The 60,948-nt window shown below is 40.3% G+C and overlaps 1 protein-coding gene across 4 annotated transcripts; it reads left to right on the top strand.

Annotated features, from left to right (window-relative positions):
• The first annotated feature begins 302 nt into the window (after positions 1–302).
• Positions 303–37,605, top strand: LOC127439129 (gastrula zinc finger protein XlCGF26.1-like). Of its 4 annotated transcripts, none has more exons than XM_051695218.1 (5): positions 3,444–3,509; positions 30,895–31,065; positions 34,259–35,348; positions 37,234–37,362; positions 37,462–37,605. In XM_051695218.1, exons 2-4 carry the CDS (start codon positions 30,981–30,983, stop codon positions 37,301–37,303), a joined length of 1,245 nt encoding a protein of 414 aa, XP_051551178.1. In that variant the 5' UTR covers positions 3,444–3,509; positions 30,895–30,980; the 3' UTR covers positions 37,304–37,362; positions 37,462–37,605. The 4 variants fall into 4 exon arrangements, with proteins under 4 accessions (XP_051551175.1, XP_051551176.1, XP_051551178.1 ...); XM_051695217.1 differs by lacking the exon at positions 3,444–3,509 and adding an exon at positions 27,647–27,688; XM_051695215.1 differs by lacking the exons at positions 30,895–31,065; positions 34,259–35,348; positions 37,234–37,362; positions 37,462–37,605 and adding exons at positions 303–524; positions 19,452–22,448 and having other exon boundaries at positions 3,189–3,509.
• The last annotated feature ends 23,343 nt before the right edge of the window (positions 37,606–60,948 follow it).

Raw genomic sequence — 60,948 nt, 5'->3', positions numbered from 1 at the left:
GGATTGGTTCTGTATTTGAGAAAATATTAATTAAAAAAATGTCAAATTTCAAGGTCATATAGGCAAAAACAAAACAAAAAAATAGCACATTAAAAATAATAATAAGGTCTAAATACCCCCCCCAAAAAAATAAATAAATAATAATAAAAAAAAAAACACCCAAAATGTATAGCTGCTTTTACATGATTTAATTTAGAGTTGTTACATTTCTTTTATAACAATTAAAAAAATGACGTTCATTGTTTCCGGTCTTCTCCCCTGCAATAGGTGGCGTTAATGCTTACAAGGAGAGAGTGGCCATGAAACCACCAGAAGAAGAGTGATGTTTTAGTCTATTGACAAGTGCTTTCATGTTGTTCTCGTTTAATATCATTATTATAAACTGGTTTGTTCGGAGCGCATATAGTTTGAACTGCACTTTTATGATTGCGTCAATTTCAACTGCTTCATCATCATACCGGAGCTATTTTAGACGGGACTATAAATGAGAGATAAAGACACTGACCGACCCTCTTCAAAATCCAGTAAGTGTCAGACAAAAATATGTCCTCTCTGTGTTTCTCTCTTTATCTCACTGCACCATCTGCTGAATGTCTAATAGATGTATTGCAGATGAGCAAACAACGTAAAATAGACGTCTGGGAGATGTACGTGTGCGATCTGTGTAAAGATGTTTTACAACTTGAATTAATTTGCAATTTTATACTTTTATGTGAATATTTAAATACAGGCCCATCACTTTTAACAAATATGCTGAAAAGTCTCTTCATGACAATAATTCGCTGTTTTCACCTAATTCATCATGGTAATTTATTAATATCTTCTGTGTATTGACACATAAAGCACATTAGATTGGTGTGTCAATATAGACTTATGCAAACTGTAACTTTTGACATCTAGCAGATATAAATCTTACAGCAAATGTTTTTCACTAGTCTATGAAAAGTGATCACAAACACTCAAATTAGAAATTAGAAATAAAAACTGAAATAGTGGGAATTTTTTTCGTGCAGACAGATTATTATTATTATACCATTATTAATTGAGTTACTTCTCATTTTGGTATTTTTTTCATCTTTATCCATATGATTATGAGGGGCAGCTGAATATAAAAATATCATAAATAGATATATAGGCTGTGTGAAAAGGGCCATTTGTTTGCTAATTTATGCGCTTTATACAGTATTCTAAACTGCCAGTTAGTCCTGTCATGATAACTACTTTTGTTGGATGATATATTGTCCCAGAAATAACTGCGATAAACTATATTATTGTCATTTATAGACCATTTTATGCCACTGATATAATGATAATATAATAGTATAATAATGCATGTACATCCTTTCAAAGAGCAATGGACTTTAGGGCTGAAACGATTAGTCAACGTTGTCGACAACGTCGACAATAAAAAATTGTTGAATAGTTGTTTGATCTCATTTAAGATAACATGAGATCACATTAAACTCTAATGATGACGCGTGAGAGAAGAATTACACAGATCACAGTCCAGATGACTCTAAACTTTCCAAACAGCTTCAGCTGTTGTAGATCATAAAGTATGAGCGAATTATACAAAATTACCAAATAAGTAAATACAGAAGCACTCTCGATGTGGAATAAGTGGAGCTGGAGCTCTTTAAAGGAAACACCCAGGTGTTACATCTTAAATGCAGTTATATTGAATGCATTATAGCTTTATTAAAGTTCAAATAATACGGAAGCAGATCATGTAAATAACTACAAACTCGAAACTGTAATTTCTCTGTGCGGTCAGCGCCTCTTCTATGAGTTGTGCGAACACCCGACTGATGCTCACTCTGTCACGGGACACTCGTTCTCGAGCACACACGCTTAATGCAGCTAGATTATAACGTGATGACTCACGACTTATTGAATCATAATATATGTGTCACTGTGCATTTCTTATCATGAAGAAAATTGGCAAAACGCAGATTTATTAATAAGAGAGAGTTTGTTTTTTTGTGAGTTAAAGATGGTCAGAAGTGAACAGAAAGATGAGAGAGTCTTCGCCCCATTATACACGGCAACAAAATACATTTTTGATTTGTTTTAGTTTTGGCTTATTTTCCAATATAAATATCTAAAACTAATTTAATTTACTGCAGAAGATAAAATTGTTATCTGAGAATGTTGAATATGATATTAAAAATACAAATATTTTAAAATATCTAAAAATCCTTTAAAAAAAGATGCATTCACCTGAGAAGCTTTTAGACAATAGATCTTGAATATAAGTATATTTTGTCTTTACTGCACTCGCAGAAGTATAACCAAGTGAAAAAATACACTTATATACAAAATACACTTTTATTTAAGATAAATTCTCTTAAAGCAAGTCTAAATATCTTATATGTTGCTTCTCAAGTAAATGTATCTTGTTTTAAGGATTTTTAGATATTTTAAAATATTTGTATTTTTAATATCATATTCAACATTCTCGGATGGGTTCAGGTATAGAGATTGGGCTGGCCATGACAGGGTCTTGATCCGGTGGTCCTCCATCCAATGCTCCATGCCACACAGCCAGGTCAATCAAGGTGTGGATGGAGGAACACGGAATCAAGACCCTGTCATGGGCAACCCAATCTCTAGACCTGAACCCCATTCAAAACCTCTGGAATGTGATCAAGAGGAAGATGGATGGCCACAAGCCATCGTTTGACAGCCCTAGTTTATTTAAATGTTGAATATATTGTGTACAAATGTGTGTTCACTCAGATTCATAAAATGCATAGCTTTAATGGTGGTGCCAGTAAAGGGTTAAAAGTCAAGAGTTAGTACCCCAACTGGAATTTATATAATGGGTCAAGGCTGTTGATAGTCATCCATTTACATTTAGTCATTTAGCAGATGCAGTTATCAAAAGCGACTTACAAATGAGGAACATCAAAAGTAATTTGTCATACAGTAGATGACAAAATCTGCAGTATTGCACTCCCAAGTTCCAAAAGTAGCTGAAATAGTACAGAAAGAAACAAGTGCAGAAAGAATCATACTAGACCAAGTCACTTTTCTTTAATAAATGCAATTCATTTGTTTAATAAATGTAAGAAAATAAAATTAAATATGAATTTAACATGAACACTAAAACACGTAACACGAAACATACATTCTGTAAGTTTTTGTGTAACACTTTTGATTTCAGCAGATCTGCTCCTCCCACACAGCGATCACAATTCACACCATCAGTGAAGCTCCTCCCACAGTAATCCACTGATAAATGCTGTGAATATCCCCATCAGCTTACAAGAGAAGATCTGCAGTGAAAGAATTTGTGAAAGAAGAGAGTGAGAACATGAGTGATCCAGAAGCCTGCAGAATAAAACATGAAGATACAGAGGAACAAAGAGTTTGGTGTCCATTCTTGATCCTAAACAAACAGGAACAACTGAAATCTGCAATGAAAGAGTTTGTGAAAGAGGAGAGTGAGAACATGAGTGATTTAGAAGCCTGCAGAATAAAACATGAAGATACTGAGGAACAAAGAGGTTGGTGTCCATTCTCAATTCTTCATTAATTAGTTTGCACTGTGTGTAAAAATCTTCCTAATTTGGAGTTGGTTTTGGATTGATGTTACCAGGATGGTGTGTCCATTAATACACAATAAATTCAAATCCTTTGATCTCAATACAGAGGTGTCGCTAGGCCCCGAATGATTTTGGTCTAGCCCCGAAAGTTTTCTGTTCGGAACTCCGGAACAGATCACTTCACATGCGCCAGTGGTACTGTGATGGCTCGCACCATGCTCATGGGAAAACCAGGCTTCAGCCGCTTTCAGATCAACTGCCCAGGTGTTGAGTTGATTAAATGGTATTCATCCTGCATTCAGGACTTTACACGTGCTAAATATACTTCTCATCTGAAAGGCGCCTTTGCACGATTAAAGCCTGGTTTTCGCGTGAGCCATCACAAAATCACTTGTGCACGTGAAGTGATCTGCTGTGCTTCGTTCTACTGTGTTCCTGGAGCACGTGCGTGTCAACCTATAGTACAACAGAACGGATTAATTATGCAAGTGAGACACCGGGCTTCCCTCGATATCACAGTGCAGATGATAAAATATATGCAATCAATTTGAATAGCACTGAGAATTTTCTAATTTTAAGCACCATGGAGGAAGTCAAACCTCTTTTTAAGATAAACATTTTATTGATTCATAGAGCTGACAAAGAAAAACAAAACATATATACATTGAATCAACATTTAACTCCCACTACTACCCCTCCCCCTTCCCAATCAACCACCCGACCCCCAACGAACATCCCTGTGGTTTCACATAAGTACACACACAAAAAATAAATTTGTTGCTGGGTTGCTTTTTAAACAGTATTGAAGGAGTTCCAATCTACGTGCTGGGCACTTAGTGGCTGCTTTTCTTAATTATTCAATCCAAGTCATCCATTTAAAAAAATTTAAATAAAATGTTAGTTTTGTAATTAAAATAATATGGTGGCACAATTATATTTTTGTCTACAAAACTAATTTCAAACATTTAAGCATACGCCTTCAGATCAGAAGGTTTTTAAGATAATGAGAATCATTTCAGGCAAGTGACCCCAAACTTTTGAACGGTAGTGTATATAATCATACACATCTAAAACTATGCCTCTCTCTCCACAGTTCCTCCCTGAGAGTCCCCCAAAAACATCAAATAACTGCCCCATTTCCCATCAAATGAATCCCAGATCCCCAGCCTTCTACAGGACACCTCCTCAAAAGCTGCAACACTCCCCATCTCCTGGCACCACTTCCGAATTGAGGGCGCTCCAGCTGACTTCCATCCCCTTAAAACAATCTGCCTGCCTGTCATAACACTGGTCAGGACCCAATTTTTTTATGTATTTATCTCCTATATAGAAGACCGTCCCATCGCCCAAAACACAGAGTCTGGGGCAAAACGAAATCCGAGTGCCCCACAAAACTCTGAACTTTAAACCAAAATTCCCGGATCTTAGCACACCACCAAAAAACATGGGCCATGCCTCCATCCTCCGATTGGCATCGCCAGCAGGTGGGTGTGTCTTTAAGGCCGAGCCTATACAATATAGAGGGGGTAAAATAGAATCTATGTAAAATCTTGAATTGCATAAGGCGCACCCTTGCATCTCTAGATACAGACTTTGTTTTTTATAATCCTAGCTCACACTCCCTCCTCCAATACCAAGTTAAAATCTTTCTCCCATAATCTCTTGATAGAAGTTAAAGCTCCGTCCCCCAGACTCTGAATTAGCAGGGAGTAATACACTGATGCCTCATGACCTTTTCCAAAAGCTGTAATCACCACTCCCAGAGTGTCTGCCACTTTAGGGGGGTGTATGCTACTCCCAAAAATAGTACAGAGCAGGTGGCGCAACTGTAAATATCTAAAAAACTGAGATCTGGGAATCCCAAAATGTTGAACCAAATTTTCAAAGGATCTCAACACTCTACTCTCATAGAAGGTCACTGAGTGTAGCAACCCCCCTCACAATCCACTCTGACCACCAGAAAGGGGACTACATAATTTTGGGTTCAGCCATATGCGGCAACATTTAAATAAATGTCCGAATTAAACACTCTGGACACTTTTGTCCGTACCGTGGTCAAATGCGAGATAAAGGGGTGTAACTTAACTTCTCCAGTTAGTTTGATAGAAAAGCTTTGCCGTGGCGAAATAGGGGCAAGAACTTCCTGTTCAATAGAACACCAGGGAGGGGCGCTCTCAGGTGGATGTGACCAATGAGCCAAATGTCTGAGACTGAATGCATAATAATAAAACAAAATCTTGGGTAGGCCTAGCCCAGCTTTGGCCTATGTAACTTATTGAAATGTAATCTGGGACGCTTACCATTCCAAATGAAGGACTTCGCTATGCTATCAAATTGCTTGAAATAAGAGAGGGAGACATCTACAGGAAGAGATTGTAGCAGGTAGTTGAATTTTGGAATACAGTTCATTTTAATAACATTAACCTTACCAATCATAGATAAATGTAATGAAGCCCACCTGCCCACATCGCTCGAAAACCTTTTATAAAGGGGTCAAAATCTAAATCACACAAATTTGCTTGGAATAAAATGCCCATATACTTAATGCCATGTTTGGGCCACCGGAAGACGACCGGCTGAAAAGCTGTCGCTGGGCAATATGCTGTCAGAGCCAAAGCTACGGATTTATGGGGCTTTTCCACTGCACGGTACGGCTCGACTCAACTCTGCTCGCTTTTTTGGGGTTTTCCCCTGTGGATAGTACCTGGTACTTTTTTTAGTACTACCTTGGTCGAGGTTCCAAGCGAGCAGAGCCGATACTAAATGTGACATCAAAACCCTGCAGATCACTGATTGGTCAGAGAAAATCGTCACTACCAGTGTCACTGGATTTGCGACACGGGACATCAACCCGCTAGTTTTAAAGATTGCAACAGCAATAATAAGATAATGTCACGGCAGTAGAGGCGGTGCAGCTATGACGATCAGCCTATAATCCCACCCACTTTGAGGCTGCACTAAACTGCAGTGGAAAAGCAAGCTCAGAAAAGTAAAGTGAGCCGAGTCGAACCGTAACATGCAGTGTAAAAGTGCCATTAGACCAATTGATTCTGTATCCTGAGAACTTAGAAAAGGAATTAATAATTCTGTGGAGGCAAGGCATAGATCTAGTGGGGTCGGAGATGAATAATAATATATAATCTGCGTAAAGCAAAAGCTTATGCGCCATACCTCCCGGCACCACTCCTGGAAAATCATCTTCCTTCCTTATCGCAGCTGCTTATGGTTCCAGGGGTGACGGATGCCCCTATACAGAGTAAAATAATCTGAAATTAGTCCATTTGTTTGTACCGCCACTACCGGGTGTCTATGAAGTAACTTAATCCATCCAATAAAAGTGTTCCCGATCCCATATATTTCCAAAATCTTAAAAAGATAATCCCATTCTACCATATCAAACGCCTTTTCAGCATCAAGTGAGATGGCAGCGACCGGAATCTGATTATTCGACCACTGACCACATAATATTGATGAAATGCCTAATGTTATCAGAAGAGCTATGGCCCTGAATAAACCCCACCTGATCTATATGTATAAGAGGTGTCATAACTTAATCGGTTAGCCCAAAAAAATTTTTGACAGTATTTTTACGTCTAGCTGGATCAGAGAAATTGGACGATAACACTTACACTCGCTTGGATCTTTGTCCTTTTTAAGAATCTGACTGATCCGGGCTTGTGTCATGGTTGGCGGAAGCTTTCCATTCTTAATGATTCCGTATAAACTTCTAACCAAAGTGGAGCCAGTTCTGTAGCATAAGATCTAAAAAATTCAGTGGCAAAGCCATCTGGTCCAGGAGCCTTGCCTATAGGGGTGCCGTAGAAGTATTCCTGCTTTGTCCCCTGACTCAAAGTATGACTGTCTTGCCCTGAATAACCAAAACTCAACCTTCCGCGACAAAATAATGTTATCTGTATTTCAATCGTGTCAATTCTCTGAGGCCATCAGACGACATTCGGCGCTTCAGCTCTGCCTCAGCACTTTTAATATTTCCTTCCAACTCCACGAGTTCTTGTGCTTTGGATTTTTTGATGAATGAGGCATACTGTGTGATCCGACCCCTAAGAACCACCTTAAATGCCTCCCAAGCCATGCCCACAGAGGATACTGAGGACCAGTTGGTCTCCATATAAACATTGATTTCGGTCTTTAACATTTGTTGAAATTCAGGATTTTGCAAAAGGGATACATTAAAGCACCAACTATATGATTTTGTTTTCTCCGTATATGGCAACACCCCTAAACTCACCAGGGGGTGATCTGAGACTAATATGTTTCCAATTGAGCAGTCAACAGCAGATGAAATGAGGGACTTAGATATAAAAAAAAAAAATCTATTCTAGAATAAATCTTATGGACTGATGAAAAAATGTATAGTCCCTACCAGATGGGTTCAAAAGTTTCCAAATGTCTGTTAAGACCAAGATTTTTACACATCCTGTTAAGCGTCAATGCTGCTCTAGGGGGCTTACACACTTTTGCTTCACTATGATCAAGGACTGAGTCCATCAAAAGATTAAAGTGTACTCCTAATATTATATCATGAGGGGTGTCAACAGCTTGCAACATCCCTTCAAGATCTATAAAAAAGCCCTGACCATCAGCGCTAGGTGCGTAAATATTAGCCAAATCAACCTTTGCCCCTGAATTTCTGCTAAAACAATAATGACTCTTCCTAATTTATCTTTAGTCTGTTTGAGACATTTGAATTGTAGATGTTTATTAATCAGTATAATGACTCCCTTGCTAAGTAAAGTGGTCAGAGTATGTGAGCGGAGCGGCATAATTTTGCCTGGAGCGAGGAGCGGGTTTTTAAAAAATTGGAGCATCATTGTTTTCTCTCGCTCCAAGAGCACTCCACTAATGCTCCATCACGAGCACAACACCTGTTAACAGCCCTGTGGAGCGGGACGTGTTCGTGTGTCTGTCACTGGGGAAGCGGTAAGGGCCATCACCTGGTGATTGTTAACATTAAACTCCTGTCTCGTTTCAGTGATGATGGAGACGGGCTTTAAAAGGCAGCCATAGCAACAGACTGACAGAGAGAGACCAGAGACGCAATGTGTGTTCTGTACAGTACTTTGTTGTGATGCTGAAAAGCCAATACTTTGTTGTGACACTGAAAAGCCAATACTTTGTTGTGAAGCTGAAAACAGTTGCATTAAATGTTGACTGACGTGGACTGTGAAACCGGCTCCTGTGTCCTTCCTACTCAAACCCCTCTACACTGGTGCTGAAACCCGGGATTAAGGAAGAAGACGGGCCGCTATGGACAATTCACCGCTGGACGAAGTCATCCGTGCCCTGATCAGCATCCAAGAGACTCACAAGCAAGCTCTCCTTGAGCAGAAACGCCACTTTCAGGAGCTCTTCCAAGCCCAGGCCAAGGATCGGCAGGCCTTACGGAGCTAGCTAGCTCAAGGTGGATCTTCCATTGGGAACACGGAGGCAGCAATGAAGCCGCACCTCCTGCTCACCAAGATGGGTCCCCAGGACGATCCAGCTGGCCGCGAACCAGCGCAGCAACTACCAGCTGAGGACTCCCTGGACTACATCAAGCTGAAGATCGCTGTCCTGCAAAAGGTTGGCCATAGCCCCGAACAACACCATCAGTGATTCTGCTCCCTCACCTTGAGCGACGCCATCCGCCAGTTCAGGTTTGCCCAGCAGCTCCGTGATGCCTGCCGAAGATGGGTGTTGGCCGAGGAAAGGCGTGGCTTGGAGGATGTTATCGATCTGATGGTGAAACGTTTGCCTGCCCCGAGGAACCATGAAATGGGTCCAGTGCCATAGCCCCACGTTGGTGGATGACGCTGTACAGCTGGCCGAAGCCCACATGGCAGCCTTCCCGGAAGCCGGCAAGCAGCAGTCTAGATCACTCTCTCTCTCTCCCTCTTGTTCTCCTACTCCTTTTGTCCCTCCCTCTCCTCCCTCTCGCCCCATACCCACTCCCCAGAAATGAGGAGTGGTTTCACCCAAACCGGCAGCCCGCCTTCACGGGCTGTACTATGCGCCGGCCCCCTCCCCTGACCCTCTCCGTCATCCTTCCCAGGTTGATGTCTCCGCCGCTAGGGGTGCAGCTGGGAAGCCTGGGCTGGTCTGTCGGAGTGGCGGGGGGCTGAGACATGTCCACGACTAGCATCCAGCAATGGAGGTGGAGATGTGGAGTGGTTCCGACCTGCCACGGACTGCCCCCGATCGAGCAGGGACATACAGGAAACTGGTATAAATTAAGGGGCGTACATACCAAGCCCTGGTGGATTCTGGTTGCAATCAAACCTCGATTCACCATGGTTTGGTTCATGATGGGGCTTTGGGTACAAACCACAAGGTGATGGTGAGGTGTGTGCATGAGGATATTCACAAATATCCGGTAGTGACTACCATCATTCAATTTCGGGGGTAAAACAGAGTGGAGGCCACGGTTAATTCCCGCCTCACCCATCCACTGATTCTGGGAACAAATTGGCTGGGATTTAAAAGGTTATTAAAAGCGTTGTGTGTGGATGGATCCTGTAAACCAAAATCTCGGTGTGTGATGTGTGACGCGATGGCTGGGGAGTTGGAGCCGGGGCCGTTGCAACATCTCAGCATGCAGTGTTGCGGAGGCACTCTTCAAAATTATCTCCCGGGTGGGGATTCCATAAGAAATCCTCACTGACCAAGGCACAACGTTTATGTCACATACACTACGCGAACTTTATTAATTGCTGGGGATTAAATCGATTCACACTAGCGTTTATCACCTGCAAACTGACGGGCTGGTGGAATGATTTAATCGAACCCTGAAAAACATGATTTGCAAGTTTGTACACAAAGATGCTAGAAACTGGGACAAATGACTTCAACCCCTATTATTTGCAGTCAGGGAGGTCCCACAAGCTTCCACAGGGTTTTCCCCCTTCGAGCTTCTGTATGGATGCCGGCCCCACAGGGTGCTTGACGTAATACCGGAGGTGTGGGAGAAAGGGCCTTCCCAAAGCAAAAATGAAATTCAATATGTCCTTGATCTTCAAGCAAATCTACACACTCTGCATCAGTTGTCACAACAAAATTTGCTCCAAGCTCAGATCCGGTCCAGTGGACGAAGGCGTGCAAACAGGCTTTTACGAGAGTAAAATCTGCACTCTATGGTGGACCGCTTCTACATGCTCCTAACTTCTCTCTCCCCTTCATTTTGCACAAAGATGCATCAGAGAGGGGGTTTGGGGCCATGCTCTCGCAGGAGGTGGAGGAGCGGCCCGTGCTGTACATTAGTCGCAAGCTCTCTTTGAGGGAGACCAAGTACAGCATGATTGAGAAAGAGTGCCTTGCCATCAAGTGGCCGGTCCTAACCCTCTACTATTACCTGCTGGGGTGGGCCTTCATCCTCTGCTCGGATCATGCCCTGCTTCAGTGGCTCCACTGCATGAAGGTTACCAACGTGCGGATCACTCGTTGGTATCTGACACTTCAGTCCCTCAAATTTAAGGTCGTCCACAGGCTGGGGCCGCAGATGGTTGTGGCTGATTTCCTCTCCAGGAATTGGGGGGTGGGGGGGTTAGCAGGCTGGATGGGGCCTGTGCCTGGGCCTGAGTCGGGCAGCAAGGTTATGTGGAGCAGGACGTGGTCGTGTGTCTGTCACTGGGGAGAGAGGAAGCGGTAAGGGCCATCACCTGGTGATTGTTAACATTAAACACCTGTGTCTCCTTTCAGTGACAACAGAGACGGGCTTTAAAAGGCTGCCGGAGCAACAGACCGGCAGAGAGAGACCAGAGATGCAGTGTGTATTCTGTACAGTACTTTGTTGTGATGCTGAAAAGCCAATACTTTGTTGTGACGCTGATAAGCCTATACTCTGTTGTGAAGCTGAAAAACAATTGCATTAAAAGTTGACTCACGTGGACTGTGAAACCGGCTCCCGTGTCCTTCTTACTCGAACCCCTCTACAAGCCCTTAATGCAATAATTCACAATGTCTAAAGCAGTGTTAAACACTATTGGCATGAAGTAAAGATGGAATTTCTGATATAACCAGAAAGAATGCAAAAATTTTAATCTAGCGGCACTTGGGGGGCCTGGGTAGCTCAGCGAGTAAAAACGCTGACTGCCACCCCTGGAGTCATGAGTTCAAATCCAGGGCATGCTAAGTGACTCCAGCCAGGTCTCCTAAGCAACCAGATTGGTCCGGTTGCTAGGGAGGGTAGAGTCACATGGGGTAACCTCCTTGTGATCACTATAATGTGGTTCTCACTCTCGGTGGGACATGTGGTGAGTTGTGCGTGGATGCCACGGAGAATAGTGTGAAGCCTCCACTCTCCACGGTAACGCGCTCAACAAGCCACATGATAAGATGCGCGGATTGATGGTCTCAGATGCGGAGGCAACTAAGATTCATCCTCTGCCACCCAGACACAAACACAGAGGTAGATTTAAAATCTTACAAAAATTCAAAAGCTAGTATTTCTAAAAGTGAACTCTGCATTAGACATAGTTTTGAATGTCTTATCTACTTTTGATTAAAAAAAAAGTGTAGATCATTCTAAGAATGTAATTTTTCGTTCACAGAATTATAGGGCAAGGTTAATTAAAAGAAGTGCAATAATAGAAAATAATAGGCAATAATTAGGCAACATAGGCCTAACAATGTGTTTTTATTTTTTTATTTAATAATTTGATTTAATTTCATGTTTTGTTTTCATTCTGGTAATTGATTATATACATATATATATATATATATATATATATATATATATATATATATATATATATATATATATATATATACAGTATATATATATGTGAATTTTTTTTTATTTATTTTTTTTTGGTCTAGTAATTTATTTAATTGATCAAAACCAGAGAATGCTGATATAAAAATCACACAGAGTACTGAGATACTTAAGATACCTATCATGTTATTACTATGGTTTCTATCAAAATACCATAATATTACCATCCCTTTACCATGGTACTGCCACAGCTGCATGGCTGCTTTTATTGAAGGTCACTGTGAGAAACTTCAACAGCTTCATGAGAATCCTTTAAGTCTAAATGCTTTCATTAATTGTACAAATAATGTAGTAAACTTTCTAAAGAAATACTAGAAATCTAAACAAATGACATTCAAATTCAAACTAATTATAAAGTCCAATGAAGCTATAACCCTAATAAGGAAAATTACATTGTATGGAAATACAAATACTTCTAATGGCACAAGGGTAAACAATGCACATAAGACATGCAAATAGTGCCTCAGGATACCATCTGAACAGATTAGTCTTAGAAAAAACAATAGCTATAATAAACTGCATGAACAAACATAAACTCAATAACAGAAGAATTAGAAAGGAATACACTTACAATGTCAAGAAGAGGAGAGTAGCCATCAGCAAGTCACAGCAAACATACAATAAGCTGCAACATGGAGGTTAAATTACTAATTGGCTACAGGTGGCGCACAAGGGGAGGGCATAACACATTACATCATCAACTGCCCCTAAACGTGTTAACATATTTCCACTTGAGAATTCTACACATTATGTTCCTCTGAAAAGGCAGGCAGAGCCACAAGACGACTGACTGGGCGAATTAAAGGTTTCCTATCAATAAGAATCTCAGCAACTCTAATCCTACCATCAGAACTAGGTAAGATTTAATAAAAGTCCCCATATGCCAAAACCCACGAGGGAGTTGGGTGTCAACTACCATAACAATGGCAGTGGGTGAAACTGGCTTCCCATCCTGTCTCCACTTCTGATGGCTTTGAAGACTAGGAAGATAGTCCTTGATAAAGCTCGACCAGAACCTATCTGCAATAACTCCTACTATGCCTCTACTTCCTGCGTGTAAGAAGTTCTAAGTCGTCATACATCACCTGAGGAAGAGAGGCATCTCTTCGCCCCATCAAAAGGATTTTTGGAGTGATCAAATCAGTCTCAGAAATATCTGATGATGCATAGCCAAGAGGTTTAGAGTTCAGTATCTCCTCCACTTCAACAAGCACAGTATGTAGGACCTCTTCCGTAACTACTTGTGTACCCAATGTTACTCGTAAAACAGTTTTTTAACGGATCTCACTTCTCTCTCCCAGGTACCTCAGAAATGAGGTGAGTATAGTGGATTAAATGTGAATCTAATCTGCTGTCGGGCAAGCATCCTTTGAAGGGTAGGACATAGTTGATTGAAGACTTCTCTAAGCTCTCTTTCTCCTCCATGAAAGTTAGTCCCCTGATCAGATATGAGCTCATAAGGAAGACCTCTGCGAACTACAGATCATCGGAGGGCCAGAAGGAAACTATCAGTATCCAGACCACAAAGGAGCTCCAAATGGACATTTAAAGTGTAGGCCTCTTCTCCTGCCTGCGGCCTACACTGATACTGAAAGGGCCAAAGCAATCCATTCCTGTTGCCCAGAAGGGAGGTTTATAAAGGTGGAGTTTTGAGATGGGATTCTAGGAACTGAGGGAGCACCTTTCCACTTACGACATTCAAGACATGATTGCTGGACACTCTTCACTGCCTAATATCCACGCCAAACCCAGAAACTCCACCGGAGCTAAGCTAAAACTCTTCGTGGTCCAGGGTGGCACAAAGATGAATCTATGTCAGCAATCAAAAGCTTGGTGATTGGGTCCTTAAAGTCCAAAACAGTTGGGTGCATAGCATCTGGCTCCAGATCCTTACTATGACGGAGACAACCTCCCACTCGAATAATATTTGTAACAGGGTCATATACAGGTATCAATTCAGCTAAACGACTATCTCATCCTGACCACTTCTGAGGAGCTTGTAATCCTCTGGAAAGTCTTCCTCTTGTGCCTGACGGAGAAGTTGTAGCTCTGCTTGAGTTCTGCTGGGAGTATTCCTGAATGTTGAATCAGAGGTAAGTTTCTCAGCAGTTGTTTCAACTAGTTCTGACCAGGTGCTGAATTCAGGGGGATCATACTTTGGAGGGCTCCCACTGACATGGGCATGTCCACAGAACAAATACTTTCTCAATTCTACTGCCACCTCATCAGAAGTTGAACCTGGAAATTTGGCCATTGTTGAGGAGATGAGTAAAGGAAAAGGGGCCCTTGAAACGAGCGACTAGTGGTAGACAACTCTCCCAGTCTTTTTCCTCTGGTAATGCTATCTGCTGGGTTATGTTCAGTGTCGACATATATCCACTGCTCAGGCCTGGTATACTCCAGGAACTATGTGATGCGATTGGCAACAAACACCTTGTACCGGCAAGAATCAGAGTGAATCCTGGTCAGCACCGTAGTGGAATCTGTCCAGAGTGTGGCTTCATGAATGCATAAAGAGAACTCTTTCTGCAGAAGATTAGCTAGCAGGGACTCAGATAAAGCAGTGCACAATTCCAGATGAGGAATGGAGATCGTCGTCTTTGGTGCAACACTAGAATGGCCATAATGAGGGAAACAAGAACTTCATGTCCTTTTTTTATGCGAAGATCCATATGCCTTTTCAGATGAATCACAAAACACATGAAGTTCTCTTGTAACAGACTCTTCAACTGTTCCCATCGACCTATACTACTGAAGAACTTGGATCTTAAATAGATCTGGTAGCTCTTTTTCCTATGCAAATTATTCATCCCATCCCCAGGCAGGTTTCTTCCACAGCTGCTGGAGAAGAATTTTAGCACGTGTGGTAAATGAAATGATGAAACCAAGAAGATCATATTGATGAGCAAGGCTTGATTACTGGCCCTTTGTCAAATCTCAAAGCCCCCTTCAATCAGGGTAGAATGCAATTTTGTTATCACCTTGGCTTGACCAATGGAAGGTAAACTCTGCAATCAGTTATCCACATAAAAGTAAAGAGGTTCTGAAGATTGGATATCAGGATACACAGCAGATAGGTTCTGAACATGTTTCTGTATTGCGTAAGTGGCACAGCAAGGACTTGACCTAGTGCCAAAGGTTTTTGAAAGACCTGCCATTCAAAAACCTCAGCTGGGGCACTTTTTTCTCATATTTTGCCACAAGAAGTTTAACAAAGTCCTGTCGGGGGCAACAAGCGAACTTGATGGAACATTGAGGTCTTAATCCGCCACCTTAAAAATATGGCGGATAGCTAGGGGGCATCCATGGAAGAAAAAATGCATTTCCCTGCATTTGATTGGAATACAAGGGCCCACAATGTAATGCTTGCTGATCATTGGAGTAAAAGGCTGGATTTGATAGATGTTGTCTACCATTGCCATGCTTTGTTTGGTCCATACTTATTACAGGGGGATTCAGTAAAGGCTGTGGCCTAATGCTAACGGGAACAGCAGCTAAAGGCTCAGTTGATAAACAGGCATCAGGGGGGTGTGAGGAATGCATCTCCAATGATTCTCTCCCAGCTTGTGTTAAGGGTATGGGTAACATAGACTGAGGTGGAGGAGGAAGATTACTTTGTCTGCTGACCCTGGGTGGTGAAGCGGGGAGAATACTACCCAGCTTTGCCTGGTTTTGTCTCAGACATTCACCCAACTCAAGCACGAGAGAAGCTCTACTAATTCCATCATCCTGTTGATTATTTTGATTAGGAACAGGGGATGCCTCATTGGAACTTGTTTCAGAGCTGATAGAAAAAGAGTAACTTCTCATCTGCATGTTTTTCATCATCTGGCCCAAGTGAGACAATATTTCCTTTATTTGTTTTACATCAAAAGCAAGAACCTTCACCTCCACTTGAGGCTTAGATTGGGAGGCTCCCTGTGATGTCTGGCTGTGATTTTCTACTCCAGGGGGCAATTGGCCTTGGTTATGAATAGAGGAGGTATTTGACGGAGTCAAGATCCTTGATATCCATTTAGATTTCCCACAGTTGTCCTCTTTATCATCATAGTAGCCTTTCCGGCTCGAAGGACCAGTGTAAAATCTTGCTAATTTGGAGTTGGTTTTGGATTGATGTTACCAGGATGGTGTGTCTGTTAAAACACAATAAATCCAAATCCTTTGATCTCAGTGTACATTTATTTGCCTGATCAGCAGTATCACAGAGAAGCCATGAATATGTTGGTATCTACTACAGTCAATAGAAAATAATAAACACAATAAATTCAAACAGCATCATGCAAAATACATCAAAAACACAATGAAATAATGCAGTAAATTTCTAAAGAAATACTAGAAATATAAATAAATGACATTCAAATTCAAACTACTTATAAAGTCCAGTGAAGCTACAACACTGATAAGAAAAATTACATCGTATGGAAATACAAATACTTCTAACGGCACAAGGATAAACAATGCACATAAAACATGCACATAGTGCCTCGAGATGAACAGATTGGTCTTAGAAAAAACAATAGATATAATAAACTGCATGAACAAACAAACTCAAATAACAGAAGAACTAGAAAGGCTACAGGTGGCTGAACAAGGGGACGGCATAACACATTACATCATCACCGGAGGTGGGGAATTTTCAATACCGTAGACATGTAGTATGAACTGCACTTTGTGGCCGCGTGAATCAACGAGTTTCACACGCCTGAGCGTTTAGATGGGACTATAATGAGAGATAAGGACACTGAACACTGTCTTTTTTTATTTGGAATTTTTACAATTTTTATCTCATTTTCTCCCCAATCTGGTATGCCCAATTCCCACTGCTTTCTAGGTCCTCATGGTGGCCGCGCATCTTATCACGTGGCTCGCTGTGCATGACACCGCGGAGATTCTCAGCATGTGGAGGCTCATGCTATTCTCCGCGATCCACGCACAAATTACCACGCGTCCCATTGAGAGCGAGAACCACTAATGGCGACCACGAGGAGGTTACACCATGTGATTCTACCCTCCCTAGCAACCGGGCCAATCTGGTTGCTTAAGAGACCTGGCTGGAGTCACTCAGCACACCCTAGATTCGAACTTGTGACTCCAGGGGTGATAGTCAGTGTCAATACTCGCTGAGCTACCCAGACCCCCCACTGAACACCGTCTTTAAAATCCCTTAAGTGTAAGACAAAAGGAGAAAGAGAGCAGCTTGAATAATTGGATTTGCAAACAATTATTCTTCTGGACTGATTCTTTTTAGTGACTTGTTCGAACCAGTTCGCAAAGCGTTTGTAAATCACTCTGTATATTGTTTTCCTGTCCACCAACGAAAGGACCAATTCTTCTTTAAAGATTCAAACAAATCGACTCGCGAAGCATTTAATCCTCCTGTAATGGATGAATTAATGATGCTGAAAAACATGATGGTCACATCATTAAATTCATTATTTTCCTCAAAATTATACAAACAATACCCCATAATGACAACGTGAAAGAAGTTTGTTTGAAATCTTTGGAAATTTATTAAATAAAAAATGAAAACAAATCACATGTACATAAGTATTCACAGCCTTTGCTCAATACTTTGTTGAAGCACCTTTGGCACCAATTACAGCCTCAAGTCTTTTTGAGTATGATGCTACAAGCTTGGCACACATATTTTTGGGCAGTTTCGCCCATTCTTCTTTGCAAGACCTCTCAAGCTCCATCAGGTTGAATGGGGAGCGTCAGTGCACAGCCATTTTCAGATCTCTCCAGAGATGTTCAATCGGGTTCAAGTCTGGGCTCTGGCTGGGCCACTCAAGGACATTCACAGAGATGTCCCATAGCCACTCCTTTGTTATCTTGGCTGTGTGCTTAGGGTCGTTGTCCTGTTGGAAGATGAACCTTCGCCCCAGTCTGAGGTCCAGAGCGCTCTGGAGCAGGTTTTCATCAAGGATGTCTCTGTACATTGCTGCATTCATCTTTCCCTCGATCCTGACTTGTCTCCCAGTTCCTGCTGCTGAAAAACATCCCCACGGCATGATGCTGCCAGCACCATGCTTCACTGTAGGGATGGTATTGGCCAGGTGATGAGCAGTGCCTGGTTTCCTCCAGACATGACGCTTGCCATTCAGGCCAAAGAGTTCAATCTTTGTTTCTCATGGTCTGAGAGTCCTTCAGGTGCCTTTTGGCAAACTCCAGGCGGGCTGTCATGTGCCTTTTACTGAGAAGTGGCTTCCGTCTGGCCAGTCTACCATGCAGGCCTGATTGGTGGAGTGCTGCAGAGATGGTTGTTCTTCTGGAAGGTTCTCCTCTCTCCACAGAGAAATGCTGGAGCTCTGTCAGAGTGACCACCGGGTTCTTGGTCACCTCCCTGACTAAGGCCCTTCTCCCCCGATCGCTCAGTTTGGCCAAGTGGCCAGCTCTAGGAAGAGTCCTGGTGGTTCCAAACTTCTTCCATTTACGGATGATGGAGGTCACTGTGCTCATTGGGACCTTCAATGCTGCAGACATTTTTCTGTACCCTTCCCCAGATCTGTGCCTCGATACAATCCTGTCTCGGAGGTCTACAGACAATTCCTTGGACTTAATGGCTTGGTTTGTGCTCTGACATGCACTGTTATCTGTGGGACCTTATATAGACAGGTGTGTGCCTTTCCAAATCATGTCCAATCAACTGAATTTACCACAGGTGGACTCCAATCAAGTTGTAGAAACATCTCAAGGATGATCAGTGGAAACAGGATGCACCTGAGCTCAATTTTGAGTGTCACGGCAAAGGCTGTGAATACTTATGTACATGTGATTTTTTTTTTTTCTTTTTTTTTCTGTTTTTTATTTTTAATAAATTTGCAAAGATTTCAAACAAACTTCTTTCACGTTGTCATTATGGGGTATTGTTTGTAGAATTTTGAGGGAAATAAATAATTTAATCCATTTTGGAATAAGACTGTAACTGTGAAGCGCTGTGAATACTTTCCGGATGCACTGTAGAAGCTAAGATTTCAAATAGGCAAAAATGCAGCAAAATGTACAGTTGGATTTCATTGTTTTACATAAATCACATAAATAGATACTTGAGTCTGTTGCTTTTTGCTATTCACTTTTATTTTCCATTTCACATTTTTATCCTTTAATCTTTGTTGATTTCGTGTTTATTTCAGACCTAATGGACATTAAGGAGGAAAGTGAAGAACTGAGTGAATTTGAGGAGAAACATCATGATTTCATCACTGGAGAAACATCTTTGGGTTGCTCACAGACTGAAAATTTCTTACAAAACAGAACTCAGCGAACAAAAGCCATAACTGCTTTCACCTGCCCTCATTGTGGAAAGACTTTCAGACAAAAAACAAACCTTAAGAGGCACACAAGAATTCATTCTGAAGAGAATCCCTTTACATGCCAACAGTGTGGAAAGAGTTTCAGACAAAAAGAAAACCTTAAGAGGCACATAAGAATTCATTCTGAAGAGAATCCTTTTACATGCCAACAGTGTGGAAAGAGTTTCAGACAAAAAGAAACTCTTAAGAGCCACGTGAGAGTTCACACTGGAGAGAAACCACATGCATGTGATCAGTGTGGAAAGACTTTCAGACAAAAAACAAATCTTAAGAGGCACATAAGAATTCATTCTGAAGAGAATCCTTTTACATGCCAACAATGTGGAAAGAGTTTCAGACAAAAAGAAAACCTTAAGATCCATATGAGAGTTCACACTGGAGAGAAACCTTTCACATGTGTTCAGTGTGGAAAGAGTTTCACACAAAAAGAAACCCTTCAGAGCCACATGAGAGTTCACACTGGAGAGAAACCGCACGCATGTGATCAGTGTGGAAAGACTTTCAGACAAAAAACAAACCTTAAGAGGCACAAAAGAATTCATTCTGAAGAGAATCCTTTCACATGCCAACAGTGTGGAAAGGGTTTTAGACATAAAGATAACTTAAATAGGCACATGACAACACACAGTAGAGAGAAGCCACACGCATGCCAACATTGTGGAAAGAGTTTCAGACAAAAAGAAAACCTTAAGAGCCACATGAAAGTTCATACTGGAGAGAAACCGCACACTTGTGATCAGTGTGGAACGAGCTTCGCGTGTAAAAGGAATCTTAAGAATCACATGAGAATCCACACTGGAGAGAAGCCGTACACATGTGATCAGTGTGGAAAGAGTTTCAAAAGGTCACAAAGTCTCCACGGTCATCTGCTCTCTCACACTGGAGAAAGATCATTTAACTGTGATCAGTGCTGTAAAAATTTTGCTGTGAAATCAGCCCTGAAGCAACACCTGAGAGTTCATGCAAAGGAGAAGCATGTTTGTTCTTTGTGTGGAAAGAGTTTTTCACATTTGGTGAACCTGAAAAGGCACCAGAAAATACACAGTAGTGTGAAGGATTATATGTTCTGTGAGTGTGGAAAGACTTTTACTGCATCCAAAGATTTGAAACGACACCAGAGAATTCACACTGGAGAAAAACCTCACGTGTTCACGCTGTGAACAGGACAGGCAAGGCAGGCAATTGCCTGGGGCTCCAAGCTGGGAAAGGGCATCCCGTGGGTGGCAATTACAGTAGTTAACGGCAACGACACTTGAAACCAATGATTGGCAATTCTTAGTAGACTAGAATGACATTTTCGAAAACCCACCTAGGGGGCCCCCATACCTTTAGCTATAATCGAATTCAAGTAAGTGCTGGATGCAGGCAACATGAAGAGGACGTCCAATGTACCAATCTGGGAGTCAGAGGAGGAATAAAGAAAGAGGAAAAGAAGCATGACAGTGCTGACTGGTACAGAATCTGTAATTTTTACTGAATTATTCCTTCTCACGAAAAGATTGCCAGTGGCTGCGCGAGTCGTAATGAGTATTGTTTACATTCACTGCATGTTATTCTCCATACAATTCTTATTTAATCATGACAAAATATAGCTACATCATAAGAAAGGCGTAATCTCCAGCTTTGATATTTCACCACTGTTTTATGATAGAAATGTTGCAGTGAGAGTAACTCCTTAATTTACATCAGAAGTACACATCTGACATGCAAAAACGAGAGTTATGGACATAAACATGTAATAAAGACACACATGCCTATTAAAGTGAGCTCTCGTCTTTTTGTCATTTTGAGGCTTTAACAAACAATGTCCATTAGAAGTTGCAGTCCAAATATTAGTGCATTTAGAGACAATTTTATGGATTCTCATGTTTAGCCTACTTCAGATTTCTTTGATTGTCATTCAGGGGCAGATTCAATAAGAATGAACTGCGCCCGGTAAAAGCACCATTTTTTTTGCATGCACTCTCTTTGCTTGTTTAGCACCCTATTTACTAATAATTATGCAGATCAGGCAATGGTGCAAACACAGCCACAAAATTGCTGCCAAACGCAATTTGCATGTGCAATTCTGGTCTTACGGGCCGATTCGGAGCACTATACAGCAGAAGATGCCGAAGACCACTGTATTTGACACACCCTGCCAGGACTGTACATCATCACTGTGATCCAGACACTTGAATCATCTCTTAAACATGTAAAATGTGTGCTTGATGACATTGCGCATCTAGATATATATATATGCCAGGCTATAACACTCTTCTCCGTCATTTGAAATGATCAGTTGAAAATGTTCACAAACATCTCTTTTAAATAAAATTAATTTTACTGAGTATTTTATTTGGTGGTAATAGCACAATCTAAATTGCGGCAGGCAATTTTTGTGAATGAAGCGCAATCTACAGTGAGCCTAATTTACACAAAAAGGAGATGTGTTAGTGCGGAAAGCATAACAATTACTTCATTTAAATACTCAAGATGCAGCACAATTTCAGTGCACCTGCTAAAATAGATTGCAGGTGGTAAATGAATGAATGTGTGGTTTTTGCGCTGAAATTCCAAGTGCAAAAGTGGCACAACTGTTTAAAGCATTCATCCATGTTATGCACACTGTAATCTGATCTGCAAAGAAGAGCCTGCTTTTTTTTTTTTTTTTTTTTTGTCTAGGGCACCCAGAGTCCCTAGAATGGCCTCTGGTGACAAGAGATTCACTTGTTCATCAGATCTTAAAATACATGTGAAAGTCCACACTGGAGAGAAGCCGTACCACTGCCGTCCATGTGGGAAAAGTCTCACCCAATCAAGTCAACTACTGAGTAATTTGAAAACACAAAGACACAAAGTCACAGAGACCTCGCATACATGCACTTAAGAAAATGGTTTATTCCAATTATTTCGTGTTCTGAAAGTCATGTAAACTAGAACACTGTTTTCCTTACACCGTTTAAGGGTTCAAGAGAAAGCAGTTTAACACACCTAGGTTTCTTTGGAGAACACGGCTTAATGTGGCCAAAACACAACATGCAGGTGCTGAAAAACTCAAAGAATTTCTACAGAAATCATAACATATAAGCCTACTTAATAAATGACAAAGCAGCACAATAGACACCTTCCCTTATTAACTTTATCGAGTGTATATTGTTAACCTCACACTTGCCATGACAGCTGATCACCTTATGAACGTCATTTATTGTTATCGCTTTATAATAACTTTGATTAGTTATTAGTGTAACTTTAGCCAGCTGGTACATGATAGCTGTGCGGTATGTGTAAACCTCACTCCCCTGGCCTCAAGAGGTGCACTAGCGACTGACACTAGAGGCTGTAGCCTTTAGCCTCCCCACGCCGGCTACGCCAGTTCGAATACCTCTTGGAGCAGTTCGAGCAGGACCAGTTACATTATCAAACATATACTGTATGGTATAACAGACCAGTCCATGAACATTCACTTACTATGAACATACAGTTGAAGTCAGAAGTTTACATAAACTTGGAAAATTCCAGAAAATGATGTCAAGCCTTTAGACAATTAGCCAATTAGCTTCTGATAGGAGGTGTACTGAATTGGAGGTGTACCTTCAAACTCAGTGCTTCATTGTTTGACATCATGGGAAAATCAAAAGAAATCAGCCAAGACCTCAGAAAAAAATGTGTGGACCTCCACAAGTCTGGTTCATCCTTGGGAGCAATTTACAAATGCCTGAAGGTACCACCTTCATCTGTACAAACAATAGTATGCAAGTATAAACACCAACGGACCACGCAGCTATCATACTACTCAGGAAGGAGATGCATTCTGTCTCTTAGAGATGAACGTAGTTTTGTGCAAAAAGTGTAAATCAATCCCAGAACAACAGCAAAGGACCTTGTGAAGATGCTGGAAGAAACAGGTAGACAAGTATCTATATCCACAGTAAAACGAGTCCTATATCGACATAACCTGAAAGGCTGATCAGCAAGGAAGAAGCCATTGCTCCAAAACTGCCATAAAAAAAGCCAGACTACTTTTTGGAGAAATGTGTAATGAAATAAAAATGTAACTGTTTGGCAATAATGACCATTGTTATGTTTGGAGGGAAAAGGATGAGGCTTGCAAGCTGAAGAACACCATCCCAACCGTGAAGCATGGGGGTGGCAGCATCATGTTGTGGGGGTGCTTTGCTGCAGGAGGGACTGGTGCACTTCACAAAATAGATGGCATCATGAGGAAGGAAAAGTATGTGGAAATATTGAAGCAACATCTCAAGACATCAGCCAGGGAGTTAAAGCACGGTCGCAAATGGGTCTTCTAAATGGACAATGACCCCAAGCATACCTCCAAAGTTGTGGCAAAATGGCTTAAGGACAACAAAGTCAAGGTATTGGAGTGGCCATCACAAAGCCCTGACCTCAATCCTTTTGTAAATTTGTGGGCAGAACTGAAAAAGTATGTGTGAGCAAGGAGGCCTACAAACCTGACTCAGTTACACCAGTTCTGTCTGGAGGAATGGGACAAAATTCCAGCAACTTATTGTGAGAAGCTTGTGAAAGGATACCCAAAATGTTTGACCCAAGTTAAACAATTTAAAGGCAATGTTACCAAATACTAACAAAGTGTATGTAAACTTCTGACCCACTGGGAATGTGATGAAAGAAATAAAAGGTGAAATAAATAATTATCTCTACTATTATTCTGACATTTCACATTCTTAAAATAAAGTAGAGATCCTAACTGACTTAAGACAGGGAATGTTTTCTATGATTAAATGTCAGGGATTGTGAAAAACTCAGATTAAATGTATTAGGCTAAGGTGTATGTACTTCTGACTTCAACTGTACAGGTAAATATCAAACATTCATAACTATTTAAATGTATTTATATCTGTTTGCCTTTCTTTGAGGCGCACATAAACTACCTCAGATTTTATAAGAGATTTCTCTATGCTGTGATTTAGTCCTACTTAAGGTGAATGCTTTGCTCATAAATATTAACGATGTTACATGATATTCACCCAGTTGTCTTAAATGTACACTGAGTCATTTTTCTCATTAAAAAAAGTTTTACTTCTGAAGAAATGTATAGTAATTTTGAAATGAATGTATACAATCACGAGCACTCACATGAGATGAAGACTAGCAGTCATATCAGTAACCTTATAAAATCAGTTTTATTCTACATGGAGAGGGTCCCCTCATGGGGACTGCCATGTTATGATCACATGACCAGTCCAGAAAACTACTCACTCAATTTCAGTAGCCACCCTGTTATTGGACACTTAGTCTTGGATTAAGTAAATCAGGGCTGACTGTGAAAAGGGAATTTCTACAATGGCAGGTTAGGTTGCATGTCCACTAGACCCCAGTTGGGCATGTTTCTCAGGTACAGTATGTATGACAACTAAGCACAATCGTTCAATAAAATAACTCTTACATATTCCAAAAATAGGCTTAATAATTATAACCTTTTATTGAACAAAATGACCAGGGTTCTTATTTAAGACATGCTCCTTTACAGAGCAGTACAAAACCACTATGCGCATCCTGGTCGCAGAATGATGCTCTTAAGGCCTTCCCACGCTAAACGCAAATTTTTGCCGTGATTTCTCACCGTGATTAACTTTTGAATAGAAACAGTGGATTCCTATGGAGCCATTCACACCTGGAGTGAACATTCACGCACCAACAAAGCGAGTTTGTTTGTTTGTTTTTTTACAGTGAGTGTGTAGATTTTTTTCTTTGCCCGTTGATGAAATGCCCTGACCTATAAAATATAAGCTTCACGTGTCAGAAGCTGCTGCAGTTTATGAAAGTGTCTCGAATATTTTCTTTCTCGTTAAGCAAATCAACAACAAAACATCACTGCTACAGCTGGTAGAGAAATACGTATTCTCGCTAGAGAACTCGCTTGTTTTGGTTGTTTGCCAAGTAGTTCTCATTTGAAATGGGTTGAAGGCGGACCAGCTGATAGGTGCTTTGTGCCACCTGCCGTTTGGGGGTAAAAATGCTTGTAGATTAGCGGCACCTGTTGGCTAGTTGCATAAGATACCATGTTTGATTTCTGGTTTACAGAGTGTGGGCATAACCACTTCCGGTTTTGCCGGGTGCGGGTCCAGAGACAGCTAAAAATGGCATTTTATATGAGGTGTTTACAGAAAAGAGATATCAAATATATTGTAGCTTTGCAATGAAGACACACAAGGCCGATCTCATAAACAGTGTGTTTATTTAAGGCTGTTGTCGGCCACAGCAACACCATGCACAATGTAATTGTTTAGAGATGCACACTTAAAACAGCGGTGAACCCCTTCTGCACACAGTCTCCCTCGTGCACACATACATACACGAAACATTCAGGAACAGCCATCAATGCAAGACATTACAACCCAGTGATATTCATCACACAATAAATTCCTCTTAACAGTTAGAATAAGACAATAATCAACATGTCAACACGTTACCATATGTATGCAGTTACATCAATGAATATGAAGGTAAGAAACGATAATAAACAACATAAACAACAGTAGCTCATCTAAGTTTGTGAACATGAATAAATAATGCTAGGCTTGGATACAGATTCAGTAAGATATACAATTTGAAGTTGGATAAACAACTGCAGGGTAAATAAGACCATATGAATCCTCTGTTGAACAACAACCAACACATTTATAAAGCTGCAATTTCTGTCTGATTACACATGCAACTTTTTGGTAACACTTTACAATAAGGTTCAGTTCTTAAACTTTAGTTAATGCATTTGGTATATTGAATTTACAATGACTATTTTACAGCATTAATGTAGGTTCATGTTTCATTTAAATACACTATTGTTCATTATCATTCGTTCACATGCCCCATGTTAATGTATAGATAGAAATGAACATTAATCAAGGTTAATAAATGCTGTAGAAGTATTGTTAGTTGTTATTTCACGTTAACTATTACATGTTGACGCACATAACCTTATTGTAAAGTGTTACCCACAATTTTAACACTATTTTCTTCATACTGTCGTTCAGCTCGTCGCTGCTGGTTGAGGCACACAACAATGTGAAGTGAATGTTATCTCCTGCCGCTGATAAACCACTCTCCTTGCACTCTTTCCATATAACCCCTTCCATTTTTAATAATTTAGTCAGTTATTTGTTCATGTGTTGTTATTTTGTACTGTGCACCTCATTTTTGTACTGTATTGAACTTTTTTATATATATTTCTTAGCATATATTTTTTCAGCCTCATGCTTGCTTGCTGAAAAAAACACAGTTGCAAACGTGTGACAGAATTTTCTGTTTTGTGAAGTAAAAGCCAGTCTGTCACCTGATCTGATCTGCATGTGAATCTAACATCTTATAGTGTCATGAAACGCACCATGTCAGGTCTAAATTCAATGTAATATTTCCTGTAACATTGAGTTGTTGGAAATGAACTTTCCTCTTAAGTTTAAAATGATCATTCAGCTGTCTGTCTGTTAACCCTTTAAATGTCAGCTGATGTCAGAGTGACAGATATACTGTTCATGAGCCAGTACAGATACATACTGCTGTTCTATATGATATTACTGTATGCATGAGGTCACTAGTACAGATACTGAATAGCCTAACAGAAATAACTGAAAAGCTTCTATTTCATGCCAATATTTCACTGTTTTCACCTAATTAATAATAGTAATGCATTGAGATCTCCTGTAAATTGCCACATAAAGCACATTTCATTTGTGCAAATAGACTGAGGGGAAATACAGCCTAACAAATTCTGATGTCTAGGAGATAAAAAAATCTCCTGACAGTATTTAGTCTGTACATTCAGTCATTCTTTTTTTTCTTCTTTTTTTATTATTGGCTGTTTAAGGTTGAACATGTGTTATTTGGATCTTTTTCCTGGGCAATAACATCGTAAATATTTGTAGCAAAGATTTTAAGGTCTGTACCTGAAGTTGACCTTCAAAAATAAACTTACCTGAGAAATGACGGGAGTAAATGTGACAACTAGCCCCGCGGTCCGCTTACACTAGATGGGGGTAATGCTCACAAGGAGAGAGTGTTCATTAAAACCAGAAGAAGAAAAGTGACGTTGCAAGCTGGTAATATATATTTATATTTTTATTCATATTGTTATCATTATCATGGACACGCGTTGAAATTGTACTTTGCGACCGCGTGAACTGAAACTCTATTTCAATTCTATTTCTCCTTCATTTCACGGTGTACACAGACTTTACAGCATTATTAGAAAGAGAAAAGCTGCTACATTCAGACTATGACAGTTTTGCACTAATAGAATCTGAACTATCATTAAAACTTTTCACACAACAAATCAGTTCAATCAGATTGAACAAGTTCATGTGTTGTTCAAACTATGACACGATACAGTGGATTAATGATGGTCAAATGTTAAAACACAAAAGATTTCTCCGTGTTAAAAAAAGCAACTTAACTGAAGGGGAAAATGCTACGAGCATCATATCCAGGCATGCACATAAAGCTTTCCAAGTGAATTTAAGAACGATAAGTATTAGGCCTATATGTTGTGTAAAAATGTGCAGATCATATTAAGTGCTGTTTTCTGACTAAATGCTGTTTCATATGCAAAATTAGCCATGTGCATTTGACACATTGAATGAGGTGTGAAATTTAATGCGATATGCTAAACAGTTGTTGAATAGTGACATGAAAAATATTATGGTGTTTTTTGTTGTAAAAGATTACTTTGAAAGACTGCAAATTTGCATGCACAGAGATAACGTGTAAAAACCACAGCCAACCCCCCTAAACCAGTAAACCAACTGAACGAAATTTAAGCTAAAATAACCAGCTAAAAGGTGTTCAAAAACCCAGCCTGATCACACAGTAAAATCAGAAAGAGTAGGTCGACTTTTCTTTAGCAAAAATCGGTATTTGTTACCGAAATTGAAAACACTGCCCCCAGTGGTCAAAGCGGTAAGTGTTGTAGGGTCGTATAGGCACGTGTGAGCTCCATTTATGTCCAGGAGTGGTCACCAAAAGCGAGTTATGAAGCGAGTTCTTTTCAGCTGTACAGGATGTAATAGAGTGAAGAGGAATGCATATTTTATGGACTCTAGCCCCCAAACCTAACCATTACTGAAGTAAAAATGAAATATTAGAGGGAAAAGTTCAACCTCAGAGTCACGCTCATCACTGATTAAGCGAACGCAATTACTTCCTGGTTTCAACATGGATACGAACCCGGGTCTCTCACACTGTTGACACAACGTGCTGCCGGTCGAGCCACGTGTGAAGATAAACAGACTGAAACTGATGCAAAAAAGTCTGGTGGGAAATGCTGCATGTCAGGGGGTTGCCATACTGTTGCCGATCCTATGGTACCCGAACTTTCGGAAACAGCATGCTGACTTCCTGTGTGATCATGTTGCAAAAACCACAAACCAGCTGATTTTAGTTTTTTGTTTGTTTGTTTTGTTTGTTGTCATATGTATTGTCATATTGTCATATATTGTCATATGTCATATTTCTTTTTAGGTTGCATGTCCACTAGACCCCAAAATATGTCCTGCTAGTAAGCCGACATGCAACACTGTTTAGGTGGGCCTGAATGCCCAGGGCCACCCGTGACTGCCAGTGGCTATAAAACTATGTTTTATTCAGTGAGCTCTAAAAAGTGATATTATTAGGTCGAGTACGTAACCTATGTATTTACATATATAGACGTACTTTAGAGATGGCTCGATATGGTTATCTCACGATTCGGTTCGATATATGAAATGAGGTTCACGATTCGATATTATCTTGATTCGATATGATAACACATATATGACAGAATGACAGACACTTGTGTTTATTTTTGATAAATGTTTGAGCAAAATGCACATTATAATTTCTCATCAAAATAAAGTTCTTTAATACACATTATAAATGCTTAAAATTTAAATAATACGTCCCCAGTAAGACAAAAAAGGTCAACATTTGAATGCAGCTTCAATAAAGTGTCAAACGCTCCCCAGTAGGTTTTTGAACAGAGAATAAGAAACTGTTTTATTTTATTTGTATTTTTATACTGGAACTGTAGGGTTTTCATGAGTTTCATTTCTGTTAACGGTACTTGAACTTTCGAATCTACAGCACGAAAAACACATATCGGGACCAGTGTCATCCGATTCCTGAACGAATGAATAATGAATTAATTATTTTTAGTGAATTGACTTCCATCATGTCCAGTTCAAAATGAATCAACAACTGTTGCTGTGTTATGTAATGTTGTATCATAAAAAGGAATGTTCCTACCAATGGACCAATTCAAGCTTGATGTACCACCTTGATGTGGCAGTAGGGGGCAGTCAGCGCAACTCCAGCTGTACATAAGCTGTACTGAATTATTATATCTATTATATATTGTATATTATATTATTAATTATGTTCTATATACTAATTTATCTTTATTTGGGGCACTTTCTTAGTAAATATTAATACATGCAATATATTGCGATTAACTTGCTGAATTAATCAGAGCATCATGTAATTAATTCGATTAAACATTTTAACCTAAAAAAAGGAAGACCCATTTTTGAAATAATGCCAAGTGTTGAAAAAGTCATTAAAAAGTCTGTGTAAACCTATCTTTTGCAAGAATCTATTGGGGCTTTTCCACTGTAGGGTACAGCTCAACTCGACTCGACTCTGCTTGCTTTTTGGGGTTTTCCAATGTTGATAGTACCTGGTACTTTTTTAGTACCACCTCGGTCGAGGTTCCAAGTGAGCCGAGCCAATACTAAATGTGATGTCAAAACCCTGCAGATCACTGATTGGTCAGAGAGAATTGTCACTACCAGCGTCACTGGATTTGTGACACGGGACATCAACCCGCTAGTTTTAAAGCTAGCAACAGCGATAGCAGTGTCATTTGTTCACGCGACTTTCGAATTGTGAAAAGAAATGGCTGTGCGCAAAACCACGCCGTGGTCAATAAACGAAGTGCAGACGTTCCTCTCATTAGTAGCCGAGGAGAGGATCCAATGAGAGCTGGATGGGGTGACGCAACTATGTCGACCAGCCTATAATCCCTCCCACGTTGAGGCTGCACTAAACTGCAGTGGAAAAGCAAGCTCAGAAATGTAAAGCGAGCAGAGTCGATTTGAACCTTAATGTGCAGTGGAAAAGTGCCATTAAATGATCTCATAATTTGGCAGCAGAATGCTGTATGCACTGAATGCAATTAAAAAACATATGGATAGATAATGTAAAACAGAAATGCTTGCAATGTGTGAATTAGTATGAAACATCCAGTAATTTATTTTTTATTTTATTTTGGCAGCACACAACGATCACAATTCACAGCTTCAGTGAAGCTCAAGAGAAGATCTGCATCCAAACAAACAGGAACAATTGAAATCTGCAAAGATGGAGTTTGTGAAAGAGGAGAGTGAGAGTATAAGTGATCCAGAAGCCTTCAGAATAAAACATGAAGATACTGAGGAACAAAGAGGTTGGTGTCCATCCTTGATGCTGAGGAACTTTAAGGTCTCAAAGCTTCAAGATGTTCAACAGATTTTGTGGATGTTTCCAGAGCTGTGAAATAATAGTTAAACTAACAAATTATGTATGTACAGATAAATGAAACATTGCCTGTTTTTCTTTAAAAAACGTATTTTTTATTTTTTATCTGAAAATGTTTTTCTACGTATTTAAAAATAAATAAATCTCTTTGTAAATATATTGTAACAAATTTCCTTGTTAGCTTACTATTTCCATGCGGTACAATCTTCGGCGACTAGGTGCCACTGTCAGTAATTATGAAATCTTATGTTTCAGAGGTGACCAAATGTGTAACATTATCTGTTGATTTATAGCTGAATAATACAAGAACAAGAAGGTTGTTTGATGTCCATCACTGGGGAATCAGATTTTTCCATTATCATGTGAACTGTATTTATAAAATGAAGCATGTAGTCATTTTGATGTCACATTAGTTCATGTTTTACATGTTTTTTTGTGTGTCCTTATATTTAAATGCTACCATAAAATCCTTCCCCTGCTGAGCGGCCGGTGTCTGAATGTTCACAAACAGTATACTATTGATCAGCTGTTTCTAAATTCTTTCTACCCCAGAGTGAAGAACGAAGAAAAACTACGTTTTGAATATTCTGGAGCAGTCGTGCAAGACACCATACTATTTCTCTTCAATAGTTTAGACCCATAAAGAAGTCTTTATATTCCTTCAGACTCTAGTTATACAAATACAGGTGTCTCCTGACCTCCTCACACATGCGCTCTACTGTTGTTGTTTTTACCTTCGTCTCCTGTTATTTACTGGCAATTTAATCTTTTTTAGCACTTCTTCGTGACAGCAACGGCTCAAATGTGAGTGTTACCACCTTGCGGACCAACTCATTTGTGCAGATAATTCCAGTCGCATGCGCATTCTGTGTGTTCAGAGATGTTCAGTTAGAAAAATCGGGCTGCGTGTGATCAGTGCTCACGTACTCTGCTGCTGATGAAGTTTGCATCACACGTCCTGTGTGTGGACACTCAGCGTAGTATATTTTGTGCTTTAGTGTTTGCCTAAGCATGGGAGCAGCTCCTCTTGTTCCTCTCTTAGTCTGCTGCTTGGGACTTTCACTTGGTGCTATGATTTTGTGAATGATGCACTCAGTCGTTGTTACCATTTAGAGTCATCTCTATGTACTGGCATTGGTCATAAAATAAATATCGCAAATGGATGGTATTTTAATTGACACGCCATTGTGATATTCCTACCACGATTCAGCATTCCTACTCCCTGAAATATTTTACATGGTCCTTCGAGACGAAATTAAGTACTGACTAATACCATGTACTATTCCACCGACTGTCTTGATGATGACTCTTCCTGGTACCAAGCATGCCTGTGGATTCCAATCTATAGCTCCAGTTTCCAGCAATTTAGATGCCCCTGTGTTTAACCCAATCCTGTCCAGCACAATTAACCCAATGATAGAAGAACTGAGGCAGCTGAGGGAGTTCTTCACTGAATTGGGTCAAGAGATAAAACAGCTCAATGATGGGGTTAACCAAATGTACTCAGGAAGTTATCGGTCCTTCAGAGGGAGCTGTCAATGGTTCGTGTCTCCCTCGCCTAATGCGGGTTCCCCAGTACAGACTTCCATGGGCAAGACTGCAGCACCGTTGACCTTGCTATGTTGGTTACCAATGTCACCAGGTCTTAGTAGACAACCTGTTCCTGTCCGGGCTAGTCCAGAGTCCCCTCCTATGCTTGTCCTGGTTGATCTTCCTCAAACTCCTTCTGACCCTGACCTGGCCAACCTAGAGAGTTTCCACAGTCGTGTCCTGGTTGATCTGCTTCATCCTCCTCACAGACCTGTTCTGGCTGACCTAGAGATTTCTCCATGTCCTGTCCTAACTGGTCCTCAACTTCCAGCCTTGCCCTTTGCTGGTGATCAGATGCCACTGCAACCTTTAGTTCTTGCCTCAGCATGTGCATCTAGTGAACTGATGTCTGTTTTAACCCTACAGCTTAAGTTTGCTGCAGATATAGAGGGTATAGTCCCTACCTTGCCCTCTAGTGGTAGCCATCTTGTAGTTGCTGACCACTTTTGAACCAGTTTTATTGAAAACTATTTTTCAATACTGCAAGTCCAGCCACTCGATGCATTCTAAGTTTCCAAGTAAGGATGATCACATCTGTACTGCCTAATAGCTAGCATTGCTTACCCTTATCAAATTGGAGTCCAAGCTGATAGTACCTAGTCATTACATTTTCATAAAATTACAAATATGTAGTCATATTTGGGGGCGACTATGTAGAAAATTCTAATGAGACTGACCTAATTCAAGCCCCGCCCATAAACAACAGCTGCTACTGTGAGTGTTTACATAAGAATGGGAGCAGCTCATTTTGTTCCTCCCTTAGTCTGCTGTTTGGGACTTTCTCTTGGTGCTATGATTGTGTGAATAATACACTCAGTCAGTTGCACCATCTAGAGTCATCTCTATGTACTGGCATTGGTCATAAAATAAACATTGCAAATGAATGCATGTTGTATGGTGTTTTAATTGACACCCCATTGCGATTCTCCTCCTACATACAGTATTTGTACACCCTCAAATATTTTACAATATTAATGTATGAATCAAACTCACTCAGACTGCTGACAATGTCTTTTCCATGCATAATTTTCATTATATCCATGTATGTGGTTACAGACAAATCATAAAGAACAGTGAAAGCCCTCACAGAAACTGTAACATCACCATCTTGCCTGCCCTCGATTCCAGTATCTCACAGGAGACATGAGCTCCACTGACACCATCTTTACTCCTATTGGTTGTAGCTCCTCATTTGCAAAAATGTAAACTTTTCTCAACTTTCTAAAATCGCTGGACATGCCCACATCCAGTCGCCAGAGGTCGCTGATGCTCATGTTGCCGGAAGTTGCAAGCTCTCTTTGAATATTAATGAGATCTGGTCGCTTTGTCGCTGCAAGTTTATACGGAGTTTAAAGATTTCATGCTTTCTGATAGTGGCACCTGGTGGCAGAGGTGTGTACTGCATACTAATTGTTAGCTAGTGAGCGTTTTTTTCCTCATATGTTGCCTCTTGAGGAAAAAAAAAATGGGGGAAAAATTACCTTACATTTCTATTTAAATTTGAATTTAATGATTTCATACATTCATTGTAGACCTGATGGAAGTGAAGGAGGAAAGTCAAGAGCTGAAAATACTTTCCCAGACTGAAAACAATTTCACACAGAAAAAGCATTTTCCATGCACTCAGTGTGGAAAGAGTTTCACATGTAAAACAAGTCTTATGATTCACATGAGAGTTCACACTGGAGAGAAACCTTTCACATGTGATCAGTGTGGAAAGAGTTTCACACAAAAAGGAGCACTTGCTGGGCACATGAGGGTTCACACTGGAGAGAAATCTTTCACATGTGATCAGTGTGGAAAGAGTTTCATACGTAAAGGAGGCCTTATGCTTCACATGAGAGTTCACACTGGAGAGAAGCCGTACACATGCCATCAGTGTGGAAAGAGTTTCACACAAAAAGGAGTACTCGATGGGCACATGAGAGTTCACACTGGAGAGAAACCACACACATGTGATCAGTGTGGAAAGAGTTTTGCACGAAAAGAATACCTTACAAACCACATGAGAATCCACACTGGGGAGAAACCACACACATGCCATCTGTGTGGAAGGAGTTTCGCATTCAAAAAAAGCCTTACGCGCCATGTGAGAATTCACACTGGAGAAAAGCCATACACTTGCCATCAGTGTGGAAAGAGTTTCACATGGTCAACATGTCTCCGCGATCATCTGCTCTCTCATACTGGAGAAAGGCACTTTAACAGTGAACAGTGTGGTAAAATTTTTAAAGTGGAATCAGCCCTGAATACCCACCTGAAAGTTCATGCAGAGGAAAAGCATCACATCTGTTCTATATGTGGAAAGGGTTTTTCATTGCTGAACAGTTTGAAAAAGCACCAGAAAATACACACCGGTGTGAGGGATCATGTGTGTTTTCAGTGTGGCAAGGCATTTATTCGAGTCAGCCGATTGAAAGAGCATCAGAGAATTCACACTGGAGAAAAACCTTACAAGTGTTCACATTGTGACAAGAGATTCACTTGCTCATCAAACCTGAAAACGCATGAGAGGGTCCACACAGGAGAGAAGCCGTACCACTGCCCTTCATGTGGGAAGAGTTTCACCTCATCAAGTCAACTACGGAGTCACATGAAAAAGCATCATCCAGAGTTGTCAAAGTAAGCTAATTTCTTCTTCTGGTCAAGTTCAAGTAAACTATAATGTTGTTAATTTGCTTAAATTATCTGTAGTAAAGTTCGTCCTTGTTCATCAAAGCAAATTTAGCAGTCACAATATTAGTAGTGTACGCAAAAGGTCTGTGTACATAAGCAGGTTCCAGGGGGTACGCAATTTTTTATTTTTTTATTTTGCTTGTTTAACATATTAAATAAAATGTATGGCTTAAAATAAAAAACAAAAGGGATTAGGGCCAGGATGTCTGGTCACCCTAGTCAGTGCAAAATATTCAAAGAACTTCCGAACACAGTTGGTACATCTTGTGGCCATGATGTTTCTGCTGCTTGGGAATTATGGCCAGTAGATGGCATAGTTGTGATGCAATACACTCAAAAAAATTTACTTTCACTATCCTCAGTTTTACTCAATCCTTCCATGTTCATATTACTCAAAATATTCATGTAACCAAGGGAACTTAAATTAAAAGATGATTCAACAAAAAAAAAAAAAGTGACATTTCAGCATTTGCGTTGGGACAACATGAACGTTTATTTGTTTGGATAACTGAACTGTGCAGAGGATTTGTAGTTCCCAGCATGCTTTGCATGTTAATGTTAAAATGAATTGTTATTTTATGTTTCTTTGTGCAAGATGAATATGAAGGGGGACACTTGTTGGTGTTTAATGTTCTGTTACTGTATGTTGAATTTCTGTTATAATGGAGTTTCAGGGCTGACCATCATGGTGAAGAGTGGAGCTTGAGGACCAATACATTTTAAATATTCTATATGTTGCTTGATCCATTTAGCAATTGCTGCTAGCATAGTGACTAAGCTGCACTCAGTAGTGCTTCCCACCAGCATGCGTTTAATACGCTATCATTTCCTATCACTAGCTAGCATATCACTAAATGAGTTTCATTTGAGTTATTTGACGTTACATTTTGTTGGGTTTACTTGATTCAGTTAGGTTTCTAGAAGTATTTAAGTTGAAATTGCATGGTTATTTTAATTGAAGAGAACTAATTTTAAACTTGTGGAACTACTGTCCAAAGAGTTAATTTTGAGTGTGGAGCGGAGACGGTAAAAGAAACAAATACGATTTTGTAACATGCAAAAGTCAAGGTATTAAAAACAAAAACTGAAAATGTAATTTTTTTATTTTCATTTTCTTTCATGTGCGATAAGTGTACAAAGAGTGTGCTATTAGCCTTTGCTATTTATAAATCTCGAGCCCTTGAACTATAGCGGTTTGCCGTGGATGTGTTGTCAGGGTCGCGGCAAATATTCAGCGTTCAGGAGCATGCATGCCAGCCGGTTTGTAAAAAAAGAGAGCATCAGAAACTGATGCAATCAATAAAAAAATGCATGTGTTAAAAAAAGGCTGTTTACCCTCAAAGTCTTTGAGCGTCTAATTGCTCGATTTCCAGAGGACGAGAACAGACAGCATGTTTCTGAGAAAAACCATAGTAGGATACGTTCCTCTAAAAGGCAGTTCAGATCAGTGGTTGATTGACATCCTTTTCTACCGTGCTGCACATATCAGAACCAGTTACAGGGAAACTGAGTTGCAGTTCCAATATGACAAGGCTCGAGCTGTTGTTGTCCAATGCAGATGAATGAGAAACAAGCGAGTAAAAGATAATTAATCCATGTGTTGAATCACAATACACTAAATATAAACAAAAAGAACACTTACTCGTGGTGTACATCCCAAGATATCACTGATAAATTCCTGCATTTAAAATATGAATAAACTCCAGCTACTTTATTCACATCCGACTCCCGTTTCATTCAGAAGCGATCAACCCTGGAAGCAATCAGGCGTGAAATGCCCGGATCATAGCCGCAAATTCAGTAAGTTTTTGTGTAACACTTTTGATTTCAGAAGATCTGCTTCTGCCACACAGCGATCGAAATTTACACCTTCAGTACTATCTGCAAAGACAGGAGAGTGAGAACATTTGTGATCCAGAAACCTGCAGAATGAGACATGAAGATACTGAGGAACAAAGAGGTTCGTTTCCATTCTTGATTCTTCATTAATGATGCAGAGGAACATTCTGTCATCTTTGTCTCTCATATGATTTTTGATCATTTAATTTGTTAATTTTAGACCTGATGGATCTGAAAGAAAACAGTGAAAATCTGAATGAAGTAGAAGAGACACCAGAAGGAACTCTGAGAACAAGAGCCAAAAGATCTTTCACCTGCCCTCAGTGTGGAAAGAGTTTCACAAGTAAAACAAATGTTGAGGTCCACATGAGAATCCACACAGGAGGAAAAACCTTACAAGTGTTCACACTGTGACGAGATTCACTTTATCGTAAAACTTGAAAACCCATGAGAGGGTCCACACTGGAGAGAAGCCTGCAGAGACTGTCTTCCATGTGGGAAGAGTTTCAGCGTATCTAGTCAGATCTTCTGTCAAATGAAAAAGCATCATCCGGAGTTGTCAAAGCAAGTCGACAGTTCTAGAGCAAAACTTAACATTCAAACTACTGCTCCTAGTGGCTGAAGTGGAAAAGCAGTGTACTTCATTACTATACTTAAATCTACACTAGCTAAGATTTTTTTGTTAGAAATGAACAACATTTCAGTAATGAGCAAGTACACCAACAATCCGTCTTCCAAACCATGTTTTTGCCTTACCCTGATTCACTATGGTAAGCCTGATTTATATTTTAGAGCTGTCGGGAAGGATTTGGCGGGAAATCGCATACTTCCATCAGTCGTCCGTGCATGTTTGCGTAATGTCTGTAAATAAAGAAAAGAAGGTCCAGCTAGCTACTACAGCGCATGTGCGGTGATAGGTGTAGAAGTAGTTTGAATCTGAAAGCTTGTAGCCACAACAAATTAGCAACATTAACCATGGATCGTTCTAAAAGGCAACCCTCTGGGGAATCATGCATTTTTTAAATAAAGAAACTGATAAGAGTCTGCAAGCAAAAAGGGAAAGTGACAGAGCTTGTAATAAAATCAACCCAGAGATGGCTTTTTTCACGCTCGAAAGGTAAGATATTTTATTGGTCTAATAGTTAGCCAGGTAGCTCTCTGACACCTTGTCTACACCGGGCACCATGAACATTCGAAACCATTTAATTTGTGTAGTAGTGCCAGCGCGTGCAGCGCAAAAGGGAATGTGTTTCCAGTGTAGATGGCATCATCGAGTATAATGGGATTCTATTGCTTTTGATGCGACACACCGCTCGCGTCCCGTATTAGCACGGTAGTTCGTTAGATAGCGTTAGCCACTCTAATGGGACATTTTATTATGGATTGTAATACTGCAGTGCTTGATTTCATTTTCGAGGAAGGACAGTAGAAGATTTAAACTTTATGCTGGTAAAAATGCCAATCTCTAAACCAGTTACTACATTGGTCTGTTTGCCTGCTAGTTTCCACCGTTTGACCTTATCTGATATGACTAGCAATTGTTATGTCTAATGTCATCATTGCCTAACTTCTGTAATGTTATTTATTTTGAAACCATTGTTTTCAATAAGTCAAAGCAACAGCGGAAGATATGCTACTTACCTGCTCATAAGACATATTTCTCGGATATCCATCTTTTTCTTCCTTTTGTTACTTATTTCTTTTATTTTTTGAGGGGAAGGGGCGAGATTTGTTGTAGTTAGTGACATTCGCTCAGAAATAAGATCACCTGTAACCATGGTTACATCGGTACTCCTCAAGCCATCAGATTCATCCATATACAGTGCATTCAGAAAGTATTCAGACCCTTTCATTTTTTTCACATTTTGTTATTTTGAGCCTTATGCTAAAATTCTTTAAATTCTTTATTTTTTTCATATATATCTACACTCCATACCCCATATTGACAAAGCAAAAACCAGATTTTTGATAACTTTGCAAACTTATTAAAAAGAAAAACTGAAATATCACATTGACATAAGTATTCAGACCCTCTACTCAGTACTTGATTGCACCTTTGGCAGTGATTACAGCCTCAAGTATTTTTGGGTGTGATGCAACAAGCTTTGCATACCTGGACTTTGGGGATTTTCTGACATTCTTCTCTGCAGATCCTCTCAAGCTCTGTCAGGTTAGATGGGGACCGTTGGTGGGCAGCCATTTTCAGGTCTCTCCAGAGATGTTCGATTGGGTTCATGTCCAGGCTCTGGCTGGGCCACTCAAGGACATTCACAGAGTTGTCCCTAAGCCATTCTTGTGTTGTCTTGGCGCATGGATCATTGTACTGTTGGAAGGTGAACCTTCGGCCCAGTCTGAGGTCCTGAGCGCTCTGGACCAGGTTTTCATTAAGAAAACCTCTGTATTTTGCGTTCAGCTTTCCTTCCACCCTGACCAGTCCCCCAGTCCCTGCCGCTGAAAAACACCTCCACAGCATGATGTTACCACCACCATGGTTCACCGCTGGGATGGTATTGAGCAGGTGATGAGCTGTGCCTGGTTTCCTCCAGACATGACACTTGGAATTGAGGCCAAGGTTCAATCTTTGTTTCATCAGACCAGAGAATCTTGTGTCTCACAGTCTGAGAGTCATTTAGGTGCTTTTTTGCAAATTCCAAGTGGGCTTTCAACTCCATCTGGCCATTCTGCCATAAAGCCCAGATCAGTGGAGTGTTGCAGTGATGGTTGTCCTTCTGCAAGTTTCTCCCATCACCACACATGATCTCTGGATCTCAACCAGAGTGACCATCGGGTTCTTGGTCACCTCTCTTACCGAGGCCCTTCTCCCCCAATTGCTCAGTTTGGCTAGGTGGCCAGCTCTAGGAAGAGTCCTGGTTGTTACAGGCTTTTTCCTTTTAAGAATTATGGAGGCCACTGTGCTCTTGAGAACCTTCAATGCAGCCAAAATGTTTTTGTAGCCTTCCCCAGATCTGTGCCTCGACACAATCCTGTCTCTGAGCTCTGCAGGCAGTTCCTTTGACCTCATGGCTTGGTTTTTGCTCTGATATGAATTTTCAGCTGTGAGACCTCGTATAGGTAGGTGTGTGCCTTTCCAAATCATGTCCAACCAATTAAATTTGCCACAGGTGGACTCCAATCAAAGTGTAGAAACATCTCAAAGATGATTAAGAGAAATGGGATGCACCTGAGCTAAATTTCAAGTGTCATAGCAAAGGGTCTGAATACTTAGTCAATGTGGTTTTTCAGTTTTTCTTTTTAATAAATGTATTAATACATTTAAAAAAAAAATCTTGTTTTTGCTTTGTCATTATGGAGTGTAGATTGATCTGAAAAAAATAAAATAAATACAAACAATAAAGCATTTTAGCATAAGGCTGCAACATAACAAAAATAATATATTAAGCGGTCTGAATACTTTTTGAATACATTGTAATTACCAAAACAGTGTTCCTCCGCAAGTAATTTGCAGTTCTACACTTCAACTGCTAGAGGGCCAAAAGTTACATATTGTAGCTTTTATTTCCTTTTTTTTATATTTCTACTTTACTTGAATATGAATATTTCTGTTGAATTTATATGTGCCAAGATTTGTCCATGTTTACGCATTTCTTCGTGAACTGCTCTTGTGTAATATTTAGCTGTTCATAAATCAATTAAAGGTGTGTACCATTTACATTTAACCAAGGTACCATGTATGAATCAATAATGACTCAATGCGCTCAAGAAAATGTAATAACATTTGCAAAATTTAATCTGAAAATATTAACTTAAGAATGAACTTAACTTGAAGTCATTTTCTTAATACTTAAGTACATTTAATATCAGTTACTTTAATACCTTTCTCGAGCTATTTTAACTGTTACTTGCGACACAATCTCATGGAGAAGTTGTACAAATCTGTATGACTTGGCTGATTCATATGTAATCATATGAGTTGGGTCATACAAACTCGTATGACTTGTACACCAGCCAGTTACGTAACTCTCCCTTGTCTCCTTATAAACGCGATAATTACGGTCTTCCATTATACACAACTTACTCTTTATGCTTCAAATCATGCTAAGGGACTGTACTTTGCAATAAGGTTTAGGTATGGGGTTTTGGTAATGGGATAATATTATTAAAGCATGTAAGCCACACGTCAAACACGAAACTTTCACTTACTTCCACATTTTACATCCGGGGATTTGCATGTTTGCAATTCTTACAAATTCATACGACCCAACTCGAAATAGTCAACTCAACTTTTCATGAGATCGGGAGTCATTTTCCATAAAATTATCTTATATATATATAAGTTGTCAAAACGGCGACAATAAAAGGTTTGAGTTGAAAGTCCAATTATAAAAATATGTTTTCTCTTAGCAGTGGTTTTGAATGTTGGTTTCAAACACCTAATTAAAAATCCTCTTAAATTAGAATATTTGTGTAATTCTATACTCCAAACAAAAATGACAGTATCATTCAGGCAGGGCTCAGCTATATAATGAAGGAAGATTTTAATTTATGTTCTGATGTCAGTGGTATTTTTCATAAATGTGAGGTCGGAGCAAGTTGTCACATGTGTTTTAAATGTTATAAATGCATACAATTGGTTTATTTATTAAAAATCTTTACCCTTTACAATTTAGCTGTTTCACTAATTATTCTGTGCTTGAAATTGTTTAACTGTTTTGCTGAAATTATGACTGTTTAATGTTGGAAAAAAAAACGTACCCTGAGAATTTACAGGAGTAAAAAGTGCCAGCTAGCCTCGCTGTCCACTTTTATGTACACTAAATACCGGTAATGCTCACAAGGAGTGATCGGTCATTAAAACTTGAAGATGTTGTGTGGTGTAGATATTTTTAACACCTTTTATCCTGTTATTTTAAATCAAGACGGATAAAGATAGTCAAAACAATCCTAAATTATAAGCAACAGGGCCCTTATTACCAACAATTCAAATAGGAGACCCCCTTCCGTGGAATATTCTTGAACCTGAAGAAAGCGTCGGGAGGCTGTCTGCAACTTTAAAACCTCAGTTTTATTGGTTAAAATACTTTTTCCATAAAAAGTAAAAGTACAAAGATGTAGTAAATTAAATTACAATAACGGCCGAATAATAGTAGCATTGGGGATAGACCTAAAGCGGAACCGAATCCAAAATCTTTCTGGTTTATCAGTCCTTATATAGTGTCTGTACATTGGCAAATTCTCTTGATGATGTAATCTAAAGCTTCGAGAGAGCTTTTAAAACCCTCTACTGAAGTCTTTCACCAGACAGTGACTTCTCCTTCTTGCTCGTCTTCTCTGTAGTCTCAGTCATCTCGTCTGCAAAATATATCCATTCGCTGTTGTACATGTAGGTCTATGTTTTTTTTATCGTAGGTTTCATTTTTTAAAGTTACATTTCTCTATTTAAATACATACAAATGTCCTCCTAAACGTAAGTACAGAATAAAATAGTCTGAAACAGTTTACAACAGTTTCAAAGGTTTTTTTTCTCTTCTCCTCTTTTTATCTCTATATGATTGTACTGCAACAGACGCATGTCTGAAGCCAGACGCTTATCAAACACACAGAGGCTTTTTCAAACTTCAAGGTTACATTCTTACACTGTTTCAGCGTTGCTCTCAAAACTAATACATTGTATTCAAGGTACTACATTATAAATATTTCAAACAAGGTAAATACTTCAAACTTATTAAGCATAAATGGTAAAGCATAACAAACATGTAACATATAATACTTGCAAGGTTACATATAAGTAAAATAATTAAAATAAGCATATTGACAAATGGTAAATACTTAGCATCCTTGTAAAGGCAAAATAAAAACAGAGTTTTTGCATATTTCTCATTATCCTCAACAAAAGAAAGATCGTGCATGCTGATAATGTTTTTTTTAAATAATATTAGAATCATTACCATGAACACATTAGTTTGGAGTGCATATGTATTGTACTTAGCGACCACATGAATTGAAACGGGTTCAACCTACACACTCTTACGGCAAAATCATAAGGATTCATACAACTTTTCTACATTGGTCTAATTCGTATGATATTGTACGACTGCACTCGTATGAATTCGTATGACTTTAACTATAGCCAATGATGTTGCTGGACATCGTTTTCATCTAATATGTGACAATTACTTGCTTCTGTCACACACAACAGCTTCCTATCATGTTCACACACTCTACTGATTGGTTAAGTTTAGATAAGAGGTTTGGGTAAGGGCATAATATTAATAAGGATGTCTTTAATGCCTCGTGTGCCAAACTCACACTTACTTCCACATTAGACATCCGGGCATTTGCACGTGATGAGATTGTACAAATGTATATGAACAATCTCATTTGAAATCATACAAAATAGCCAACTCGTACAATATGTACAAATTTTCTTGAGACTGGGTTGGGTTCAACACACGCTGGAGCTCTTAGACGGGTCTATGAGAGATACAGACACCAACCTTTCTCAAAACCCTGTATGTGTCAGACAAAAGCATGCATAATGACCAGTACTCTAATTCTCCCTACAGACTTAACAGCACCAGCAGAAAGAGACCATCTGGAATAAAGATAAGCTGCTACATTCAGACAAAGAGTTAATGTTATGGATGGTTTGATTACAGTGTACTGATGCTTTAAGATGCACGCTCTCGTCTCGCATTCATTCCATAAATACTCAACCCTGCCATTCAGTCGTTGTCTACTCTCCACAAGGAACACTTGGACTTACCTGCTATCAATTTGTGGATATCCTCACGTTGATCTTCATCCGAATCCTCGATACCTTTTCCCCGATCCCCTCAAGTGCTCTTCTTCTTCCTACGGCTCTTCTGAGTGGCGCTCTATCTGCAGTTCTCCTATAAACATGAACTCAGTCACTGCAAGCTAAGTCATCTAATCATCCATCTGCTGTAAACCCACCTGTGTGTTTTACCGGCTTCAATAAAGCTCCCGATTTAAGCACCTTCAACGAGACAATAGAAACCCTGGTGAATCAATTGCGACTGATATTAATCGCCACTGCTACAGTTAACATTCCTGTAATTCCTCAGTAAGACCTGAACGATTCTTCTGCAGCCGCAGTGTCCGCTGCTTCTGCATCCTCTTCTTCGGTGTGCATTTCCAGTCCCATGGCAACACCAGCGCCCTTCTCCGGTGCTGCGGAGGACTGCAGTGGATTTTTACTTCAATGTTCACTCTCTGTGGAGATGCAGCCTGGCAGATTCACCACAGATCATGCAACAGTGGCATATCTAATTTCTCTGCTGACTGGTTGAGCTTTACAGTGGGCAACGACTATATGGGAACAAGATGGTCCAGTTATCCAGTCATACAGTACTTTCGTTAAGCATTTTAAGGAGGTGTTCGGCCACCCCATTGGTGACTCACAAGTTCACGAGCAGTTGTATCATCTTCACCATTGAAAACAATCTGTTTCCGATTACGCCCTCCAGTTCCGGACCCTGGCGACTGCCAGTAGCCGGCTCTCCTCACCACATACTGTCAGGGGCTGGAACTGGCCCTCAGATTACAACTTTTAGCTTATGATGACACCATGGGTCTAGAATGATTCATTCAACTCTCCATAAGAGTGGCCAGCCGAATGAAGTCCTGTCTGGCTGAAACTGCTGCCGTAACTGTTTCAGCTCCCAAGTTGACATCTCCAGTCCATCACTCTGAATCTACAGAGGAACCTATGCAGGTAGATGTGTCTCGACTAACCCTCGCTGAGCGACAACGGCAAATTCAAAACCGCCTCTGCCTGTACTGAGGGGTTGCTGGCCACCACATCGCTGAATGCCCAGTCAGACCACCCAGACTCACGGTGAGTTCTGTCACATGCTCACCGCCCATCCATTCACCCTTGAGCACCACCGTGACTATTTCCTCTGTATCCATCTCCCTCACAGTCTCTGCCCTCCTCGACTCTGGTTCCGCAGCGACCTTCATCTCAAGGACGCTTTGCTGACAGCTCCACCTCCACCCTATTGCTCGCCCCAGCGCGCACCCCTGATCCACTCCATAGTAGGCCAGCCATTGGGAAAATGACGTATTACACACCAGACTGCTCCCATTCTCCTGCGTGTGGGTGTTACTCATTTTGAAGATGAGTGTGGGTGTTACTCATCCTTCCTCGTGTTAGATGGTTCAACCTCCGATATCATCCTCAGTCGACCATGGCTGGTACAACATTCGCCTGTGGTGTCCTGGGCTTCGGGAGAGGTGCTATCGTGGGGCGCAGACTGTTTCCATAAATTGATGAACTTCCTCGTCACTGGCCATGGGGCTGTACAATTGACTTGCTTCCAGGTGCCCCGCTGCCACGGGGACATGTTTACCCCTTCTCACTTCCAGAACAGAAAGCCATGGAGGAGTATGTGGAGGAAGTTCTGACACAAGGGTATATACAACCATCGACCTCCCCTGCCGCTTCAAGATTTTTCTTCGTGGCCAAGAAGGACAGAGGCTTGTGGCCCTGAGCACTAAACAATATCATAGTGAAGTACCGCTATCCCCTTCCCTTGGTCCCGGCCGCCCTGGAATTACTCAGAGGAGCAACGGTGTTTACAAACTTGATCTGCGCAGTGCGTATAACCTGATCTGAATACGGAAGGGGGACGAGTGGAAGACTGCCTTCGTTACGCCCACCAGACATTATGAATATAGGGTAATGCCCTATGGCCTGGCTTCTGTATTCCAAGGATTTATGAATGAGATCTTCAGGGAATACCTTCAGCGTTTTGTAATCATATACATAGACGATATCGTCATCATCTCCCAAAACCTACCAGAACTCATTCATCATGTAACTCTGGTCATGCAGAAGCTCAGTGAACACCTTTCTCAAAGCAGAAAAGTGCACATTCCATCAGCCTACTGTTCAATACCTGGGATGTAACATCAGCCCAGAGGGAGTGGAGATGGAGTAAGGGAAGGTCAAGGCAGTCCAGTGTTGGCCACCACCAACCACAGTGAAGGAATTACAGCGTTTCCTCAGATTTGTCAATTTCTACCACTGGTTCATTCATAATCACAGCACACTTGCCTCACCTCTCACCTCATTTCTTCGTTCCAAGCCCAAGTCTCTGTCCTGGCCCATGACCGCTGTCATCGCCTTTCAACAGCTCAAGGATGCTTTCACCTCCGCTCCTGTTCTCGTACATCCTAACCCTGATCTACCATTTGTGGTCGAGGTGGATGCCTCACCACTGGTGTCGGGGCCGTCCTTTCTCAGCGGCAGGGGAATCCCTCAAAACTGCACCCATGTGCTTTCTTTTCCTGTAAGATGTCCCTGGCGGTGCAAAAATATGACATTGGCAACCGGGAGCTTCTTGCAATCAAGCTGGCACTTGAGGAGTGGCACAACTGGCTTGAGGGTTCCAGTCATCCACTCCAAGTTATCACAGACCATCGCAATTTGGAGTATCTTAGAGATGCTCAACAGCTGAACCCTCGCCAGGCCCGGTGAGCTCTATTCTTTACAAGGTTTCATTTAAATGTTACATATCATCCAGAGTCCAAGAACACCAAGGCGGGTGCCCTCTCTCGACTTCATGCTCCAGATCCCATCACTACCACTCCAGAGACCATTCTACCTTCCTCCCTGATAGTCAGTCCGATCCACTGGACCCTGGACGATCAAATCGCAGAGGCCTCCATCACTGAACCAGCTCCGCCAGGGTGTCCTGAAGGACGTATCTACGTTCCCACTCCTCTCTGTCTTCAACTCCTTGAAACTGTCCACTCCTCCCTTGGCACGGGACACCCTGACATCCTTCAGACCCTCTCACTCCTTAAGGACTGCTACTGGTGGCCCCATATGTCCCAGGACATCCAATGCTTCGTCAAGTCCTGTCCTGACTGTGCCATCTTGAAATGTCCCTGTCATCTTCCTTCCAGCAAACTATTTCTGCTGTCCATTCCTTATCGCCCCTGGTCGCACCTAGGAGTGGACTTTATCACAGACCTTCCCTCCTCGGATGGCTTCACCTGTGTGCTAGTAGCAGTAGACCGATTCTGTAAGGCTTGTTGTCTGGTTCCCATGAAAACTCTTCCCACTGCTCTGGAGACCACGGAAGCACTGTTCCATCATGTTTTCCAGAATCTTGGCCTACCGGAAGACAATGTCTGACCGCGGTCCCCAGTTTATCTCAAGAGTATGGAAAGCCGCCTTCTCCCTCCTAGGTGTGTCAGTGAGTCTATCATCTGGAATCACCCATAGACCAACTGGTAGATGGAAAGGAAGATCCAGGAGATTGGTTGTTTCCATGACGTACTGCCACCACAACCAACACAGCTGGAAAAAGTACCTCCCATGGGCCGAGTACGCACAAAATTCCTTACGCCAACCTGCCACCGGACTAACTCCATTTCAGTGCGTGCTCAGTTTCCAACCACCGATGTTCCCATGGTCAGGAGAACCATCCGAATTTCCAGCTGTTAACCATTGGTTTACAGAGAGCGAGAGGGTCTGGGACGCTGCACACGTTCACCTCCAGAGAGCAGTCCGGCACCAGAAGAGTCAGGCCGATGCTCTGCACTCTACCTCCGTACCAGCCCGGGCAGAAGGTCTGGCTTTCCACATGGGACATCAGGCTCCGACTGCCCTGCAAGGAGTTAAGTCCCCATTTCATAGGTCCTTTTACTATAGCACAACAAGTAAATCCAGTCACATATTGACTCTAGCTACCAGCACATTACTGTATTACACCTACTTTTCACGTATCCCTTTTAAAATCTTACTACCCATCTCTGTCTCCTTGTTCAGAGTCCGGTGAGGTTGTTGGTGCCCCTCCACCGCTGCTCCTAGATAACGGTCCAGTCTATGCCGTTCGTGAGATCCTGGACTCTCGGCGTCGAAGAGGTCGTCTCGAGTATCTGGTCGACTGGGAGGGGTACGGCCCAGAAGAGAGGTCCTGGGTGGCTCAGGACGACATTGTAGATCTGGCCCTTCTAACCAACTTCCACACGGATCATCCCCAGCATCCAGCTCTGCGTGGATGGGGTCTGCCTTGGCATCGGGAGTTCTGGGCCTCCGGGAAGGCCAGTGGGGGGGGGGATAATGTCACATCTTCACTGGACTCCCCCACTCATTCCAAACTCTGTTCTCTCTCCCTGGACTATTAATCACACACACCTGATCTCAATCACACACACAATCACATTCACTCCATAAATGCACACCCCTGCTATTCAGCCGTTTACCAGTCTTACTTGATATCAATTTGTGGATATACTCATGTTGATCTTTGTCCGAATCCTCGATACCTTCTCCCCGATCCCCTCAAGTGCTCATCTTCCTACGGCTCTTCTGAGTGGCGCTCAATCTGCAGTTCTCCTATAAACACTAACTCAGTCACTGCAAGCTAAGTCATCTAATCATCCATCTGCTGTTAACCCATCTGTGTGTTTTACCATCTTCAATAAAGCTCCCGCTATTGGGTTCAATGATCCATCTATGTCTGTGTTGTGTTCGTGACAAATGGACTCCATGAGAACACCGACAAATATCCTAAAATGAAACGGAATACAATAAAAGCGCATGCGCAAGTTATTTATTCGCTCATTCATATGGAATGTTCTTGTGTGGTTGGCAAGGTTTCCTAAAGAAAATGTGAGTGCAGCAACTACTGGTATGTGCCCATATAATGCAGCTTATTCAACAAATCATCATCAGTTATTAATTTTCATTATCAATAATAAATCCATTCATTGACTGTGTTTACTGTAAATCCACCCCATTCTTTAATAACCAATGTCCATATTATTTGCTAAACTTTAATTCCAAAATCGAGCTTTATCGATCAGTATGTTGGCAATTGCGAGTGGGGTGGCCAGGCTTTGGTCCATGGTGCCCCTGGCCACCCCCTAGCTCTGCCATTGTCACGTGCTATTTTATAATGAAACATTACAATCGTGTTCTGTTTACATGCACATTATTTTCCCGTTGTTATCTTCTGATTGCTCTTGCCATTGATAACGCTGCATTTTAGTCAAATCATTAATTTTTATTTATGTCCTTTAACAATAGCAGAGAAGAGGCTTAAGGATAAATTGAAAAAAAAAAAATAATAAAATAGGCAAGTTTTATATAAACTGCTGTGATTTTTAACTATCTGAATAATAATTTAGCTGTTTTTAACTGTTCTCTCCTCACTCCTAATTTTTGATTTACATTACATACCAGGTATCTCGAAGGTCTCATAATTTATTATGGAAACGTGCAGATAGGGCTAAACAAATATTGTTACAGCAGATATCCAAAATAAAAAAAATAATTACGCATACATAATCTAAAAAAGACCACATTCTGACTCGTATCAGAATATTCTTGTACACATGAACATGCTCATTTATTAATAAATTCAGTCAGTCACTGTATTTGCATCACTAAAAATAAAAATTAAGTCAGCGTGCACTTGCAAACTGGAGCATAAGCACATAAGAAAATTTTCACATCAGTTTCTGCCTTTATAAATCCCAGTTTGTTCCTCACTTTTGACATAGGCTCCCTATATGCATATTATGCAGTCTGCATAAGGCACAAACACCCTGGGGGGCACCAGAAACTCCACTGGCTGGCATTACACAGCAGTTACAGAAATACTCAAACCAGCCCATCTGGCACCAACTATCATGCCATGGTACAAATCACATTCTGATGGTTGATGTGAACATTAACTGAATCTCCTATCCCATATCTGCATGATTTTATGCACTGCACTGCTGCCACACGATTGGCTGATTAGATAATTGATGGATGATTGTTGGTGCCAGATGGGCTGGTTTGAGTATTTCTGTGACGGCTGATCTCCTGTGATTTTCATACACAACAATCTCTAGAATTTACTCTGAATGGTGACAAAAACAAAAAACATCCAGTGAGTGGCAGTTCTTTGAACGGAAATGCCTTGTTGATGAGAGAGGTCAACAGAGAATGGCCAGACTGGTTTGAACTGACAAAGTCTACAGTAACTCAGATAACCGCTCTGTACAATTGTGGTGAGAAGAATATAATCTCAGAATGCTATTTTGAGATGCGGGTTGGCACAGTTTTGGCGGCACGAGGGGGACCTACACAATATTAGGCAGGTGGTTTTAATGTTGTGGCTGATTGGTGTGTGTGTGTGTGTGTGTGTGTGTATATATATATATATATATATATATATATATATATATATATATATATATATATATATATGTATATATATACATACATATCTCTCTCTCTCTCTCTCTCTCTCTATATATATATATATAGATATAGATATAGATATATATACACAGTTGTGCTCAAAAGTTTGCACACCCTGGCAGAAATTGTGAAATTTTGGCATTGATTTTGAAAATATGACTGATCATGCAAAAAAATTGTATTTAAGGATAGTGATCATATAAAGCCATTATTATCAGATAGTTGTTTGGCTCCTTTTTAAATCATAATGGTAACAAAAATCACCCAAATGGCCCTGATCAAAATTTTACATACCCTTGAATGTTTGGCCTTGTTACAGACACACAAGGTGACACACACAGGTTTAAATGGCAATTAAAGTTTAATTTCCCACACCTGTGGCTTTTTAAATTGCAATTTGTGTCTGTGTATAAATAGTCAATGAGTTTGTTAGCTCTCACGCGGATGCACTGAGCAGGCTAGATACTGAGCCATGGGGAGCAGAAAAGAACTGTCAAAAGACCTGCGTAACAAGGTAATGGAACTTAATAAAGATGGAAAAGGATATAAAAAGATATCCAAAGCCTTGAAAATGCCAGTCAGTACTGTTCAATCACTTATTAAGAAGTGGAAAATTCTGGGATCTCTTGATACAAAGCCAAGGTCAGGTAGACCAAGAAAGATTTCAGCCATAACTGCCAGAAGAATTGTTCAGGATACAAAGAAAAACCCACAGGTAACCTCAGGAGAAATACAGGTTGCTCTGGAAAAAGACGGTGTGGTTGTTTCAAGGAGCACAATATGATGATACTTGAACAAAAATGAGCTGCATGGTTGAGTTGCCAGAAAGAAGCCAATGCCACAAAAAATCCCGGTTACAATATGCCCGACAACACCTTGACACGCCTCACAGTTTCTGGCACACTGTAATTTGGAGTGACGAGACCAAAATAGAGCTTTGTGGTCACAACCATAAGCGCTATGCTTGGAGAGGGGTCAACAAGTATTGTGCTCCTTGAAACAGCCACACTGTCTTTTTCCAGAGCAGCCTGTATTTCTCCTGAGGTTACCTGTGGGTTTTTCTTTGTATCCCGAACAATTCCTCTGACAGTTGTGTCTGAAATCTTTCTTGGTCTACCTGACCTTGGCTTGGTATCAAGAGATCCCGAGATTGCCATTTAAACCTGTGTGTGTCACCTTGTGTGTCTGTAACAAGGCCAAACATTCAAGGGTATGTAAACTTTTAATCAGGGCCATTTGGGTGATTTCTGTTATTATTATGATTTAAAAAGGAGCCAAACAACTATTTGATAATAAATGGCTTCATATGATCACTATCTTTAAATAAAAGACTTGACATTAAATAAAATACATTTTTGCATGATCAGTCATATTTTAAAAATCAATGCCAAAATTTCACAATTTCTGCCAGGATATGCAAACTTTTGAGCACAACTGTATACAGTTTGTATACAGTTGTTGGTAATATATGTACCATTTTTAAAGAAAACATGAGTGAGCAGGCAAAACTTTTATTTTTTATGGGATTCATATTCAACTGTAGGTTATAACAGAATGGCACAATCATAAAACAAAACATGGCAACAAAGAAAAAAATGAAATGACCCCTGTTCAAAAGTCTGCATACCCTTAGTTCTTAATACTGTGTATTGCCCCCTTTAGCATCAATGACAGCGTGCAGTCTTTTGTAATAGTTGTCTATGAGGCCTCAAATTCTTGCAGGTGGTATAGCTGCCCATTCGTCTTGGCAAAATGCCTCCAGGTCATGCAAAGTCTTTGGTCGTCTTGCATGAACCGCACGTTTGAGATCTCCCCAGAGTGTCTCGATGATATTAAGGACAGGAGACTGTGATGGCCACTCCAGAACCTTCACCTTTTTCTGCTGTAACCACTGGAGGGACAACTTGACCTTGTGCTTAGGGTCATTGTCATGCTGGAAAGTCCAAGAGCGTCCCATGTGCAGCTTTCATGCAGAAGAAAGCAAATTGTCTGCCAGTATTTTCTGATAACATGCTGGATTCATCTTGCCATCAATTTTCACAAGATTCCCCATGCCTTTAGAGCTCACACACCCCCAAAACATCAGTGATCCACCACCATGCTTCACAGTGAGGATGGTATTCGTTTCACTATAGGCCTTGTTGACCCCTCTCCAAACATAGCGCTTGTGACCATAAAGCTTTATTTTGGTCTCGTCACTCCAAATTACAGTGTGCCAGGAGCTGTGAGGCATGTCAAGGTGTTGTCGGGCATATTGTAACCAGGCTTTTTTGTGGCATTGGTGCAGTAAAGGCTTCTTTCTGGCAACTCGACCATGTAGCTCATTTTTGTTCAAGTATCGTCGTATTGTGCTCCTTGAAACAACCACACCGTCTTTTTCCAGAGCAGCCTGTATTTCTCCTGAGGTTACCTGTGGGTTTTTCTTTGTATCCCAAACAATTCTTCTGGCAGTTTTGGCTGAAATCTTTCTTGGTCTACTTGACCTTGGCTTGGTATCAAGAGATCCCTGAATTTTCCACTTCTTAATAAGTGATTGAACAGTACTGACTGGCATTTTCAAGGCTTTGGATATCTTTTTATATCCTTTTCCATCTTTATAAAGTTCCATTACCTTGTTACGCAGGTCTTTTGACAGTTCTTTTCTGCTCCCCATGGCTCAGTATCTAGCCTGCTCAGTGCATCCACGTGAGAGCTAACAAACTCATTGACTATTTATACACAGACACTAATTGCAATTTAAAAAGCCACAGGTGTGGGAAATTAAACTTTAATTGCCATTTAAACCTGTGTGTGTCACCTTATGTGTCTGTAACAAGGCCAAACATTCAAGGGTATGTAAACTTTTGATCAGGGCCATTTGGGTGATTTCTGTTATCATTATGATATAAAAAGGAGCCAAACAACCATGTGATAATAAATGGCTTCATATGATCACTATCCTTAAATAAAATACTTTATTTATTGCATGATCAGTCATATTTAAAAAAAATCAGTGCCACAATTTCTGCCAGGGTATGCAAACATTTGAGCACAACTGAATATATATATATATATATATATATATATATATATATTTTGTTCTGTTGAAATCTAAAATGACCTCTGTTTACAATGTGTGACTTAGTATAAAAAACATCCAGTAGCTGATTTTATTTTTATTTTGGCAGCACACAGTGATCAATTCAAGGCTTCAGTGAAGCTCAAGAGAAGATCTGCATCCAAACAAACAGAAACAATTGAAATTTTCAAAGGTGGACTCTGTGAAAAAGGAGAGTGAGAGTATAAGTGATCCAGAAGCCTTCAGAATAAAACATGAAGATACTGAAGAACAAAGAGGTTGGTGTCCATTTTTGATTCTTCATTAATGATGCTGAGGAACATTAGAATAACGGTTCGAATATCAGGAACTGTAAAAAACAATAGTCGTGTTTTTGAGGTTTGTTAGAAAAGTCTGATTTTGCTCGTTGGTGAAACTGCACATGATCATTTTAGACCTGATGGAAGTGACAGAAGAACTGAATGAAGTGAAGGAGACACCAAAAAGAAGAAAACGAGCCAAACGTTCCTTCACCTGTCATCAGTGTGGAAAGAGTTTCACATGTGAAAGCAATCTTAAAGATCATCTAAGATGCTTTCACTCAGGAGTAAAGCCATTTAACTGTGATCAGTGCGATAGAAACTTTAATATGCTAGGAGACCTGAGGAGACACTTGAAAGTTCATGCACATGAGAAGCCGTAAGTGTGTTCTTTTTGTGGAAAGATTTTTGTTTGGGTTGACAGTGACAGAAAACTGCACCAGAAAACATACACTGGTGTGAAGAATCATATGTGCTTTGAGTGTGGGAAAAACTGTATCTCAGCAGGCAAATTGAAAGAGCACCAGAGAATTCACACTGGAGAAAAACAAGTGTTCACACTGAGACAAGAGATTCACTCAGTCGGGACATCTGAAAGCACATGAGAGGATTCACATTTCAGAGAAGCAATACAACCGTCTTCCATGTTGGAGGAGTTTTACTCTGTCATGTCATATGAGGAGACATATGGAAAAAGCATCATCCAGAGTTGTCAAAGTGAGCTAAGTTTGTCCTCGGGCCAGGTCCAAGTAAACTATAGAATGTAATGTTACAATGTTAATTTGCTTAAATTAATTGTAGTGAAGCTTGTCCATGTTCACCAAAGCAAATTAAGAGCTCACAGTATTAGTTCAGAAAAGTAGTGTCTTGCTGTGAAATCAGACTGGGTAAACATGCACTAGATGGATATTTTGTGCTGTGTATCGCTGTGTTTTAAGCACTTTAGATCTTTTAAAATTTATTTTGTCAAGTTAAAATGAATTCCAACTGAGAAATGGGTCCCGAGACACCCGTGTTGTGCTCTATTCATTGCGCTGCACCATGCTTTGTAAGCGCAAGAACGTGATCGGTCTGAATGGCCTCTTTTAGAAAAGATTTAACCAACATGTAAAAATACTTCTCTCAAAGCCATCAGAACTGAACAGTTTGGTGTTGTTTTTGCAAAATAAATTGCGCTTTCTGTGCATTCCCTGAGATGAAATCCTGCAGGTGGAGGTAAGTAGAAATACTTACTTGACTTGCAATGAATGGAAACAATTGAAGGTAAAGGTTTAGAGATTTACTTACTGCATATACAGTATGTCATATTTAAGACATTGTTGTTAGGTTTTTATGTCCATTTTAGTTATAGTACAGTAATAAATGTTTACTTGACTTACAATGAATGGGATAAAGGTTAACATTTCACAGAAGCTGATAGTTTGTATTACCATACTGAACCTTGAAATTGTTTTACTGTTTAAATTATGCTGAAATAATGGACTATTTAAGGTTGAACATGTGTTCAATGAACTGTATCTTTTTCCTGGTGCAATTATGTACATACGTTGAATAGTTAAATGCAAAATATTGTGAAGAAGACTTAAGAAGACTGCTGAAGAAGACTTACAGAGTGGTTTGACTCTCCAGTCATCAAACAATGAACAAACACACATTCTACCCATGTCCTCACTCGATTCAAGTAAAAGGATTACGTCTGGGTAGAGAGATTATTATAGTGTGTTATTCTTGTATATCAAGGCTATTGCATGTACAGTTTACGATGGTGCCCCGTGTGAGGCATCCTACATGCCAGTTTTGTCACAGTGTGCATGCATAAGAATCCAAAGTAATAACTTGAATCATTAGTTCAAAGTTTGGTTCTGTTTGACGAGTGACTTCTCTCACGACTTGCCAAGCATAAGCCCAGTGTGGTGTGAAAGTGCTCTTAGAGTGGATTAGCAGTTGGTAAGTTTACAATAGTCTCCTCCAAGCCTGCTGCTGTTGTTATTTAACTCCTAACGCTTTCACCTAGATGTTACATATAGGTGTCAGGTCACCTAATTAAAGTCCACCAAGGAGAGGTTGCAGTGAAATTCGCACATTGCTTAACAGTATCCTGTAAGCCACAGGTTGAAGCCTCTCGCCTGTGCATTCATGTCAGCATTATAGCAACTGTAACACAACAAGCTAGCAGAGCCACTGTGCAGTGAGCATTTTTAATGCCCCGGTAAAATTAGTCACCCATCGCCCCACGTGGCCAGAGCTGAAGCTCCTCAGAGGTCAGATGAACCAGCACTGGAAGATGTGGTCGCCGCTATCCTCCATCTCTCCGTAGAGGAGAGAGATAACCTCAACGGCTACAATGTTTGTCATTGTGAAGCATTACAGGAACTAGTTGATTATGTCAACAACCCGGTCGGGAAGCCAGAGCACGCAATCCCGGATCTCATGGGCCAAATTTTCCTTCTTCATCACCACGGGACCCAACTGCAAACCGCAGAGCACCAGGCCCAGCTCACCCAGCTGCAGAACAGCTACCAAGTGGTGCAGAGGGAAAATCTCAGCCTGCGCCAAGAAGTTAGGCGCACCCAAGCTGGGAGAATATTCTTGTGTATCAAGGCTATTGCTTGCACAGTTTACGGGCCGCCAAGTCCTCTCATTGCTGCTAATAATCCTCAAGGTATTAATGTAACTTACTGTTACCATGAATGAGATTTGCTGTGTTGTCATCCAACCACGTTGGACTGCTTGTGTGTTTCCGCCATCACGGGTGAGACTGGCACAGTGAGTTTATCCATTAAAGAACCAACGACTGAAGTTCATCAGTCTTATTTTTGAGAGACTAAACATTAGCTAAAATCATCGAAGGCATAGACAAATGTTTTTTTCCAGTCAATTTCCTTACTCGCTGTCTCAAGCCACCTTGCTATTCGTTGTACAATTTTTCTTCTAAAGAGCTGACTGCTTCCATAAACAGTCATATCGTTATAGAAAGGAAAGTTTGTAGTCTGTCCCGGCAGAAAATTATTCCCATTCAATCCAAGGAGAAAGTCCCACATGTACTGAATCCTAACTGTTGGTGAGCCAGCCCCAAGATAAAAAAAAAAAATACCATTAAAACCAAAAAAAGATATGATCTCCATCTTTTACATTTAGCAAACGCTTTTATCCAAAGCAAATTACAGTGCACTTATTACAGGGACAATCAACCTGGAGTTAAGTTCCTTGCTCAAGGACACAATGGTGGTGGCTGTGGGGGTTGAACCAGCAACCTACTATACAGTATATGTGCTTTAGCCCACTACACCAACCATCTTGCTTTGACCAAAATAAGATAAAAAGAAAGCAATACATTTTATAGGAAATTAATTCTAATAAGTAAAATTGTTAAACAATCAGACACGATCAAACACACGACACCTGTTGCCGGTGTTGTGCCGAAATTTGACTCCCCTCCAGATTTGGACTTCCCGCCACCTGATTGGTCCTTATCCCTAAAGCCTACCCCTACACCCTCCCCTAACCTCAGTCTGGTGTGAACTGCAATGCTGCTCTCATGTGTCATCATTAGAGTTTAATGTGATCTCATGTTACCTTAAATGAGATCAAATGACTATTCGACAACGAAAAGTTTTGTCTACAATTTTTTATTGTCGACGTTGTTGATAACGTTGACTAATCGTTTCAGCCCTAGCACAGACTGTCATTTAAAAGAAACATTATTAACCATTCTTTAATTTTGTTCTAGGTAACCTTTTGGAAAGGAGGCTGCGGAACTTCTGAACCGGAACGAAACAACGGTTTTTGCTCAGAACGAACCAAACTATTCATTTTTAGTCCGTGCTTCTATGACACTTTTGGTTCACGTGTTGACACGTGTGCTCTTCAAGAATCATATCTTGGTCCTTTGTATAGCTTAAACAACACTATCAATCGAGCTACCGCACAATTTGATCACACTCAAACAAGCTCGTAAATTTAGTTGTTTATGTAATGCAAGCGTTAAAATGAGTCATGCACTATAGTAAGTGTTTATATGTCATAAGATAACATTGTGTGAGGATCAGAGTGAAAATTAAGTGTTTATGAACTGATAATCTGCAGTTTTACTCGTGATTTGAGTGAAAGGGGATCGAAGTCATTGTTGTTTTAGTGCCTCTAGTGTTTATTTCACCAGGAAATTGCTGTGTTCTGTAAAACAGGCCACATAAAAATCATTTTGCAAAAACGTAGTTATTGTAACATGATTCTTTGACCAGGTTGTGAATGCCACTGGGGGAAAAATATGTCGGAGACAGTAAAACGTGACTTAAACCAATCGAATTTAAGAATGTCCTCTCACACACAATCTCCTCTATTGATTTCATTACAGCTAGGAAAAAAAGTTACTTTTTTAATACTTAAGTACAATTTAATTTGAATACTTTTTTTTTACTTTCACTCAAATATGTTTTGGCTAGATACTTGAACTTTTAATTGAGTAAAATTTTCACTCCCATACTTTATCCATAAGTATCCATACTTTCACTTAAGTATAATTTCTGAGTACTTTTTACACCCCTCCTTTTAATGCATTTTAAGTAAATACATTTAAGTTTAAAGTATTTTATATATATATATATATATATATATATATATATATATATATATATATATATACACACACACTACACACACACACACACATATACAGTGAAAGGGGATCGAAGTCATTGTTTTAGCGCCTCTAGTGTTTATTTAGTGTTCTGTAAAACAAGCCACATAAAAATAATTTTGCAAAAATGTAGTTATTGTAACATGATTCTTTAACCAGGTTGTGAATGCATGCATGTCATGAATGTATGTGTGTGTGTGTGTGTGTGTGTGTGTGTGTGTGTGTGTGTATATATATATATATATATATATATATATATATATATATATATATATATATATATACACACATATATACACACACACTGGCGGCCAAAAGTTTGGAATAATGTACAGATTTTGCTCTTATGGAAAGAAATTGGTACTTTTATTCACCAAAGTGGCATTCAACTGATCACAATGTATAGTCAGGACATCAATAATATGAAAAATTACTATAACAATTGGAAAAAAATGTTCAGAACTTCTTAATCTACTTCAAAGAATTCTCATCAAAAAACCCTCTAAGTGAAGCGATGACAGCTTTGCAGATCCTTGTTATTCCAGCTGTCAGTTTGTCCATATACTCAGGTGACATTTCACCCCACACTTCCTGTAGCACTTGCCATAGATGTGGCTGTCTTGTCGGGCACTTCTCACGCACCTTACAGTCTAGCTGATCCCACAAAAACTCAATGGGGTTAAGATCCATAACACTCTTTTCCAATTATCTGTTGTCCAATATCTGTTTGTCTTTGCCCACTCTAACCTTTTCTTTTTGATTTTCTGTTTCAAAAGTGGCTTTTTCTTTGCAATTCTTCCCATAAGGCCTGCACCCCCGAGTCTTCTCTTTACTGTTGTACATGAAACTGGTGTTGAGCGGGTAGAATTAAATGAAGCTGTCAGCTGAGGACATGTGAGGCGTCTATTTCTCAAACTAGAGACTCTGATGTACTTATCCTCTTGTTTAGTTGTACATCTGGTCTTCCACATCTCTTTCTATCCTTGTTAGAGCCAGTTGTCCTTTGTCTTTGAAGACTGTAGTGAACACCTTTGTATGAAATCTAGGGCTGCCCCCTAATAGTCGACCAATCGTTAACTGATGAGAAGTGTCTTGGTCAACCAAGTTTTGATTGGTCCGTTGGTCGCAGAAAAGAAACCCTCCACAGGAAACCGACAAACACCGGTATTAGCGCTGGTTGGATGCTAGGTGGTACTATGGGGTAATTTTCGTTAAGCAGGGTTACGGTTAAGCCTACACAATAAAGCAATACACCTTGATTTTAAACTTTGAACTTTATTTTTTATTTATTTTAAATAAAAATTCAAATGAAACTGGAAAAAAATTAAGTGCAATTAAAATGTGTGTTGTTCAGCTTTTTGAAAGATGTCTTTACAACAGTTGTGAAGGGCAACATCTCTTTGGAAATTAACCTACTTCACCTGTGCATTCTCTGCCAGTCAGGTATTTCGTTGTCCGGGAAAATAGTAACCACATTTCCATTTACCATCAGGCAAGTATCCTTCTAAACATGCAGGCAGAAAATTACTTACATAAATGAAGACATAAAAAAAATTATAAATGTAAAAATAATAATAATGATGATAATAATCACTGAAATATAAATCATGGTTCGAAGTAAATGTGTTTTTGTATTATTTTGTTTTAATCACAGATATAGGCTGCAGAGTTGTGTTCACAATGAACTGCTCTGCGAACTGAACTCAAAGCACATCCTGAGCTGAGATGACCGAGGTCATTTGTAGCACTCATAGACGATACTATTCTTGCAAAAAAATAAAAAATTCAGAAGACAGAAACAAAGAAAGAGTGAGAACCTTTTACATGCGCGTTCCATGAGACTGCACGTCTCCGTACAAACAGCATTTCATACATGCGCATAGATGGCTTTTTTGTCATCTGTTCTTAATAATATAATAAAGTGTGTTTCTTGACGCACGTGTCTGTGTCTCTCCGGGCAAATTATATGTAATATTAATTTGATAATAATAATAGCCTAATAATAATAATAATAATAATAATTTAATACATTAATGGGAAAACGAGCCAAATATCGTCTTGACATGGTCAAAGGCATCAGCTATTGGCCATCACTCTGACCATCGTCGATCCCCGAGATCATCATCTGTCGGCAACTCTAATGTGCATTTCTCTCTATAAATTAACAAAATGTTCAGACAGTCTCCTTGCTGGATTTGCCGACACATTCAGAATCATTTCTGCTTTTGCCAGTGTCGCTGTGGCTCGCTTCGTGTGTTCGCTTGTAAAATTTATATTTTAAAGGCTCATTATTATGGTTTAGTACAGGGAGACAGGAAGGACAGTTGATCATTCTCGCAGTGGCTGACCACATGTAACAACACATGCACAAGTTCGGTACATCCGAATATATCACACCTGCGGGACAGGTACAGGATGGCAACGACAACTGCCCGAGTTACACCAGGAACGCACAATCCCTCCATCAGTGCTCAGACTGTCCGCAATAGGCTGATAGAGGCTGAACTGAGGGCTCGTAGGCCTGT

Source organism: Myxocyprinus asiaticus, chromosome 50 (assembly GCF_019703515.2).
Source record: "Myxocyprinus asiaticus isolate MX2 ecotype Aquarium Trade chromosome 50, UBuf_Myxa_2, whole genome shotgun sequence".
NCBI classification, from domain to species: Eukaryota; Metazoa; Chordata; class Actinopteri; order Cypriniformes; family Catostomidae; genus Myxocyprinus; species Myxocyprinus asiaticus.
Note: the sequence above shows the minus strand (reverse complement) of the source record. Positions and strands in the feature narration are given on the sequence as shown.

Coding starts and splice junctions, on each gene's coding strand:
- LOC127439129 (XM_051695215.1), top strand. CDS start 3,317: ATGAGTGATCCAGAAGCCTGCAGAATAAAACATGAAGATACAGAGGAA. Junction 3,510..19,451: donor AGATACTGAGGAACAAAGAG/GTTGGTGTCCAT, acceptor TGTTTATTTCAG/ACCTAATGGACATTAAGGAG.